The sequence below is a fragment of the Primulina tabacum genome, chromosome 11 (genome assembly GCF_025594145.1).
Source record: "Primulina tabacum isolate GXHZ01 chromosome 11, ASM2559414v2, whole genome shotgun sequence".
NCBI lineage: Eukaryota > Viridiplantae > Streptophyta > Magnoliopsida > Lamiales > Gesneriaceae > Primulina > Primulina tabacum.
This window is the reverse complement of record NC_134560.1, coordinates 37,921,931-37,982,878: the sequence shown is the minus strand read 5'-3', so window position 1 is coordinate 37,982,878 and position 60,948 is coordinate 37,921,931. Positions and strand designations below refer to the sequence as shown.

Below are 60,948 nucleotides of genomic sequence, written 5' to 3'. Positions count from 1 at the left end.
GTTGGTTGGATCGGGTTGAGTAATAGTTGTAAAATCCAAGAATTTTGCATAATCGTGATAATATTTGGTAATTTAATGGTACTAGGATTTGCGCAATTTTCGGGTAGATGTAAGATTTGCAAGATTATCTAAAGTTGGGTAGATAATTTTATCGTGTACAATAAATTGAGCTCAAGCTAGAAGATACCCTAATAGTGTGGTAATTCTCGAAAGTTTTCCGAAAGGATTACTTGGGATAGTCTCAGACCACGAGGTTGAGTGCAAAATCAATGTGGTTCTCAGTGCTGCACCAATTTCAATAGCACCATACCGAATGACGCCAACTGAACTCCACGAGCTAAGAGAACAACTCCAAGCATTGCTAGACAATAAGCGATTTCAACCGAGTATGTCTCCATAAGGAACTCCAGTATTGTTTGTGAATAAGGAGTCCATAAGTATGAGATTGTCTATAGGCTATAGAGAACAACGCCGATGTCGACTAACCCCGGTCTCGGGGCGTGACATTTAAGTGATATCAGAGCCGCCAGGTTCATAATCCAGTTGGGGAAAATTTTACCCAAAAAAAAAATCGGTTAGATCATAGCAAAGAGCCGATCCAGCCTCCTTCGTAACACCGGTGTCGACTAACCCCGGTCTCGGGGCGTGACATTAAATGTCACGCCCCGAGACTCGGGATTGACACTGACGTTGTTTAACAATCACACAATCGAAACAACAAGTCTTTGTAGCACAGTATAAACCGAAACCAGTTTATAATTCATAATTTCAACGAAATAACCATTGTCTTTACAACCACAATCACTAAACAACGAAAAAAATGTGGAAACGTCTTACAAGTAATAGGATTTGCGCAATTTTTGGATATCTATCTCATTATATAAGATGTAAGATTTGCAAGATTATCTAAAGTTGGTTAGGTAATTTTATCGTGTACAATAAATTGAGCTCAAGCTAGAAGATACCCTAATAGTGAGGTAATTCTCGAACGTTTTTCCGAAAGGATTACCTGGGATAGTCTCAGACCATGAGGTTGAGTTCAAAATCAATGTGGTTCTCAGTGCTGCACCAATTTCAATAGCACCATACCGAATGACGCCAACTGAACTCCACGAGCTAAGAGAACAACTCCAAGAATTGCTAGACAAGAAGCGATTTCAACCGAATATGTCTCCATAAGGAATTCCAGTACTGTTTGTGAATAAGGAAGACATAAGTATGAGATTGTCTATAGGCTATAGAGAACAACCCGATGTCGACTAACCCCGGTCTTGGGGCGTGACAATAGTACTATTCAAAAATTGCTGACTTGTTATATCTATATATATATATATATATATATATATAAAATTATACACTTACAATACACACTTATGTCAGCATCGATGACTGATGATGTCACATTCGCCTATTGGCTCTAATGAAATATATCAAAATTGTACATCCAATAGGAGATCGTCATATTATCGGGTTTTCTACTTAAAACACTTTCATGAGTCTGGTCGGATCGGATATCCGTATAACAAAATTGACATGTGAGACGAACTCATACGAGTTTTGTGAATTAGTTTTGATCTATTCTTATATTTAATAAAAGAAAATTCATAAAGGACAATGTATGTTTATATCAAAATTATAAAAAAATCATTCGAGGGCATATTTGGCATTTTAAAGTAGTAAAGAAAGAAATATGTAATGTATCTATAAAAAAATTGAGTGTAAATAACACTACCCTTAATATTGCAATGTTATGTCATTTAATTTAATTTTGATTACGATTTTGGATTTTGTGTTACTTTTATATATTTAGTTCTCACTATCTTCTAAAATATTAAATAATTTTTTTTACATAATAACACGTTTTTTCCAACTTTTTAGTAAAAATGTCATCTTGAGTTTTTGACATATTGATTGTCCATAAATCGACATTGATGATACCAAAATTTTACCTTGGATTCGGTCTAGTGAGTTGGTTTTCAAATCTTCCAAGCTTTTGGGATCGTCTCGTTCTGAGGTCGTGTCGAGGCTGAGAGGTCTACACAGACAAAGATGCTTCTGTCGGGGTCCTTCTGGTGCTTAAGTCAATGCTCTGATTATAAAAGCAAAGATCAAAGTACGATGTATTAGTGCTGATTGAGCAAGAGATAGTGAATGTTGTAAAACAGTGATTGATACCTGGTATTTATATAAATAAGAGTTGTTATTTAACTTGTTAGAATATAATTCTTGCTAGGGTAGAATACTACCTGAAATAGGAAACATTAAATGGTAGGATTCCTAACCATGGCAGCTAGGACTCTCACCTTATCTCGATGAGATTCGTTCAGATCCCATATTTATCAGAGTTTTTAACAACTGAAGAAGATATCTTCACATTCCCTAACTGCCCTTGGGCTTAGATTTCTCAGCCACACTAATGGTCTTGGACCTTTAGGGAATGGTCTGTGGGCTCGATCTTGTCAAAATTTTCATGGGCTTTGGCTCCCTTTGATATGTTCTTGAGCTCGGATTTTTTTGGAAGAGACCATGCGATCGGCTTTTTCCGACCCTTGGTTAAAAAAAGGACTGACACTTAACGGGCTATGCCAATTTCAGATATGGGCTTTGATATGCCCAGATGTGGCAATTTTATGAAGCATCAATAGTACATTCCCTATTTTAGTCCAAAAGAAGTATGGAGTTTAGACTAATAATTTGGTCGAATCCCAAGCCCTTATTATTATGTCATTTGTCGTGTGTTTATTCCATCCTAGCTGGCATAATGGATGGTTTAGATTTCGATCCATGTGAAATTTAAACGGACTACCCATATTGTTTGACAGCTCGGTTCCTAGGCGACTGTACAACTGTCCTGCATGATCCGGACCCTTGATTTCACATTGATCAGACGAATGTCTTTAAACCCCTTCGAGTATAAATAGGAGCTTTTCCTTCCACATTTTAACTTCTATTTCACCTGAGACATTTCTTTGCTGAAATTTCGCATGCTTTCCCAACCAGGAGTCTGCTGTACAAAAGTTACAAGACTATTTAGATGCCTTTTTCTTCGAGTGGAAGATCCCGAGACTTCTGAACCCATGGAAAAGAATCCCGAGCATAGCCTCCCCGAGGCCCATTCCACCAAAATAAAAAGACCGGGGTAGTTAAAGACCGATGAGGTCCGATGGAAGGAAGATAGGCGTCCCTAGTATGAAGTTCTAGCCTCACATTTAAGCCCTAACCTGACACCATCTATTAAAGAGGGATCAGGTATGCCCCGTAGGTACAGATTGCTTATCCCTGCTCGGACAGACAAGCCTCATCTTCCCCCCGAGGATTTCCATACTTTTTATTTTGAGCAAATAAAAATGGGTCTTATATTCCCTGTGCCCAAACTTATCCAAATCACTTGTAATTATTTCCAGATATTCCCGAGCCAATTGAGTCCCAACTCTCTGAGCTCCCTGCTGGCTTGAGGGGTCTTATTTAAATATTTCCAAGTTACATAGCTATTGAGAACCTTATAAAGTTTATTCAAATAAAGAAAACAGTCTCAAATCGATTTTATCTATCGATCTACCCAGAATACCAGTTTTTGAAGGGAATCGGGACTCCTGTAAGGGCTGGATCAATATATACTTTTATGTCAAGTCCTCCAAGCCCTGACATTGTAAGATGGACTGGGTCATGAACTTCACCATCCCCGAGCCCCTATCCGAGCTGACCCACGATTGCACCAACTTCCTGATTGTGATGACCGTGAAATGTTTTAACTTTAGAGTTTTGGTCGTGGATGATCTACTATATAAAAATATATTTTGAAAAAAAAAAAGTGGGGATATGGGAGGAATTAGGGAGGGTCCTCTGACCCCTACTTTCTATTTCCCATACTCATTGTGTACTTACTCCCAACTTGTTTTCCCTTGTAGACACTCACATAATGAAGGTTGAAATAAAAGTTGAGTTGCCAAAGCTAAAGGGGAAAAGGACCGAGGTCCCTTCCGAAGATGTCGCACTCGAGCCCTCACCAAGAAAGCAACCCCAGAAGAAATCCTCTAAGAAGACGGAGGGACCCGACTCAGGCTCCCACTCCTCCTTGATTATTGTGGGTTTTGAGTTTAATTTCCCTTCTAAAGGCAATGAAAAATAAATGAGGCCTATTTCCTCGCCGAGCCTAGGGTTCCAGGGAATGCTGAGCATCCCTGCGGCCCGAGCATCTCATTACTGGTCAAACCTAATGGGCCAGGTTTCGGCATTTTACAGAACCTCGTTTCCCCTATCGACTTAGAAATCCTTCAACGGCCCAGACTCGCTTCTCGAGGAATCCATGGCCCTTAGTTTTATGCAGGCAACATTTCTCATCACATGTTTATTTATACATTCCCCCTTTTATTTCTTGACTCACTTATATTTTTTTTATAAAAGATCTTTTCTTGGGTAAACTCCAAGGCCCTTGAGTATGTCCTGGCCTGACATGGCGAACTAACCAAGAATTGATTGACAAAGTCTGAGCACGATGAAGAGCTTCACTCCCTCCAATGTGAACTAGAAAGTGTTCAAGACCGCTTGAAAGAGTTTGAGCTGGAGATCCTTCCCTTGAAAGAGGAAGCCCGGGAACAAGAGGCGGAGGCCAAGGCTACATGGGCTCAGAACAAATATGAGTTCCTTCAATCCTCTGAATTTGTGTAAGTATGCACGGGAAAGGTCATGGCCTACTTTGAGGAGGGGTTCAAATGATGTTTGAACCAATTCCGATGCAATGGCTACTCCAAGGCCGACCACCTAGCCTCTTTCCCAGACTCGGATAAATCTCTAGAAGACATGCCCGAAGAAGGCGATGTGTCCGATCAAGGGGACCAGGCCGGTGATGAAGAGGCAGCCGACCCCTATAATTTAGTTTCTTCCTTGTACATTTTATTTTGAACTCAAGTTTGTAATGCATATTTTCTTTAAGAAGCACGTGTGATAAAAATAAAAAATTTGATTTTCTAAAAAAATAATTCGAATCATTTTGTTATTTATTCGAGTTTAATATCTTGTTATATTAGACGAATAAATTAATTAAGAACTTATATAATTAACTTTCGAATTTTTTGTCAAATTAAAATTCAAACTGTTAATTTTATGATCCATTTTTTAATATCAAATAGGTCGTAGTATTGAACATTTGAAATCATTTATTTTTAAGTTTTAGAGTTGTATTATAGTTAAATTATATGCAATATTTTTGTTACCTACTTACGGTAGATTTTTTTATTTTGTTAAAATTTCATAAATAATTAAAAAACAAGTATATAAATTAAAAATGATAAATCAAAAGATAGCATACTACCAAATTTTGTGTATTGAATTTAAAAATTTGTCTGACATATAATTTTTTTAAAAATTCCAATTATTATCTATTTTTAAATATTAAATAAAATATTTATACAACATATGAGACGATGAAATTAATTTTTTAACAGTTATGTCTTAAATTTATATATTATGAGAGCAGATTTTGGAATTGAAGTCCAGAAAAATTTTAGTTATGTTTTTCGTTTCAGGTTTCTTGAAAACCATGGTCGAGTTTATCTTTATAACCTTATTACCTAAATCTTAAACATTCTTAGCAGATGTTTCAAATACTACCGAATTTTGTTTATTGAATGTATAAATTTTTTTGATATATAACTTTTTTTAAAAAGTGCTAATAAAATTATTAAATTTCTTATTATAAATAAACTATTTGAATTCTTCTAAGATATTCATATTTTATCATGAGTCCTTCATGGTAAGAAAGTTTATAATGATGAAATTATAAGGCTCTAAATGTCAATTAATTATTAGTAATGATGAGACATTTATGTCCTATATTTTTTTATCTTTACATTACAATAATAATAAGTTATATTTTGTTCAAGTTTGCATAAATTTATAATGGTGAAATTATAAGGCTCTAAATGTCAATTAATTATTAGTAATGATGAGGCATTTATGTCATATTTTTTTATCTTTATTACATTATAATAAAGTTTGTACCAAGGGTATTCTTGTCAATGCACAATAGGAAAACAATGTTAATTATACACACTTTTATAGGTATATAGATTATGTCATATTTTTTTATCTTTATTACATTATAATAAAGTTTTACATTATAATAAAGTTTGTACTAAGGGTATTCTTGTCAATGCACAATAGGAAAACATTGTTAATTATACACACTTTTATAGGTATATAGATGAAAGTTCCGGTACTTCGGATTTAATTACCTAGTTTTGATTGAATAATTTGTACAAGTCATAGTCTATTGGCTCGATCCCTACAAGAGTGCCAAACAAAAACTAGCCAAGTAATAACTTTAACAAAACTTGAACGAGAGAGACACATAAGAAGGACTAAGGTCCTATTTGGCTTCCATAAAATAAAACCACGATCAGAACTATTACCACGCCGATATAACTTGAAACCATATTTGATTAGCCTACTTAGAACCCGATCAGACTGGCTGTCTGAACCCTGATAACTCGAAACTAAAATTTGGCTAAGTAAAAAACTGAGAACCCGAGCAGGCTGGATATCCGAGCCCTTATAATTTGGAAACAAAATTTGGCTGCAATAACTAATAACCAGAACAAGCCGGCTGTCTGAGCCCTTATAAATTGAATCCAAAATTTGGTTAAGTAATAAATTGAGGACCCGATGCCGAGGTCCGGTCGGGGCTGAGGGTCTGTACAAACAAAAATAGGGTTAGGGGGGACCGTGAGATGCTTTTGACGGGTCCATCCGATGCTTAAATCAGTACTCTGATTATGAAGACAAAGAACAAAGTGCAATGTATTAGTGATGAGTGAGAAAGAGAGAGTGAATGTTGTAAAACTATGACAAATACCTAATATTTACAGAAGCAGGAGATGCTAGTTACCTTATTAGAGTATATTTTTGCTAGGGTAGAAACTTACCTGAGATAAGAAACATCAGATGGTAGAACTCCCCAACCATGGCGGTTAGGACTCTTAATGGCGGCTAGAACTCTCGTCTTATCTCGATGAGATTCGATTAGATCCCATATTTATCGAAGTTTTATCTACTAACGAAGATGTCTTCACATTCCCTAACTACACTTGGATTCGGATTTCTCAGCCACGGTAATGGGCTTGGATCCTTCAGGAATGGTCCGTGGGCTCGGCCTTGTCAGAATTTTCATGGGCTTGGACCCTTAGGAAGTGGTCCATGGTCTCGACATTTTCTGACTCTTGGTTAATGAGGAGGCCTGACCCCTTAACATGCTATGCTAAATTCAGAGATGACTTGGGTCCGTCCAGATGTGGCAATTTTAGGGGCATCATATATTATTATGTATCTTAGTCAGAACGTTAGTATAAATATTTTTAACATATTATAAAAAAAATTAAAAAAATTTCAACAAAATTATTAATATAATAAATGAATATTTTTTAAATTTTTGAAAAATATTTATTTATTTTTAAATTTTGATTAGAAAATATAATATATAATTTCTACTTTTTTTATTTTTATTAATAAATATTTCACTCAATCAATATATATAATGCAATGATAAATAAATCAGTTTGACCAAAAAATATTGTTATCTTCTTTTGAACATTATCTCACATGATATAAATAATTTTTATATAATAATATTTTATAATGATCCAATAATTTTAAGCTAAATAATTATTCAAATATTCATACTTGTTATTTTTAAAATTTAATTATATAAAATAAAACTCGGAACATCACACGAACGGGATACTAGTATTTGGAAAATTATAAGTTGCTAGAGGATTGGTTAGAAGTATCCATCAAGACAAGAAAATTAAATGTGAAAGCATGACAATTCCATATTACGAAAAAACATTAAGCCCACGTTCAAGTCAAAAAACTGTCCCTTACTCCCTCTTTCCAACCCCAGCATTTAGATATAAATTCCAACTTTCACTTCCAATCACAACTTTCACTTCCAATCAATTCCTGTGATCTCTATACACTCTACAGATATGGCGATGGAGATGATGAAACCACCTGCAAACATGGACTTCAAATTCGACAGCGCCTCCACTTCACCTTACATAAGTGCTCCTTCCAGCCCTCAGCGTTTCGGCTCTTTCTTTTACAGCGCTCCCGCCAGCCCACGGGTCTACGCCGCCGAGGAGGGCGGCGGTGATGTTTCCGTGCCTTTTGACTGGGAAGAGAAGCCTGGGATTCGTAAGAGTAAAGAAAAGCATATCACTACTGCTGCTTCTTCAAACTACGGCGATGCTGTTCAAGATTTGGAGGAGATAGATTTTGCGTTTAATTTCAGTAGGAATCTGGAGAGGCTTTCTCTGTCGGCGGATGAGCTTTTTCATGGAGGCAAGATTAAGCCGTTGAAGCTACCTCCAAGATTTCATTACGAACAGAATCACAAGCCCACCCTGGATTCACCGAAATCGCCCAAGAAAACGTTCAGACAAGCATTCTCTCCACGCCACAGGAAGAAAGATTCGGACCTGGACCCGTTTGCAGCAGCTCTGGAAGAGACACGGAAGCAAGACTTCCAAGAAAGTTACACAAGAGGAAGGGAAAGATCCAACAATTCGTCACAATCCGTCCATAAAGCCACACGATCCTTGTCTCCTTTCAGAGTTTCTGATCTGTTGTTCGATACCGCATGCAATCAGGAACCAAAAGAAAATCCCTCTGCAATATCAGGTTTTTCTTCATTCTGGCACAAGAAATGGAAGATCAAAGACCTGTTACTGTTCAGAAGCGCATCAGAAAGCCACGCAACTGATAAAGAACAGATGAGGAAGTATTCTATATTGAGGAAAACGGATTCAATCGACGTTAAGAACTCGAGTTTCAGGTCTACAGATAGCAGCAGCGGATCAGTTTCCCGCAGAAGAAGATCAGGCCCTCCAATCTCAGCTCACGAATTGCATTACACAGTAAATAGAGCAGTTTCAGAGGATATGAAGAAGAGAACTTTCTTGCCTTACAAACAAGGATTATTGGGTTGTTTAAGATTTCAACCATCTCTATTCTCATCCGATTCCAAGAAATTTTAAAATATGCACAGTTTTTTTCAATAAAAATTGCAAATTTCATGCTCAAACCTTGCAAATATAAAATATATTTTCAATACGTATTAAATCATTACTGCTCTACTTCTTCAAATCGATCTGGATCAACTGGGCATGCAATATTATTGCTGAATAATATGAACTAATTAATTTTTTGTTTGCTTCTTCTTCTTTTTTTTTTTAATATTCGATTTACGTATAAAGTTTTTAAATTGTTAATTTATTTGTAAGTGCATGCACACGATTGTGTTTTAAATAAATATATGATTCAAGTTACTCACGTAACGTTAATACCATAAAGTTTTTTTTTTTTAATCTTACGCGTATCATATGCAGATTAGCCATTGATACAGACAAAGTTTGATTTTATAATGATTTTCAAAATTTTGAATTGGCAATTTATCATAATTAGCCATGCACTATGGCAGATATTTACATATTTACTTCTGTTGTAGCAGGTATGTTGTTAGGCAGTTTAACGAATAATAAGTAATATCGTGACAAAAAAATAATATTTGGTTGAAGCAAATATGATATTTATATCATAAAATTGACTCGTGAGATCATTTCACTGAAATTCGTGTGTTATTTTTGACATCTTCTTCCTTATTTTCAATTATCTTATCGGTTTAATTTATAAAACTATTTATTCATCGTTTCGCCATCTCTTATGTATTACTAAAGGTTGATTGCAATAATTTTTTATATTTCGTAAATTTATATAAGGAAAATAAATTTTCTGGTCAATTAACTTTTCTTATTTTGAGTTTTGGTTCGCTAACTTTTTTAAGTTTGGTTTCGAAGCAATAAATTTGATTTTTTTTTTCCTTTTTGGCTTTCAATCATATGTCAATGGAACTTTAACGAAGAACTAAAATAATGATATTATATCTAAAAATGCTGACGTGATATTGAAAAATGACGAATCATCTGATGTCACATTAACAATTAGAGCAAATAAAAAAAATTAAAAGTTAGTATACTAAAATCAATTTTGAAAACTTAGTGGACCAAAAACTAAAATTAGACAAGTTAGTGGATCAAAATTATTTCTCCATTTATATATATATACACCACACAAACACACCCAAACGCAAACACAAACACACAAACACAAACACAAACACAAACACAATACCTACGATTTGTGATGATTTAGCTAAAAATTTATATGAACCTTAAATGAAAAAAATCCAGAAAATCCCATGTCAAATGATTTTAGAAATCACATTTGAATATACAAAACATACCAAAGACTTCGAAAACAATAACCATTTAAATTATATTTTAAATTTCTTTTCAGAAAATAAATCTTGCACACTTTACAAATGTAAGCTAATACATGTTGTTAGACAATATTTTATAAGTTTTATACAAAGGAGACAGGTGGAGCCACAAATTTTATGCAATTAACTTATAATCATAAAAGGCCATTTTTTTAATATAAAAGGTAAATTTTAAATGAAAACCTGTGATTTTGCAACCTTTTGTCTACTTTCTTTTTATTTTATTTCTGAACGTAACAAGAGAGCATATTCGAATGCATCTGTCAAATGAAGCATTCAACGATTTCATTATTCTAAAATGGTGGATGTAATCATTAACATCAGGTGTTGGATCTTCTTAATCATAAGGTGCCATTAATTAAATGAAATATTTCATTACATGTAATCAAATTAAATAATATGGAGGAATATTGAACAAAGGACTAGAAAATAAAATATAGTTATTACAAGACGAATATTTTCACTGTACCAACACGAGTCTTTTCAGCGTGGTTATGTACTCACTCAGGGGCGGAGCCAGGATTCAAAATTACCTGGGGCTGGCTCCGTCCCATATGGTATTTAATAAAATAAATAATTAAATAAAAAATTTAAAATAAAAAAATGTAAACATTGACTTCATGAAAACATAGAACAAGAGTATTTAATATTTAATACCTTCAAAAATATGGAGCTAAAACACTACTGAAGTTGTGCTCTTCGATTCTTTTTAGAATAAAACTCATTAATTATTAAATCGTTATCAATTTTTTCAACCAAATCTCGTTCGATGTAGATTACCATAGAATCTCTGAAAAACTCTGCTTCCATTTTGTTACGAAGAGCTGTTTTAACAAGTTTCATTGCTGAAAATGCTCGTTCCGTTGTTAATCCAATAAACCTCGAACAATTATAATTATTCCAAAACAATTGCGAAGGTAACATTTGACAATCTTAAGGCATAATATATTTAAATATAAAAATTTTACAACCTTATAAGTTCGAAAATCCTATTTACATAATTCTGAATTTTTCAAAAATTACTACAAAATTTCATAAATTCGCATTGATATTTTCTATAGCATATAAACATCCAAATAATAAATAATTAACATTAAAAATAGACAATATCCAATATAAAATCTGGAAATTCAAAATAATGCTCAAATAAATTCCAAAAAATTATAAATACCATCAATCGGCTCAAATATAGTACTTACAATTAACAATTTAATATTTATCAATTATCGGAATTCCAAAAAAACCAAAATACCCAAATTTCGAAACACTAAAATCTGAAATTACCTTTAAAATTCGAAATATAACTAAGAACAACAAGAACGAACTGTAGAAAGTCTAACAGTTAGATTTCCTCATGATTTTCGGTGAAAACGGCGACCGATTGGCTACGGCTGATTTCAATACGACAAAGAAACTTTCGAAATTTTGGTATTAAAAGAAAGCTTATGCCGTGGGTTTTCCGAATCTACAATCGATTTTGAAAAATGGCGATCGATGATGAAGTTACGACCATTTGAAGTAAAGAAAATTGTGATAGTTTGAGAGAAAATAATAGAGATGAGGTATGAGACAAGTGAAAAAAAGAGAAAAAATAGATTGAATTTTGAGGCTAATCAATAAAATTTTTAAAATAAACCATATTTAAACTTTTTTTTTTTAAATTAGGTGGGGCTGGAGCCCAACCCATCCCCTAATATACCTCCGCTCCTGTACTCACTCACACGTATCCTATGAAACTTCCCAAGGGATCACTCATGTGAGAACCCGAATTTCCAGCATTTCCAGCATTTCAGTAGCAATGTAAAATTCCAGTAGAAGCTAATATTTCAGAAGCTGATATTTTTCCAGCAGATTAGAATCCAGCAGCAAATAACAGATAAAATCCAACAGCAGACAACAGATAAAATCCAGCAGCAGCAGCAGCACGAAATTCCAGCAGACAGTTAATAATTCAGCCCATGACTTGTAACTGAAGCATTTAACACAGAATAAAGATTGTTAATGGCAGATTATGGCAATTTATTTGGGAGGCTAACAGTCAGAATTTTGCCTATATATAACACCCTCAAACCTCTGAATTGGTGTTACACAAATCTTGAGTTATCACTTGAAATATTTGAGATAAGAGAGTGCTTATTTTCGGGCAGTAGAAACCAGTAGCGAGAGCAAGCCTATTTCCAAACTTCAACCGAAACTCTCCAGCAAATTACTGTAAGTGGGCTTATGTATAATATCTTGAATCCAGTTTGATGATTTATGTTTTAAAGCAAAGTTTCTGTATGATCGATTCCTGATATCTGAATTTTGAAGCACTGAAACCTAGTGAACTAATGGTAGGAATATATATTCTGAACATTACTGATTACCGATTACTGATTACTGGCCTCACCCCTTAGAGGAGAGAACATATAGGGGACTGATATCAGTTTAGCCATGAAATTCACGAACGTGCTCAGTGCTTACTTGTCAAATTTCTGATTACTGAATACTGATTACTGATTACTGAATATTGAATATCGATTTCTGTTCTGAAAATAAGAATTTCTGTATATTATTCGTATTACTGTTCATGTTAAAAATAGTTTTGAAAACTGAGAGTTATTCCCGCCCCCGCTTACTGAGTAACAACCATATCACTCACCCACCATAACATCTCAGATAAGAACGATGAAGAAAGGTTAGAAGAAAAGGAGTAGAATCAGTTTTGGGCATGGTGAAAAGGAAGACTGTTATTCTCAGTTTTAAATTATGTTTTTCCGCTGCATCTGTAGAAGCAATGTTATCTCTGTTTTACATTTCCGCTGTAAAACGTTAGTGATTCGAGTTTGTATCAGACAATGAATTATTTCGTATTATGAATAAAAAGACTGGTTTCTGAATTTTGTACTTCTGAGGTTTGTTGTTTTCGAATGTAAATTTGAGTGCAACGCCGGTGTCAACCAACCCCCGTCCCGGGGCGTGACAACCCATCCTAGAATTGCCCTAAGTCAAACACACTTAACTTTGGAATTCTTACGTGATGGGATTCACGAAAAGAAGGTTAATTTAGAAGTTCTTATGTGATGATCTTTCGAAAAGAAGGTACACATAAGAACTCCAAAGTTTAGCGTCCTTGACTTGAGACAATTTTGGGATGAGTGACCCCTTGGAAGTTTCATTTGGTGCATGTGAGTGATAACATAAACACGCTGGGAAGACTCGTCTTGGTACATTGAGGACAATCATCGAATCTGGAGCGATACAGTTGGTATCAGAGCCGACCTCTCCTAGTACGGTGTGGTTCGGGGATGTTAATATTTGCAAACAAGGCTTGTTTGAGCAAAGTATAACATGATTTGAAACATCAAATATAAAATATGATTTCATCCCGAGTTGGAGCACTACGCTATGAATAACATCACCCGTGCTAGCCCTAGAACATTATCCTAATGCTGCATCCACGACTCCACGTATAAAAACAAATGTTTAGCATCCTTAGATTCACTTTATTGTAATCTTATGATTGAACTATTAGAACTAAATGCTGTCATTTGATTTTCAATTGTAAAACCTTTTCCAAAACTACAAATAAGATATTTTATGTATATATGTGTATGGCATGTGGCTTGTTTCGCTTGTTATTATTTAGAGTGGAGCCCCTGAATGTAAAGGGTGGTAGACCCTAGACCAGTTGACAGAAAAGAATTAAATGGCAGGCAGTCTTAACTTTATTAATTAATATTTATTTGAAAGAAAGACCCAAAAAATGTATAATGGGTGTGAACACTTTGACATTACATGGTCAATTTAACTAACAAATATCTATATTACATTTAGAGTAACATTCTGCACATATTTTAATATAATATTTTCAATAATAATATGGTAAACTCGTACATTTTTTTTTGAATCCAAATGTTGAATTGAAAATATTAAGGAAACGTTATTTCGAACGTAAGATTATTCATAAAAAATCATTTATCAGACTGTCTTACATACCAAGTAATATCATATTTTATCTAAGGACGAGGACAGCACAGAAATAAAATCTTCGGACGCCTCGAAGGATCACATATTTTATAAATGCTTCAGAAAACATACGAAGCCTGCCGCCTAGAGCAATTGTTTCCTTTTTTTAAAAAAATATGTGTCATAAATATTATCAAACTCGACATCTCAGACATGTTAACATGTAAGCCAATCAAATGGTGTAGCCGATTTTCTTGAAATGTCTCGAGTCAAAAAGGTGACGCAAACAAGACAAAGTCTTATCATTTATGAGAGAGACACAATGACTACTGATTGACCATTTTACAGGCCACGACAGCTTATTTATCCTATCTTGGGGCGGCGAGTAAATTTGAATTTTCGACAATAGTGATGACGGACTTATTTCAAGTTTAGACAACAAGATTCAAATCTTGTGGTTAGGGATGTCAATGGGTAGGGTATGGGTCGGATTTCATACATTCATCCTCATACCTATTTATTAAATTCATCCCCATACTCATCGGGTATTGAATTTCATCCACATCCCCATACCCATCGGATTATCGGATACCCATACCCTACCCAAATACCCTATTTTCATATACAATTGAATTTTTTCAAATTTAAATTGTTTCATGGAAGTTATGAATATTTAAAAAATTATTTAAATGAACAATAAGAAAAATTATTATTGATAAAAATTTGCAAAATAAACTTTATAGAAAAAATAACAAAATATTAAAAATATTTTATATTAGTTGAACAAAATTACTTGGATTTGAGAAGATGAATCTTTAATAAATATAATTTTTATATATATATATATATATATACATACATATATTTATTTATATATACTAGAAAAATGTACGTGCGTTGCACGTAAAAATCTAAACTGTTGAAAATATATGTACGAAATTTTGATAATATTTAAATGAATTAAAACATGGTTAATAACATTTATCAACTGAAACAAACTAAGCCATAAAAAATAAAAAATCATGATCATAGACGTTATATGAATCAGATAAATTATCTTATCCACTTGACACACTTTTCAATATGCTTCTTGGTTGATTTTGACAACTCAACAACTCTTTGTCGTAGTTTTTTATAATATGCATATAACTATTTTGGTATGTTCAGCAAGTATCTGATCGTCTTTAACATCTATTATGTTATTTACAATCTTTATCGGGGATCTGACATGCTCGTAGTTTGCTTCTTTATCACGCCATTTTTTCTGTTTTCTACATTGTTTTTATCTGATAATCTTATTTTCCCGACTATTTTTTTATTGTTAAATGATTTTTCCGCTTTTGACAATCATCAACTATAACTCTTAAGAAAAAATGTTTTTTCTCGTGATAAGTTTTCACTTGTGACTAAAAATATGTTTAACCTATATATTCTTCAACAACATAACCAATGAATGATGTTGCACCTTCTTCAAATATTGTGATATTTGTGATATCATTTTTATATATTTAGTATCAATATTATCAACATATAGCTATAAGGTTAATAAATTTTTAACAACTAATTTCTCAATCACTGTGAGAAAAATACTTGAAATCTCTTCAAATGATTATATCTTAGAATTGTGTTCTCATTTAATTTGACGCAATTGAAGAAAGTCATCTTGACCGTCATTTTTTGGAAGCTTTGAAATAATGATTCCGTGCATCATGTCATGAGGATGATATAGTTTCAATCTCATTTGTTGCGTTTAGAACATAATATTATATTATTCATTGAAACTAAACAAATTTTCTTCTATCGATTTTATATTTTGTTTTATAATATTTTATATCTTGTGGAACGATATATAAAATTAATTATTGTATTTTAAAAATCTTGAGAAGAGATACGAATAATGTAATTAAGATATGCATATGAGATATCATTCAAATATATGTCAAAGTATTTGTCTCATTCAATATCTCATGATTCTCATCTAATAATATAACCATTTAGATTTCATGAGCATTTTATGATAGTCAAAATTAATTTGATGAAATATTGTAGAATTTTATTTGAATTTCAATATTTGGCTAAGTGAATTTATTTGACGAGGGGTTTTCTATGCTACCATCATATATGTTATGAATTAGCTGGTTAGACACTTTGACTAAAAAAAGAGACAAAAACAATCTTGTTGTCACCTCGAAATATATCGAGATAATATTGGAGGAAGTCACACAATTTTTCTTAAACCATAGAAAAATATTAGGCATGTGTTAACTTGTGATATAATAAAAATTTAGAATCATGCATAATCATTGAATTAGAACAAAATCGCATGCCAAAAATCTACTGGATATTATATATTTTAATAATTTATTCATATTTGTCGTTCACCAGAGGACTCTTAGACCTACCAAATTTTGTAGTTCACCTATTATTTTCATAATAAATAATATTACAAAAATAATATAAGCAAATACATAAAAACTCAAACTAAAATGCCTTCTATCAATCTAAGTAAAACAAATTGATTAGAGAATATAATAATGTCGTAAAAATTTTAAATATTGATTTATAGACAGAAGTTTGGAAATACATTTGCCCCAATAAATAAAAAAATATTATCTCTTGATATTCTGAGACATAAGGTAAAAACGAAGAAATATTTCAATTTTTTTAATATTTTCTAAGTCACTTCAAACCAAGTAATCTAAGCAAACAGAAAACATGCATTATGTGTTTAAAAATTAACAAAATATCTCAACAATAAAAAATTGAAAAATAACCATTTTTGTTGGATATTTGATTTTGTTTTCTCTTTTCTTTGTGCAAACAAACAAATCACATAAACAATCCAAACACAATTACATGATCAATACAAATGACATATAACAATCAAACATGTTAACGTTAGGGTAAAAAAACTCCTCTAATTGCAATTGCCCCAATAAATAAAAAATATTATATTTTGATATTCTGATACATAAGGTAAAAACGAAGAAATATTTCAATTTTTTTAATATTTTCTAAGTCACTTCAAACCAAGTAATCTAAGCAAACAGAAAACATGCATTATGTGTTTAAAAATTAACAAAATATCTCAACAATAAAAAATTGAAAAATAACCATTTTTGTTGGATATTTGATTTTGTTCTCTCTTTTCTTTGTGCAAACAAACAAATCACATAAACAATCCAAACACAATTACATGATCAATACAAATGACATATAACAATCAAACATGTTAACGCTAGGGTAAAAAAACTCCTCTCATTGCAAGAATACAAAAAAGTCAAATGGAGCATATTATTTAGTAATATTTATTTAGCATCATTTATAAAAAAATTGACTAAATATTTATTAATAATTTATTTTTATTCAATCCGACTCATCTCCCTTTGTCTTCCTATTATTATTTGACGGCAATGTATAAATTTAAGTAATTAAAATTAAATTTAAAATTAAATTAAAATAATAATTAGTTTGATTGAGTTAAATACACTATTAATGATCTTATTAAACTAAGATAAAAAATGACTTAAATAACACCATTAACATGATAAATTGTAAAACAAAAAAAATAATATAATAGTAAGCTCACAAATGAGAGTCATATATTTAATAGATTAATAGATAATATATTATTTAGTAATATGTATTTAGCATCATATATTGAAAATTGATTAAATAACTTAAATGTTTGCAATGAAATCACTTACATACAAATATTTTCTATCAATCACGTATTTTTGTTGATACATAAGTAATCTAAATATATCTACATTCTAAATGGGAAAAAAAATGTGTTATATGACCTTAATATTTATTAATAATTTAATTTTATTTAATCACACTCATCTCTATTCGTCTTCTCATTATTACCTTATTGTTCGTAATACTAACAATTTATAATATTATGATAGTGATTTTCTGTGAATTTGATCTCGAATGTGAATTGTAGATATATTTAGATTCACAATTCACATTCATATATTTATATAGATATAGATTATTATTAAAAGAATATATGAAAAAGAAAACATGTATTAATTTATGTAAATTTTAAATTTAAAAATTAAAATGTATTAATGATTATTATTAAAAGAATATATGAAAAAAAAACATGTATTAATGATTATTATTAAATGAAGGTAAGGATAATAGAGATATAGATATAAAATATTATTAAAAGAATATATGAAAAAGGTAAATATTAAATTTAAAAATAAAAATGTATTAATGATTATTATTAAAAGAATATATGAAAAAAAAACATGTATTAATGATTATTATTAAATGAATGTAAGGATATTTATGTAAATTCACAATTCATATTCATATATTTATATAGATATAGATAGATATATATATTAATTTAAACGGGTATTCGGGTCGGGTGTGGGTCGGATTATATCAAACCCGTCTCCATACCCAAACCCGAAAATCCTCATACCCGATTACCCAATTATTTAATCGGGTCTAAAAATTCCTCCATACCCTCTTCTATTCGGGTCGGGTATCGGATCCTCCAACGGGTTCGGAGGAAATTGCCATCCCTTCTTGTGGTAAACATTTATAGTAGAAAGAGTAGAAAGAGTTTCATCATTGTATTTATGTATTCAGCTGAGAATCGAATTCAAGATCATTGACCGATATAAAAAACTTAAGACCTCGAACAATCAATTGATAATTGAAAAATAATAAAAATAGTTCTCATGCAATGTCAACGGTAAAAACCAACTATGGATCCCAACGACAATTTACTTTATATTTTCCGAGAGAAAAACGAACCTTTCACGCATATGAATAGCATATTTCCTGATTAAGCAAATGAAATCTTATTCATATTGTTTATTTACAGCTTACAACAGTAGGACAGTGCAAGCACCGATCCCATTCTCTTTAACATATTATGAAACTCAGTACTAAAGTATTTTCCACATCGATCGGATCGAAGTGTTTTAATACTTTTTCTTAGTTATTTTTCTACTTCAGCTCTGAATTCTTTGAATCTTTCAAAAGATTCAGACTTGTATTTCATTAAATACATATGCCCATATCTTGAGTAGCCATCAATAAAAGTAATGAAGTAGGATTGACCATATTTCATTCTAACACTTAACAGACTAACAAATGAAAATTGATCAAATCCAATAGATCATGTGCACGTTTCATTTTCCCTAAGAAATGGACTTTGGTAATATTTCCTTTTAGACATGACATATTTGAAGATAATTAATATCTTACATGTAAAACATGTTGTCACGCCTTGAAAACGAAAACAAGACGTGCTATCGGCGTTGTTTAACAATTTAAATCGTATAACAACAAGCCATGTAGTACATTAAATAGCCAAAAGACAGTCTATTACATAAATGAATAATCGTCTTTATAATGCGATTAAAACGAAATGCAGAAGCGTAAAACATGATAATATAACTAAAGACGGAATAACAAGACTGGTCTTGAATTGGATTGGCTTCATCACCATCCCCAAAAGTATTCTTGTTCTTTATCTTCGATTTGTTTTTCGTTCTTATCTGGGATGAGAATGTAATGGGTGAGTATTTGGAATCCAAATACTCAGTAAATGGGGGTCGATCGTGCATAATAAATATCAAGGTTATAATTATACGGATATATTATCATAATCTCAATCATAAGCATGTTGAATCGAATATGAACAAGATACAAACATATGACTGAAAATCATCTCTTTTTCATGGTTTACTGATCAGTCCCCTATATGTTACTCCTCTAAGGGGCGATGCCAAAAGAACGGTTATTATATCCCACCTCATCAGGGTCAAAACATTCAAATATCTGAATTTCCTTGCCATTTCTAATTCGAATCATTACAGTGCATTTCAAAGATTTCAAACATGCTTTCAAATATTATAACTAATATTAAACAACAAGTTGTTCAAAGATTTTCATAACAAATAGGAAAGAATATATCATGCCGATCGAATTTCAAGAAATATACATAACGTATTTTTAAGCAATTGTGGACATACATACGAGGAACAAGTATGTTGATATATATATCGAGTAGTACGCTTATGAAATGCAAGTGTATGTAATAATTAGCAAAAGCTCACTTACTTGATTATTATCTTCAAAAATTTAAGGGAAGGTGTCACGCCCCGGGACCGGGGTTAGTCGACACCGACGTTATTCAACAATCACATAATTGCTAAATAACCAGCCTCGTAGTACAGTATAAACCAAAACCAGTTTATATCATAAATACCATAAAATGGAATCGTCTTTACAATAGTAACTCTGAAAACGATAAAAATCTGCGGAAGCGTTTACAACTTGAATTAAAACTCACAAGAACATATTCTTAATTAAAATTCTTCATGCATCTACTATCAGCCCAAAAACTGACTGTCTGATTCTTCTTTCTCTATTTTTTCTTCTAATTATCTGGGAGGGTAGAGTAAGGGGTGAGTATTTTGGGAAATATTCAGCAAGTGGGGTTCGTTCGAGCACAATATAACAATATGCATAAAATTTCGAAATCACATGACTTGCAGCATATCACATGCATAAAATTTACCAGACACTGAGATTCCTCAACTTTATATGGTTTACTGATATCAGTCCCTAATTTTTACTCCTCTAAGAAGGGCGAGGCCGAATCGGTTATATCCCCACCGTATGAGGGTCGTCATATCATGGTTGGAATGTATGAGGGTCATATCACGGTTGGAATTACCACCCATATCGGGTTGAATCCTCACAGCGTCAAACAAACTCATGCCAAAAATCTTAACCAGAAGGGATAGAAGAAGAATTTGCACTCGATCGAATTTTAACACACACGAAATGCATAACCGAAACTTACACATTTAAAACAAGCCCACTTACCTTAGATCTTGATGAATAAAAACGTGAAAGGCTAGGGTTTCTTGCACTGGAAATTTCGAATTTCCTTCCCCGGATCTGGACTGCAGCAGCTCTTCGAAACCCGGCAGAACTTCGAAAGCAAAAACTCGAAAATACTAGAGAGGGAGACTCGAAAATATGGAGTGAATGAGAGGTGTGATTTTCGAGATACTAGACCCTCCTATTTATAGGGGTTGGATGCTATCCGATCGTGTATTATCCGCGCGTTTAAACTTGAATCAAATCTTTATATAGAATCGTGATCTATCCATGATCTTGGGTGATATCTAAATCTTTCATCCAAATTTCGAAATTTTAAAATAAATACACGCTTGAATTTGAATTCTAGGGGTTGTATTATCCTTGGCTTGATTTTTATCTCGGTATCTCAATATCATCTCGAATCTTAGATCTTTATCTGCTCAAAGTTCGAAAATATACACGATATTATCTTAAATTCTTGAGTTCAAAATGTTGCACACGATAGAATTATCCATTCTAAAATTACAAATACTATCATGATAAAAATCGAAACCTTGGATTTTACATCCCTCCCTCCTTATGGGAAGTTTTGTCATCGAAACTTGGGTTGGCTTGGTCTATGAAGAGGTACGGGTATTGGTTCTTCATCCTTTCTTCTAGCTCCCACGTGACTTCTCTTTCAGTGTGGTTAGACCATTGCACCTTGACGTAGGGAATGCTTCGTCGTCTTAGTACTTGGTCCTTGGTGTCCACGATTCTGATGGGAACTTCTTCGTACTTCATCTCTTCTCCTAAGTTACTTTCGATCATGAGATGTTCAACTTCTAACACGTGACTGGGATCCGAGATGTATTTCCGCAGTTGGGATACGTGGAAAACATTATGAATTCTAGACATATTTGGCGGCAGTGCCAGTCTGTATGCCAGTGTGCCCACTTTTTCCAAAATTTCAAAGGGTCCCACATAATGGGTGTTTAGCTTCCCAGCTCCACTGAACCGAACAACTCCTTTCATGGGTGAGACTTTTACGCAGGCCTTCTCGCTAATGTTGAACTCTACTGGCCTTCTTTTCAGGTCTGCCAAACTCTTTTGTCAGTTTTGAGCTGCCTTGAGTTTCTCTCGGACGACTGTAACCTTGTCTACTGTTATCTGTACGAGTTCGGGTCCTACTACTGCCTTTTTTCCCACTTCATCCCAATATAAGGATGACCGACATTTCCTTCCATACAGAGCTTCATATGGAGCCATCCCAATACTGCTGTGATAACTGTTATTATAAGCAAACTCGATCAATGGTAGATGATTGCTCCAATTGCTACTGAATTCTAGGGCGCATGCTCGCATCATGTCTTCCAGGGTTTGAATTGTTCTCTTGGTTTAGACATCGGTTTGAGGGTGATAGGCCGTGCTAAGGGTAACTTTCGTTCCCATGGCCCCTTGAAAGCTCTTCCAAAAACGTGAGACGAACCTTGGGTCTCTGTCTGACAGGATGCTCACTGGTACTCCATGAAGTCGTACAATATTGTCCATGTACAGTGTAGCCAATTGTTCCAGATTGTAGTTCATACGAACGGGTAGGAAGTGTGCATATTTTGTAAGTCTATCTACAATTACCCATATTCCGTCTTGACCTTGTCTCGACTTCGGCAACCCTACCACAAAGTCCATGAAGATATGCTCTCATTTCCATTCAGGTATCTCCAAAGGTTGCAACAATCCTCCAGGTCGCTGGTGCTCTGCTTTGACCTGCTGACAAACTTGGCATTTAGCGACAAATTCTGCCACGTCTCTTTTTATTCCGTTCCACCAAAAATTTTCCTTAAGGTCTCTGTCACGCCCCGAGACCGCGGTTAGTCGACATCGGAGTTGTTTATCAATCACAAAATCCAAAACAACCAGCCTCGTAGCACAGTATAAATTGAAACCAGTTTATTTCATAAATCTCAAACAAATACCAATGTCTTTACAACGGAAAGGAATAAAATGCGGAAACGTCTTACAACTGAAATTACGAAAATTCGAAATTTAAGATACTACAATTCTCGATATTTTAAGCAATTCACCAGCCCCAGAATTGTTCAGATTCTTTCTCTTCGACCTGTTCCTTCGGATTTATCTGGGAGGGTAGAGTAAGGGGTGAGTATTTTGGGAAATACTCAGCAAGCGGGGGCCGTTCGAGTACAAAATAACAACATGCAAATTTCGAAAACACAATAACTTGTACAACATTCACATCACATGCATAACAGTTTTCCAGACACTGAGATTCCTCAACTTTCTATGGTTTACTGATATCAGTCCTTAATTTTTACTCATCTAAGGGGGCGAGGCCGAATCAGTTATATCCCCACCGTATGAGGGTCATATCATGGTTGGAATTCCTACCCATATCGGGTTGAATCCTCACAGTGTCAAAACATAACTCATGCCACAAATCGTTACCAGAAAGCGGTAGAAGAAGGACTGTACTCGAACGAATCTTTTAAAAAAACCGAAAAATTCATGCACCAAAATACACAATTTAAAACAAGCCCACTTACCTTAGATCTTGTAGAAAAACGTGAAAGAGAGGGGTTTTCTTGCACTGGAATTTTCGAAATTCCTACTTCGGTGGCTGGACTGCAACAGCGCTTCGTTACTCGACACATGGAGACTGGGGGAAGGAGACTCAAAAATATGTTGAGTGAGAGGTGTGAAATTCGAGATACAGGGCCCTCCTATTTATAGGGGTTGGCTGCTATCGTGATCGAGCGTTATCCATGTGATTTGAATTTTCAAATCAAATTTAAAATCGAGAATCATATCTATCCGTGATCTAAATCTTCCATCCAAATTTTCAAAATTTAATATTAAACACATTATGGAATTCGAAAATCTAGGGATTGCACTATCGTTTGCTTGATTTTTTTATCTCGGTATCTCAATATCATCCCGAATCTTAGATCTTTATCTGCTCAAGGTTCGCAAATATACACGATATTATCTTAAATTCTTGGGTTCAAAATGCTGTACACGATAGAATTATTCAATCTAAAATTACAAGTATTATCATGATAAAATCAAAATCTTGGATTTTACAGTCTCGGTACATTTTTGTACTCCCTGGGTGGACTGAAAATTTGGATTTGTGTGCTTCTGATAGTATTTGTTGGCGAAGGTTATCGCTGTCTGGTACCCACAGTCGTCCTTTCATCCATAGGACTCCCTTGTCATCAATTTGTAGATCTTGAGACTTCTCGCTTTCGACTTGCTCCTTAAGTTTCTTTAGCTCGGGGTCTCGGTCCTGATTTAACTTGACGGTCTCTTGTAGACATGGCCGAGCGGAGAGTGAAGCTAGAGTGATCTTGCCTCCATTTTGACGACTCAGAGCATCGGCCACCTTGTTCGCTTTACCTGGGTGGTAGCTTATAGTCAAGTCGTAATCCTTCAGTAGTTCTACCCACTTCCTTTGCCTCATGTTTAGTTCCTTTTGGGTGAACAAGTACTTGAGGCTCTGGTGGTCTGTTAAAATTTCGCACTTGGCGCCATAGAGATAGTGCCTCCAAATTTTCAAAGCAAAGACAACTGCTGCTAGCTCAAGATCATGCGTAGGGTAGTTCCGTTCAGTGCGGTTTCAACTGCCTTGATGCGTAGACGATCACTCTTCTCTCTTGCATGAGTACGCATCCTAGACCTTCCTTAGATGCGTCACTGTAGATGGTGAATTCCTTATCTTCAGTGGGTAAGATTAGTACTGGCGTGGATGCGAGCTTTTCTTTCAATGTCTGAAAACTTTTCTCGCAACCTTCGTCCCAAATGAACTTGGAATTCTTCTGAGTGAGTCTAGTCAGTGGTATGACGATTGAAGAAAAACCTTCGACGAACTTTCTGTAATAACATGCCAGTCCAAGAAAGCTCCTGATGTCTGTGGCGTTCTTAGGCTTTGGCCATTCCGTAATTGCCTCGACTTTCTTGGGGTCCACTGATACTCCTGCTTCAGAGATCACATGTCCTAAAAAGGATACACTCTTCAGCCAGAACTCACATTTCTTAAACTTAGCATAGAGTTCCTTTTCTCTCAGAGTCTGTAGTGCAAGGCGGAGGTGTTCTTCATGCTCTTTCTCGTTAGAAGAATAGACGAGGATGTCGTCAATAAACACCACTATGAATCGGTCCAGGAATGGTTTGAACACTCTGTTCATAAGGTCCATGAAGGACTGTAGGCGCATTGGTCAGCCCAAAAGGCATAACTGTGAACTCATAATGCCCATATCTTGTCCGAAAAGCTGTTTTGGGATATGTTCAGCCCTGACCTTCAGTTGGTGGTATCCAGTCCTCAGATCCAGTTTAGAAAAGACCGCAACTCCCTTAAGCTGATCAAATAGGTCGTCTATCCTCGGGAGAGGGTACCTATTCTTGATAGTGATCTTGTTCAGTTCTCTATAGTCGATGCACAATCTCATACTCTCATCTTTCTTCTTTACAAAGAGTACTGGTGCTCCCCATGGGGACACGCTAGGTCGAACTTGCTTTTTGTCCAGCAATTCCTGGAGTTGCTCTTTTAACTCTTTGAGTTCAGCTGGCGCCATCCTGTAAGGTGCTTTAGAAATCGGTGTTGCACCAGGAACTAGATTAATTTCGAACTCAACTTCGCGGTCCGGGATTGTCCCTGGGAGTTCTTCTGGAAAAACATCTGGGAACTCTCGTACTATTGGGATGTATTCTATCCTCAGTTCTACTTCTCCTTGCACTTCACTGATCATTGCTAGGTAGAGATCTTCTCCGGATTTCATGGCCTTCCATGTTTGGGAAGTGGAAAGGAGTGCTTTTCGTTCCTTGGATTTACCGTGAAATACGACTTCTTCCTGACCTGGGGTTCGGAGTTTGACCCCCTTTCCCTTGCAATCTACTATTGCGTTGTTTCTTGCTAACCAATCCATTCCTAAGATGATGTCAAAATCGACCATGATCAATTGTATCAAGTCGGTGCTAAAAGTCTGATTACCGATACTGATTTTACAATCTCTGTAAAATTCGTGAGTTTCAATGGCCCTATATGTAGGTGTGGCTATTCGAAAGGGCTCATTTAGTTTCTCAGGCTTACATCCTAACTTCTTAGCAAATCTCTTAGACATAAAAGAATGCGTAGCACCACAGTCAAATAACACATAAGCAGGCACTTGCTGAATAAATATGGTACCTGACACGACGTCACTTGCGTCGTCTGCCTCATCTTGCGTCATGGCAAACACCCTGGCATTAGGCTTATTCTCCTTTGGTTTGTTGGGGTTAGCTCCCACATTCGACCCAGTTCTTTTGTTGGGCCCTGCTGATTGCTTGGCAGCGGTAGGGCACTCTGAAATTCTGTTCCCTGATTTCCCACATCCAAAGCATACGCCGCTGGCCCTTCGGCATTCTCCGGGGTGTCTGAAACTGCATTTTGGGCATGGTTTGGGTCCTTGGTAGTTAGTGGCTGCTGAGGGTTGTCCTGAAGAAGGTCCGCCAGATTGATTAAGTTTCCTGAACCACTCACCACTCTGAGAAGACTGACTGATATGCGGACGCTTGTTCTTATTCTCTCCTGCTCTTCGACGGATATCGGTTTCAGCTCGGATAGCTGCGCCCATAAGATCTGCAAAATTGGCGGGCTGATAAACTGCTAAGGCCGACTGGATTCGGCTGTTCAATCCCTTCTTGAAACGGTGCAGCTTCAAAACTTCGTCCGCCATGATTGCTGGAGCATACGACCCAAGGGCATTAAACTGAGATGTATACTCCACTACTGACATATCTGGAGCTTGAGTGAGGTTTTCAAACTCACTTAACTTCTGCAATCTGACTTCCGCCGGATAGTACTGTTTCAAAAATGTTTCTCGGAAGTTTTGCCATGTAATTGGTCCAGTAGCGGTCATGGCTGGCGAGACTGCTTCCCACCATTTAGCTGCTCTGTCTTCCAGGAAAGGCACAATCACATCCACTTTGAGTGCCTCGGGAACTTCCAATAACCTCAACTGAGTCTCGACACTCTTTAGCCAACTCTGGCCAACTTCGGGATCAGCGTCCCCTCTGAATATCGGACACCTGTTCTTGCGGAGGGACTCATAATGAAATTTGATTCCATTAGGTGGTGGTGGTGGAGGTTGATTGGCGTTCGGGTTTCCCAACCCTTGTAGTGTTGTCGCCACTATAGTTGCTATGGCCATGAGATCAGCTCGGCTTAGGTTGACTGCAGGCGGAGGTCCATTCTCTTGTACATTCTCCTGTCTTCCTTCGCGGTCGGTATTCGCATAACGCGGGTTGTGATTCTGTCTCGGGGGTCTGCCAGCCATTTCCTACAATTGCAAGTTCTAAGAATTTGCAGTACGAGTAGAGTTCATGCAATAGATTGTGCTGAAATTAATTGAAATCAATGGAACAAATAAAATATTTTATTGATTTCTCAAAAAAAATGAACATGACCAATATAAGATAAACAAATAATGTACTGAATTTTTGAAAATAAAACGTAGCAACAATAAAAATAAACTGCTAAGAATGGTCCACTAAAACGCTCTACTCTACTATCTCTCCATTTCCAACGGCCACATCGGGTGGGGCTTCTTCATCCTCGGGATCCTCCTTCGGCACCTCCGGGTCTATCAAGTCTGCAAGCTGCAACTGGAGATTTTGATTCTCTAATTTCAACTCAGCAATCTCTTCAATGTGGGATAAAATTCTTCCTACAGCGTCATTTAACTCGTTTCTTGCATGCACACAGTTTTCCTTATTCTTCTCGATGAGCTCCTTCTTCTTCACTTTCCCTTTGCCCACCTCCTTGGACAGCCTTTGATTACTCTCGGACTACTGCATAATCATATTCCATGATTCTTCAATTTTCTTTTTATCCTTCAGTCGTGCTTGACGTGCTTCAGACAACTCCATGGTGCGTCGATCCACTTCTTCCTTTGCCCGCTTGGCTTGACCCACTGCTATCTCTAAAGAGTCTCGAACCTCGAAATTATGACCCTTAATGAGCTCGAACATTTGGAAGATCTCATCATTCCTCTTCTCTGCTGCCATCAGCTTGGTAGTTAAGTTCTCCACTTGTTGCCTCCTCTCGAAATTACTAGCTCTCAGCCTTCTGATAGTCTTATCCTGGTGTCCTAGAGCCAATTCCTTTAAACGTATAACCGCCTGAGCACGCGTGCGAGGTTGGTGATAGTATAACGAATCGTCTCCCTATGAGTAATCGGGGCTACGTTCTTACGAGCAGTGACACACATACGAGCCATTTCCTGAAAACAATAAGAAGGAAATGCTCAGAATATCATAAATAGGACATAATAAAAATATCAGGGTCATATAGAGTCAAGTATATAAAAATAATTAAAATTTTCGAAAATTTCCAAAATGGAAAGTTTTGAGATAGACATATGGATTCGAAGCATATGTCGAGATGATTCCATAACAGTTGACGGAATTGAATTCGGAGTTTTCTACGAAAAGTTATAGGGGTTACGAAATTTTCCTAAAACGGCAAAAACGGGGTTTCAGAGGCATAAACGAAGGAATTTCGCGATTTCGACCCCTACCTCACGACAAAGTGGTGAAAATCGCTCGTTGGGCCGTTTCGGAGGGGATAGCGTCGGCCTCGAGTTAAAATTCCACATAAATTTTTTTTTGTAAAAATTCCTTCCCACCCGGATTATGAACTTAGCGGCTCTGATACCACTTAAATGTCACGCCCCGGGACCGGGGTTAGTCGACACCGACATTATTCAACAATCACATAATTGCTAAATAACCAGCCTCATAGTACAGTATAAACCAAAACCAGTTTATAACATAAATACCATAAAATGGAATCGTCTTTACAATAGTAACTCTGAAAACGATAAAAATCTGCGGAAGCGTTTACAACTTGAATTAAAACTCACAAGAACATATTCTTAATTAAAATTCTTCATGCGTCTACTATCAGCCCAAAAACCGACGTCTGATTCTTCTTTCTCTATTTCTTCTTCTAATTATCTGGGAAGGGTAGAGTAAGGGGTGAGTATTTTGGGAAATACTCAGCAAGTGGGGGCCGTTCGAGCACAATATAACAATACGCATAAAATTTCGAAATGACATGACTTGGATAAGATCATTCATATCACATGCATAACATTTACTAGACACTGAGATTCCTCAACTTTCTATGGTTTACTGATATCAGTCCCTAATTTTTACTCCTATAAGGGGGCGAGGCCGAATCGGTTATATCCCCCACCATATGAGGGTCATATCATGGTTGGAATTCCCACCCATATCGGGTTGAATCCTCACAGTGTCAAACAAACTCATGCCAAAAATCTTAACCAGAAGGGGTAAAAGAAGAATTTGCACTCGACCGAATTTTAAAACACACGAAATGCATAACCGAAACTTACACATTTAAAACAAGCCCACTTACCTTAGATCTTGATGAATAAAAACGTGAAAGGCTAGGGTTTCTTGCACTGGAAATTTCGATTTTCCTTCCCCGGATCTGGACTGCAGCAGCTCTTCGAAACCCGGCAGAACTTCGAAAGCAAAACTCGAAAATACTAGAGAGGGAGACTCGAAAATATGGAGTGAATGAGAGGTGTGATTTTCGAGATACTAGGCCCTCCTATTTATAGGGGTTGGATGATATCCGATCGTGTATTATCCGCGCGTTTAAACTTGAATCAAATCTTTATCTAGAATCGTGATCTATCAATGATCTTGGGTGATATCTAAATCTTTCATCCAAATTTCGAAATTTTAAAATAAATACACCCTTGAATTTGAATTCTAGGGGTTGTATTATCCTTGGCTTGATTTTTATCTCGGTATCTCAATATCATCTCGAATCTTAGATCTTTATCTGCTCAAAGTTCGAAAATATACACGATATTATCTTAAATTCTTGAGTTCAAAATGTTTCACACGATAGAATTATCCATTCTAAAATTACAAATACTATCATGATAAAAATCGAAATCTTGGATTTTACAGAAGGACAACTAAAATTCGAACACGAAAGCTGCTGGATTGCCTCAAAATGGACAGGAACTTGGCTGTTGCAGGTGCTTAGAAAATAGATGTTGGGTAGCTCGAAAATATGGCTATTTTTCTGCTGGAATTTTCAGAGTGTTTGTGGATGTTTTGTGTCTTATTTTTGGTCATCATGCGGGGTATTTATAGACTCATGGAGGAGAGATGAAAATGCTATCATTCAAGGCCATTACCACTATGTTTATGACCTCCTTAAGGGCTTTAAAAACCATTAAAAGGGCTGTTATGGCTCTTCAAATACAGCTTTGAATTCATGGCTTGAATGAGTTTTAATTCATGGCTTTGTGTAGCTAATTCTTTGGGTCTTCACACATGTCTTGTCCCACTAGTTTTTGCATCCTTATTTGAGAAATATGTCATAGTCTAACTGTCATAAGTGTGTTTGATTTAGACTATCTTCTTTTCTTTTGTTTGTTGTTGATATCGTATTTACTTGGACATGTTGTATTGGAATATATTTTATTTTTAAGTTATAGAGATAGTTTTTTAATTGGTTTAGGTTGTGATCTTTGCCGCGTAATTATCTTCTTTGGTCTAACAGTAGTAAGAACCAATAAATATTGTATCATTATAGCTTAATTTGTCTCCGTGTTAAGAATTGAGTGAATTGTAAGTGTCATGCCCCGAAACTTAGGGTTGACACGGCATTGTTTAACAATCACATAATCGAAAAACAATCAGTTTCGTAGCACAGATAATAAAAACTTAAAATTAAACTAAAATCTTTGAAGTTCAGCAGCCCCAAAACTGTTCGGACTCTTTTTCATCAACATGTTCTTCGGTTTTATCTGGGAGGGGAGAGTAAGAGGTGAGTATTTTGGGAAATACTCAGCAAGTGGGGGCCGTATCGAACACAATATAACATGCATAAATTTCGAAAATCACATGGCTTGCCTACATAATTCATAACACATTCATAACATTGACCAGTCACTGAGATTTCTCTATTATCCATAGTTTACTGACATCAGTCCCTAATATTTACTCCTCTAAGGGGACGATGCCATATAATGGTTACAATCCCACCGTGTAAGGGCCATAAACATATCGTGTTGGGATTCCCACCTATATCTATTCAAATTGTCCAGTGCCCAAAATAATACCATGACTATGCCAAGAAAAGGAGTAACAAGAACATGCGCTCAACCGAATTTCACAAAAACGAAAAAAATATGCATAACGAATTTTAATTTTTAAAACAAGCCCACTTAGCTTGGTTTTTGAGTGATAAAAACGTGGGTGCACGATTGCTTGGCTTGGATCACTTCTTGCTCCTTACTCGAGCGGCACTTCGGCTCACTTTCTTGCCTAACTTTGGATCGATTTTTAAGCAATATTTCGGCTAGGGAATGCTGCTGGAAATCCGAAATTGCAGCCCTAGGTTTCGAAAATTTGGGTGTAGGGAAGGCTAGGAATGAGGGACTATTTATAGGTGAAGGAAAGTGGGCTAAATATGGTGGCTAATCATGTCCAAATTGGCCCCTAAATCTCACGTTTTTGGCTTCAAAAACTCTTCCCATAATTGAGTTATTTAGCTACCAAAGTGTGGGATTTATTCCTTAATCCAATGTTTTTAATTGGTTCGAAAATATGGGGTGGATATGTCCAATGATTTTGAGCAAACTTTGATGATTTGATTCCAATATTCCTTGTAAGCTTCTTTATATCCATGCATCACAATATATAGGCATAGAATATATTAGGATTTTGAAAATTTGGGTGTAATTGTAACGCCCCAGATTCGACGACTGTCCTCACTGTATCAAGACGAGTCTTTCCAGCGTGCTTATGTCCTCACTCACACGCACCCTGGGAAACTTCCCAGGAGGTCACCCATCCCAAAATTGCCCCAAGTCAAGCACGCTTAACTTTGGAGTTCTTATGTGATGAGCTACCGAAAAAAAGATGCACCTTCATGATATGAGTAGTACAAATCAAATCTTTTAAGCCCTCTTCAACTGTACAGTCCATTACATTGAACAGTCTCGGAATCCCTCTCATTCCCGTGTGGGTTCGGTTCATTCATGTTCCCTTCACCTAGAAGCCTGCCAGGAGCCGCTCATTGTCCGTGCAACTGATGGCACCGGCGATCACCCCCCGCCCTCTTCGGCCCCGGGCCTCACATGCCCACCAGCTTCCGCTTGGTTCGTCCCCGAACCACACCGTACTAAGAGAGGTCGGCTCTGATACCAACTGTAACGCCCCAGATTCGACGACTGTCCTCACTGTATCAAGACGAGTCTTTCCAGCGTGCTTATGTCCTCACTCACACGCACCCTGGGAAACTTCCCAGGAGGTCACCCATCCCAAAATTGCCTCAAGTCAAGCACGCTTAACTTTGGAGTTCTTATGTGATGAGCTACCGAAAAGAAGATGCACCTTCATGATATGAGTAATACAAATCAAATCTTTTAAGCCCTCTTCAACTGTACAGTCCATTACATTGAACAGTCTCGGAATCCCTCTCATTCCCGTGTGGGTTCGGTTCATTCATGTTCCCTTCACCTAGAAGCCTGCCAGGAGCCGCTCATTGTCCGTGCAACTGATGGCACCGGCGATCACCCCCCGCCCTCTTCGGCCCCGGGTCTCACAGTAATATTCATGCATCACTCCTCTAGATCTTGTATGATATCTTCCCATCTTGCAGTGTGTATACACATTTTGAAAATATGCATGCACATGCATATTCTAATTCCACTTTTATGCAATATTGTGTTTACAAAAATGCTCCAAAATATCCTCATTAAAATATGTACACCAAAATGTAATAATAAAAATCTAAAAATTAGAGTTGCATATGTAAGTTTTCACAGTAAGTTTCTTTAGCATTTGAGAACAAGAACATAGCGACACATTATGATTCAAAAGTATGAGAGATTATCTAATTTCATGTCTTGTTTTAAAAAAATCAGTGTACTCTTTGTGTATTTTTTTGGGGGGGATTTAATCATGTTTTATTGATTTGTTCGATCGTTGCTTCTTCGATTGGTGTAAAATTCTTTGACTGTTTGTGTATTTGTGTTGCTGAGTTGCTTCTAGATTATTATCTTTAAATTTCCTTGGGAGAAAATAGAGAAATTAAAGTTAAATCAGGTATTTCAGCTTCTTTGCTTTAAATATTTGCAAAAACTAATTTGATAGCATCCACAATGGCTTAGATGTTGAATTCTTCATCCCTATCATAATTTGTAAATGTAAATCATACAGTACACTTCCTATCGACTGAGTTAAAGCCCATGAACTTGAAGACACTCAAAGCCCATGTAATAAATAACAAGCCCATATATATGGGTCCAGTAAACATTAGGAAGGATCTAGATGAATTTATTGTTGAACTAGTTGTAACATAATTAGGGATTAGTTTTTCACGTGTCAATAGCATGTAGCTTGAGCTCTCTGTATAAATTCATTATCAAGTGTAAATGGAAATCAATCGAGAAATGTTTCACACCAGCAAAGCTTTTGTTCTTCATTTATTTCTCTAACTTGGTATCAGAGCTGCCATGGCTAACGCCAGCACCGGCAGTGAAACTTCCGTCCAATCTGAGGTAGCAGCAACTGGTTCAAGCTTTTCGTTTGTTAACCCAGCCAATCAGATTAATTCCGTTAAGCTAAGTGACAATAATTTTCTCCTATGGCATCTTCAAATTCTTGCTGGTATTCGTGGGTTGGGACTAGAGGATTTCATCCTAGCAGATCCTTTTATCCCTTCCAATGAGTTTTCTGAAAATAGCACCACTACTACCTGCAATCTTAAATTCATCAACTGGAATAGACAAGATCAGCTCTTATTTTCCTTCCTCTTGTCGTCTATGACAGAGGCTGTTCAAAGCCAAATGATTGGGTGTGCCACATCCTCTCAACTCTGGCTTCGGGTCTCATGTTTATTTGCTTCGAGGTCGAAGTCGAAGGCGATGCAATATAAACTACAGTTGCAGACCTTGAAGAAAGGAAATCAGAGTATGAAAGATTATCTGAGCAAAATGAAACATCTCATGGATACTTTAGCCGCATGTGGTCATTCCATCAGTGAGGACGATCAAATCTTGTATGTCCTCAGCGGCGTAGGCTTCGAATATGACTCTGTGGTTGTTCATGTGACATCAAGAATTGATACTTTAGCAATATCAGAAGTTGTTGCTCTCCTTCTCACTCATGAAAGACGACTGGAATCGCATAACACTAACAATGACACTCTACCTCATTCAGTGAACACAGCTATACTCCCTCCACAGAAAAAATCTGAGCACTCTTATTCACCTCGTGGGTTCTATTCTCGTGGTCGTGGTAGAGGTTGCGGAAGAAATACTCGGGGAGGACGACGTTTCTGGACCGATAATGATCGATCTATCTGTCAAATCTGTGGGATTACAGGCCATGTAGCAGAAATATGTTATTACAGATTTGATACTGAATTTGTTCCTAAACCTGCAACTTCTTTTCGACCACCATCACAGGGATCCTTGCCTCCACCGCACCAAGGCCATCCAAGACCTCCTTCATCAATCTATCCATCTGCAGCTCTAACTAACAGCCACTTCTGAATCCGTAGAGGATGAATGGTGGTTTCCAGATTCAGGTGCCTCACATCCTGTTACAAACAACCTTGGAAATCTTGCAATTGGCACAGAGTACACTGAAGGTGGTAAGGTTCATATTGGAAATGGTGCAGGTCTGTTTATATCTCACGTTGGTGATTCTAAATTTCACTCGTCTTCTTCCTCTCGCCCTCTTCAGTTAAATAACTTGCTCCGCGTCCCTCGTATAACTAAAAATCTTCTAAGTGTTAGTAAATTTGCTCATGATAATAATGTCTTTTTGAGTTTTATCCTTCCTTTTGTCTTGTGAAGGATCTAGCCACGCAAGCTGTTCTTCTCCGCGGAATTTGCATAAAGGATCATACAAGTTCACTCTTGGGACTCTTCTTCCTGTCACCTCTCCACAGCCCACATGTCTTCACTCCACGATTTCCACTCCATCTACTACTCCTCACCAGCATTCAATCAAGGATTCTCCAAACATTTTGGACCAGTGGCACTATAGATTAGGCCATCCACCACTTCCTATTGTTAAACAAATTTTATCCAAATATAGTTTGTTGATTCCAAGAACTACTATTATGAAATTATTTGCAGCTTGTGAACTTGGAAAAAGTCATAGACTTCCCTTTCCTAATTCTCAAACAAAATTTACAGAGCCTCTTGAACTTGTTTTCTCCGATGTCTGGGGCCCTGCACACACTCCTTCACGCAATGGTTTCAAGTACTACGTCAGCTTTGTAGATGCTTTCAGTCGATTCACATGAATATATTTTCTTAAATTCAAATCAGAAGTTGTTCAAGTTTTTTCTCACTTCAAAAACCATGTTGAACTACAACTCAACAAGAAAATCAAAGTCATTCAATCTGACTGGGGAGGGGAGTTTCAATCCTTAAGTTCCTTACTTCAAACATATGGGATAACACATCGAGTTTCATGTCCTTATACATCAAAACAAAATGGTATCGTTGAACGAAAACATCGTCACATAGTCGACACTGGTCTGTCTCTTTTAGCTCAAGCATCAATGCCGTTGCATTTTTGGGATGATGCATTTTCAACAGCAGTCTACCTCATCAATCGATTGCCTAATGTTGCTCTTCAGGGGCTTATTCCTCTTCAGTGTCTATTCAAGAAATCACCAGATTACTCCTATCTTAGAAATTTTGGATGTCTTTGTTTTCCATGTCTTCGTGACTATAATCCTTATAAACTTGACTTCCGCTCCATCCCGTGTACGTTTCTTGGCTACAGTGACAAACACAAAGGATATAAATGCATTAGTACCACTGGCCGTGTCTTCATTTCAAGGCATGTCAAATTTCATGAGCAAAGTTTCCCTTTCCATAAGCATCTTGATGGCTCTAATACCACTTCCACACCTCAATCCTCTTCACCTTCGTTTCTTTATTTACCAAAGGTTCCTGCCTCTTTTAACTCACCATCTCCAGCACCTCCACTCAATGACTCTTCACCTCAATCGTCTTGTGCTCAATCTGCTCATACATCTGCTACTCCATGTCTTGTTTCTCCATCCCCAGAACAGATAAATCCTTCAATATCACATTCCCTCCAGTCAACACGCCTGCCCATACTCCATTGAATCTTCACCCGATGGTGACTCGTTCCAAGGCTGGGATTATTAAACCAAAAGCTCACCTGTCAATACATTCAAGTTTATGGGAACCATCATCGTTTCAAGAGGCCAGCTCACATCCTCAATGGCGTAAAGCAATGAAGGATGAATTTCAAGCACTAATGCAGAATCATACATGGAGTCTTGTAACACCACCATCGCATTTACCCATCATTGGCTGTAAATGGATTTTTAAACTCAAAACAAATCCAGATGGCTCAGTTGCTCGATATAAAGCCCGGCTTGTCGCAATGGGTTACTCTCAGACCCCAGGGCTTGATTACAAAGAAACTTTCAGTCCGGTTGTGAAACCCACCAAGACTTGTTTTGTCTATGGCTGTTTCTAAAGGATGGCGAATTCAACAAATTGACGTCAATAATTCCTTTCTACATGGTCAACTTACTGAGCTTGTGTATATGCGTCAACCACCAGGGTTTGAAGTCCCAAGTCCTACCTCTTATATGGTGTGAAAACTGGATAAAGATATATATGGGCTCAAGCAAGCCCTGCGAGCTTGGTTCGAACATCTATGTCCTACTCTAAAGTTTATGGGTTTTGTTGAATCTAAAGCTGATGCCTCCTTATTTGTCAAAGCTCACGCCACTTTTATAATTTATGTTTTAATCTATATTGATGATATTCTCATTACAGGAAGTGACACCACTCAAGTTCGATCACTTATTTCAGCTTTGCACAATCAATTTTCTCTTAAGGATTTAGGAGATGTGAATTACTTCTTGGGCATTGAAGTTTGCATATCACTGGACAATTCCATGACTCTTACTTAGACTAAGTATACGCAAGATTTACTTCTCCGCACTAAGATGAATAATGCTAAAGCTTTGCCAACACCAATGACTTCAGGTCTCAAATTATCTTCTAAAGAAGGTGATCTATTTGATGATGTTACACTTTATCGTAACACAGTAGAAGCGCTCCAATACTTAACTATTACTCGACCAGACATTGCCTTTAGTGTCAACAAAGTGTGTCAATTTATGCAAGCTCCTTCACACTCTCACTGGAAGGCGGTAAAACGCATTTTACGATACTTAAATGGTACGCTTGGATATGGTATTCATATCAACCCTTCCTCATCCTTTACTCTACAAGGATTTTGTGATACGGATTGGGGTAGTGACCCTGATGATCGTCGATCCATTTCTGGTTTTTGCTGGTTTTTTGGGTCTTCACCAATTTCATGGAGCTCCAAGAAGCAATCCACTGTGTCCCGATCTAGTACTGAAGCAGAATATCGAAGCGTTGCCAATGCCACTTCTGAGCTACTCTGGCTTCGATCTCTTCTTTCTGAGTTACATATTACTGTCTCAAGTCCACCTATTCTTTGGTGTGACAATCTCAGCACAATTGCACTTACTGCCAATCCTGTATTACATGCAAGAACCAAGCACTTAGAACTTGATCTCCATTTTGTTCGAGCAAAAGTGCTGGCCAAGGAACTTTCCGTACTCCATGTTCCTTCAATTGATCAAATGGCAGACATGCTTACCAAACCATTGTCAGCAATAATGTTTCATCGTCATAGGTTCAAGCTTTGCGTGGCTTCTCATCCCCTGAAAAGCTTGAGGGGGCCAGTTAAAGCCCATGATCTTGAAGACACTCAAAGCCCATGTAATAAATAACAAGCCCATATATATGGGTCCAGTAAACATTACGAAGGATCTAGATGAATTTATTATTGAACTGGTTGTAACAGAATTAGGGATTAGTTTTCCACGTGTCAATAGCATGTAGCTTGAGCTCTCTGTATAAATTCATTATCAAGTGTAAATGGAAATCAATCGAGAAATGTTTCACACCAGCAAAGCTTTTGTTCTTCATTTATTTATCTAACTGACTGAATGAGTTTATCCATTTTTTTACTCGAAAATTGAAATTTCTTTCCTTTTCAAAATAAAGAAAGAAATAAATTGACAGCTTTTGGCTTTTGGATGTACATAACACTTATTTAGAAGAGAATTTAAGTACCAATTTTAATTGGAATATTTGGAAAAGTATATCACACTTTAATTTAGTTTCTGACCAAAAAAAATATAATATAGCAAAATTTTAGTATTTTGGTTGAAGAAATGCTACAAGAGATGACATTATTTTGTTTCCTCTTGATAACATTGGAAGACATTTCAACTCATCACATTATAAGAGACAAACACCAAATGGTGAGAAAAGTGATAGAATATGGTTAGTGTATTCAGTTTCCATGGACGAGATCTTCTCTGTTTTGGTCGCAAATTATTCAAGACTCAAAGAACGACGACGTAACTTGGTCATCTGGCTGATGAATGATATAAAAATTAGAAGCACCTCCGACTTGTTCAAGAACGACATATTCATTACACTTATCTTGGACCCAAAATCCAAAATGAATTGATACAGATGTTGGCAGCTGAAGCTGAAGTAAGTAGCTCAATGTTGCAAAAATTAAACATGCAAAGTATTTCACTGTCATCCAGATACTTGATTGCACTCCAGATGCAAGTCACAAGGAGCAGATGTCCATTATACAAACTTAATCAATATTTTCACTTCTAAAACTGCAAGGCGAGAATTATTCAAATTACTATGTACTGATTTGGTCGTTTAGAACATGAATTTTATATTTTGTTTACAATTTCGTCTTGGTTTTATTAGTATTTTCTTATGATATATTGTTTTGAATTATATATTTTGTCTATCTTTTATTTTTAGAATTAATATTACAAATACTATTACATTTACGTCGATGAAAAATATAACAATAATAAGCTTTGAGGGCATCATTTTTGGTGCTCGCCTCAGGCCTCATAATCTCATGTCTGAAACTGGTTTTGTGATTATCTTTTAAGACTACAATCACTTGATTTTTTTTTTCAAAAAAAAAAAATATAAGTATCATATGACATACTGTTTTTGATGATATATTGTCTATCTTTATTTTTAAAATTAATGTTACAAATTTTATTATATTTACGTCGATGAAAAATAGATGAATATTAAGATTTGAGGGACACCATTTTTGGTGCTCACCTCAGGCCTCATAATCTCAGGTCCGACACTGGTTTGTGAATTATCTTTTAAAACTACAGTAACTTAATTCTTTTTCAAAAAAATATAAGTATCATATGATTTAACTTGGGAAAAGATGGAAAGATTGAGAATTTTAATTCTCACGGAAATAGTAGAATTTAGTTTTATGTTAAATTTTGTGAATCAGTAATTTTCGTTGTGATTTTGTTACTTTCACGAGAACATATTAAAAAACGGTCTCTTGTAACAAAATCACAACGAAAATTATATACGTCTACATCTTATGCTAATATATATATGTATATACACGTAAAAACTCCTATGAGACCGTCTTACGTGTCAATTATATAAGAGAGATCTCCAACTCATGAAAAATATTATTTTTATGTTGAAATTATTATTTTTGACTGCAGATATAAATCGAGGAAACCACTCTCACATAGTGGCGGAGCCAAGAATATGACTCTGCACATACTAGAATTTTAAACTCTAAAATCTTTTAATATTTTAAATTGATCTACCCGAGCTAATATCATTTAATCCAAAATTATACAAAATTTACATATAATTTTTTTATAAAAATTGGGCTAGCCCGGGTATCAATACATGTGGTTCCGCCACTTCTTTTACGGATATAAATACGTAAGAATGTCTCATAAACACCTATTCATTTTTTTAGTACTCTCAATTTGAACAGAGAATAACACAAATCTAGTAATACACTCTCATTATCTGAATTGAAAATATCCACTAAATGAAATTTCAAATTGAAAAGGCATGTTCACATAATATCAGTCATTTCATTATTGCAATGTTGTGACTTGTGAAAGTGCCAAATTGAACTTGAGCGGATTATTTTTGAAAATTGTGAATGGGAAATAAATTTTGAAATTTTTTATTTTTAATTCTCATACATTTATGCACATTAGAAATTAAATAAATTAAAATATACACGCATGATATCCTCCTTAAATTTATCAAATTTAATGATGCTAGAGATGATAATTATGTCCGACAACAAATTTGATTTCCAAATCATTGATTTTAAACTTTATTGTATGTCTAATGAAGTCAAAAAATTATATTTTTTAATATATGAAATATTTGTGGAAGTAATTTGTGTGTCAAGATTGTCCAAGAATGGAAAAAATTGCATAAAAATTTAAACAAAATTCAAAATTCGCATTTCCGAATTCAAATAACAAAATTAAATAAAAACATAAAACAGATTGAAAACTCACAAATGAGATTTCCCCTTGCTATTTTCAGCCACCTCTTCCCCCCTAGATCCTTCATCCCTCTCTTGCAGTGGCGGCTGCGGCTCCGCCCCGACAAGTTCGCCGGAGAGCCTGTGCTCCACCACCAAGCGGGGCGGAGGTGGTTCGAACCGGCCATCAATACAAGAGGCGCATTTGGTCTCAACCCAACCTTCAACATCGTACTGCAGATGTCCCATCACCTTCCGGCCCGAACAAAGCCTCCCAATCATCACCGCTATCGCACCCAGTATTGTTATCAATGCAAGCACGCCGATGACGGGCCCAACTGGCCCGCGGCCCGAATGATCTGTGTAAGCTTGTTGGGTTGTTTGTATTGGTGGAAGCTGCTGCTGCTGCTGTGGATTAACTGGCTCTACCATTGGGTTGGAAGTTGACATTCTGAGATTACTATTATTCCAAGAAATTTTGTAGTTTGTATTTTATGCTAAAGTAGAGATAGTGGTAATTAAGAATGGATTATAAATTAAAAAAAAAAAGATGGGTAAAAGGAAAATGTTTGGGCAATTCTTCTGCGTCTCTCCGTGGGATTTTGAAAAGATTGGCAAAAGATGTGTGGAATATGGTAGAGAAAAATGAAGACTAGTTTTTATAGGAAGGGAGTATATTGATTTTGAGCGAATATGTTATAATTTTGATCATTTATTGAATTGAAATTTTCGGTGATTTTAATCATTTATCGAAGAGATCGTTGATATAACACTATATAATTTAGCGTTACATCTAAAAAAACTAAAATAAAAAATAAAAATTTATAAAAAAAATAAAAAAGCTACAAATATACATAATAGTTATATATATCTATTAAAAGTAATAATAAATTGTTGTGTTTATTTTAATAATTTTTTTGTACTTCTTTTCTGTCAAGTGTCAATATGATATTTTGTCATGCCCCGGGATGGGGTTAGTTGACATCGGCGTTGCTCTCAAATTTATATTCGAAAACAACAAGTCTCAGAAGTACAGAATTCAGAAACCAGTCTTTTTATTCATAAATACCGAATATTTCAATGTCTGATACAAACTCAATGCCAAATGTTTTACAGCGAAAATATAAAACCAACTATAACAACGTCTTAACAAATGCAGAGAAATAAATATAAACTATAAGTGATAAACAACGGTCTTCTTCACCAGCCCCAGAATTGAATCTGCTTTTCTTCTTCTAACTTTTCTTCCTCGTTCTTATCTGAGATGAGTTTGGTGGGTGAGTGATATGGTTGTCACTCAGTAAGCAGGGGCGGGAATAACTCCCAGTTTTCGAAATCATTTTCAACAGAAACAGTAATACAAGAATATATAGAAAACTCTTATTTTCAGAACAGAAATCAGAATTCAGAAATCACAGGGTTTCAGAACAGAAATCAGAATTAGTAAGCACTGAGCACGTTAGTGAATTTCATGACTAAACTGATATCAGTCCCCTATATGTTCTCTCCTCTAAGGGGTGAGGCCAGAATCAGAATCAGAATTCAGAAATGTTCAGAATATATATTCCTACCATTAGTTCACTGGGGAGTTTCAGTGCTTCAAAATCATATATCAGAAATTAAACATACAGAAACTGTGCTTTAAAACAGAATTATCAAACTGATTTCAAGATATTTATATATAAGCCCACTTACAGTAATTTGCTAGAGTTTCGGTTGAAGTCTATTGGAAATCTGGTTGCTCTCGCTACTGGATTTTACAGCTCGAACAAGGCACTCTCTTAGCTCGAAAATTTAAGTAATAATCTCAAGATTTGTGTAACACAAATTCAGAGACTTGAGGGTAGGCCAAAATCTGACTGTTAGCATCCCATTAATGGCCATAATCTGTCATTATGTGTCATTACAAGCCTTTATTCCATGATAAATGCTTCAGTTACAAGTCATAAGCAGAATCAGTAGCTGTCTGCTGCAATCTCGCGCTACTGAACTCTTCTGCTGCTGGATTCTGTCTACTAGAAAAATATCATCTTCTGAAATATTAGCTTCTGCTGGAAATGCTAGCTTCTGGAATTTTTAACTTCTGCTACTTCTGCTAAATGCTAGCGACTGCTGGAATGCGATTTCTCACATATTTCCTTGGAGATCCAGGAAAAAAAAATACTTTTCTTAAATGAAAGTAAAATTTGTTTATATTTGGGAATGATAAAATTAAGCTTTTTCACCTATGAGGAGAAGCTCCACGGAAATACAATAGTCTTGCCGATAGTTGATATTAATATACACACGTTATATGTGTTATTATTATTTTTAATTTAATCAAATAATATTAAACAATTAACACAAAATTATTTTCTATTATTTAGAAGAGTTGATTTTATTTAGATTTTTTCTTATGTAAAATATGATGTGACTTGATGAGGTTTTTAGTAAGGTAAAAAGAGTAATTATGGAATTAAATATTTTGATATCTTTTAAAATATTTACTCTAAGGGTCTCACACTTAATAATATAACATAGATTACGAGAGTATACAACACATTTAAACAAGAACATCAACATCTACATATTCAATAACACATCGTCACTTTCGTAAAGGTGTTCCTTGGTAACTCAGATTTACGATGTTCCTTGGTAATTAAATTTCTTCTGCCTAAAATAAAATAACATTGTATCCTTGCATCATTGGACAAACAAAATAACATGTATCTATATTTTTATCAATAAAAATTATTTTGTCAAATCCTGAGCTTGCGCCTGCGTGACTGCACAATGAATCCTTATAGAAACTACTTCGTATTTGTCTTCGCTTTACGAAAATGATTAGCCCAAATTACTATAAAAGTCTATTGTAACCAATTATAACTCATTTTAAATTAAATTTAATTTTTACCATGTGAGACAAAAGGTATCACAATCACTCATCATTCATGACGCGACGTCCTCGTCGCCTGACCTGTCACGCCCCGAGCCCGGGCCCGCGGCTGCGTGACTGCACAATGGGCTCCTATAGCAACTACTTCGTATTCGTCCTCGCTTTACGAAAACGATTAACTCAAGTTGCTATAGAAGTCCATTGTAAGCCATTATAAACTCATTCTAAATCTTTCATTTTTCAGATGTGGGACAAGGGTATCACAATCACCTCTCCTTCAGAACGCGACGTCCTCGTCGCGGCCTGATCCCTCGATCCACCAGCACCGAGAATCTAGAGGTGGCTCCTACAGGTTCAAGAGGTGGCTCCCGTCATGTAGCACTTTGCCCCGCAGGTTCAAGAGGTGGCTCCCATGCACGTAGCACTTTGCCCCGCATAGCACTTATTTCTCGGTGTTCCATGCCGGTGACCGGCTCTGATACCATTCTGTCACGTCCCGAGCCCGGGCCCGCGGCTGCGTGACTGCACAATGGGCTCCTATAGCAACTACTTCGTATTCGTCCTCGCTTTACGAAAACGATTAACCCAAGTTGCTATAGAAGTCCATTGTAAGCCATTATAAACTCATTCTAAATCTTTCATTTTTCAGATGTGGGACAAGGGTATCACAATCACCCCTCCTTCAGAACGCGACGTCCTCGTCGCGGCCTGATCCCTCGATCCACCAGCACCGAGAATCTAGAGGTGGCTCCTACAGGTTCAAGAGGTGGCTCCCGTCATGTAGCACTTTGCCCTGCAGGTTCAAGAGGTGGCTCCCATGCACGTAGCACTTTGCCCCGCATAGCACTTATTTCTCGGTGTTCCATGCCGGTGACCGGCTCTGATACCATTCTGTCACGCCCCGAGCCCGGGCCCGCGGCTGCGTGACTGCACAATGGGCCCCTATAGCAACTACTTCGTATTCGTCCTCGCTTTACGAAAAATGATTAACCCAAGTTGCTATAGAAGTCCATTGTAAGCCATTATAAACTCATTTTAAATCTTTCATTTTCAGATGTGTGACAAGGGTATCACATGACCCCTAGATACACCAGCGTCGAGAATCTAGAGATGACTCCTTCTACTTCGTATTCGTCATCGCTTTACAAAAATGATTAACTCAAGTTGCTATAAAAATCCATTGTAACTCATTATAAATTCATTTTAAATCTCTAATTTTTACCATGTGACACAAGATGTATTACATATTTATAGGTAAAAGAATAAAATAACAACTTGTCAAGAAACAAAAAAATTTGAATCAAACAATATAAATCAAAATTTGAATTTGTCATCAACGTGAATCACAGGAACTAAGGGGTCAGGCTCATTAAGTAGCAAAAGAGAATATGTCAGTGAATAAGAGAATATTTGCATAAGAATTGATTAAATAAAATGGACTGGTTTGTGTTCACGATAACATTTCAGTATTTTATAAATTATTACAAGACAAAATTTCTCACGTATTGTACGTTGGTTTAGTCCAAATCAAACATTTCTTTCTTGGTTGTTTATCTCTTCTCAATCCACATTCTACTCTTCCCTCCATCCTCATATATCGCTGATTTCATCCTTTTTCCCCAAAGTATTATACGATTTTATGTTTAAGCTCGATTTTCTCGGGTAAAGTCTTGAGTTCGAGTTTTGCGAGTAATATTAGGAGCAGCGATGTCTTCTGATCAACTGATATTTAGCCTATATATACTTGAAATATTGCCAATTTTGAAGTTTAATGATTAATTGTTAAAAAGAAGCTGGCCATATAAGCATGTTTAATTAATACGTAAGTGTTACTCTTTTTTCTTTCGATAATTATAATTTTCAATGAGGAAAATCACATTTTTTGTCATATAATTTGCATTTTTCTCTATATTTGTAATTTTTGTATTGTAACTTGCATATTTTTTTTATGGTCTTGTTATGATGACTTTTTATTTTTAGTCCTGTAACGTGTATACTGTTTTCATTTTTTTTTATCATATAACTTGTTTTTTTTGTCTCAAAAAAAAAAAACTTGTTTTTTTTTAAAAAAACTACAAACAAGATGAGCTCCAATCAAGATAGGAAGGACCCTAAGTGAAATTACAGTATTAAAAATACAAATTCACCATGACATGATCAAAAATAAAAAATAAATATAAATTATATGACTAAAAATACAAATTTATTATTAACATGATCATCGGTGAAAAAATTACAAATTGCATGGCCAAGGATATAACTTTCCCATTTTAAATCTATCTAAAATTTGTATAACTTTTCATAAAATTATACACACTTCTAAAAACTTTTCCTATCAAAACTCTGACAGAAACTATTAATTTCATAATTTAGACACAGCATCTGAAATGGAGATATTTCAAATCCATTAGGGTTATGTTGTGTGTCAGTAATATGAATTTAATCAAAAATCATCATTCCTTTCACATGCATGACCTTAGTTAAATCAAGATATTTCAAAATCGATATCTTACAAACTTTATCCCATTATTGTGTAATAAGCATGACCTTCCGGGGCCGATCCATATATATATATAATTTTTTAAAAAATATATGATTAAATGGCCTCCAAATAATAGAGCATGTTTCTTAGTGGCATATATAATTTTTGGGAGGACAAAAGCTCGTGTGAGACGGTCTCACGGGTCGTATTTTGTGAGAGATCTCTTATTTGAGTCATCCATGAAAAAATATTATATTTTATGCTAAGAGTATTAATTTTTATTGTGAATATCAATAGGGTTAACCCGTCTATCGGATAAAGATTCGTGAGACCGTCTCACAAGAGACCAACTATTTTGAAATTTGTTATATCCGACTTCAAATCCTATCATTCCCAATTTTATTTCCCTTCTCTCTTTCTTTTTTTAATCAAATTTGTCCTTTAAAATAATATAAAATAAAAACGATAAATAAATAATAAATAAAGAGAAAGGGGAAAGTGAGCTTGATTATTGGCCAATTGCAATTCGTCGTGAAAAATTACTCTTTCAAAAAGCAGATTAAGCGAAAAATCAAGAAAAAATCGGGTGAGCATATTCCTTTAAATTTTAATAAAAATATTTATTAAGTTGTTTTTCAGTCATTTCCAGCTTGTTTTTATTAGAAATATTTGGTTGACGATATATGAAATCTTGAATTGAAAGATGTGTCGTGTTATCATTTTTTGGAAGAAAGTTATCAGTTGAAATGAATAAGAATGTTTCTTGTCCTATCTCGGAGGCTTGGACTAACTGTATAATCAAATCACTTCTAGTTTACAGATGAGCCCTATTATGCAATTAGCTTCTGATATTACTTATCATATATGTAGCCTGATAAATGTTGTTATTTATCTTTATTTATGTAATGGAGGAAATTTTTTATTATGATTTTTCTTGACAATGTTTGTGTTTTGCCAATTTTTTTTGTTTTTTGTTTTTATTATGTATGTAGTATTTACTTGTAATTTTCTATATGCAAGTGAATATTCCTAAGACTAAGAAGAGTTATTGTAAGTCAAAAAAGAGTGCAAAAAGCACACCTTGCACAACCATCATCGATTTAATTTTAGTTTTTAGCAATTGTAATGTTGTATTGATTAAACTAATTAGATTTTATTTATTTGTGTGAGATGTAAATTTTATTCATAAAAACGAAATCTATAACAAATTTATTCTTGTGATTACTCTTATAGTTTCTACAGCTACTACGTACAGAGTATAATGCAATAATTCTCCGCTATGAATATCATCAAAACTAGGCTTCGAAGCAAAATTGATGATGATTTTCTCTCGGGTGCATTGGTGATATTTATTGAAAGAGAAATTGATAAAAATATTTGAATTGATGCTATCATTGAAGACTTTAAAATTTTGAAGGAATGTCGAATTCTTTTAGCTAATTTTTTTTGTTAAAACATACATACAAGGCTTAGTTGAATATAATCGGTGAAATATTTGTTTTTTCTCTTTTGATCATTTGTAAGTCTTTTGTAAACGGCTCCATAGAGCCTAAATCCTAGATCAGCCCCCGATGACCTTAGTTAAATCAATTATATTTATCTGGATTATTATAGATTTTTAAAATTTCAAAATTCTTCTATAGTATTTTAACTTTTTACTTTGATCGTTTTAATATAACTAAAATAAATAAACCAACGAGACAAATCTGATATTAGATAATTTTATAAACCCCCAAAAAAAAAATTAATTGAAAGCTCGAGTTCTCAGAGGGCATGCTACTTGAAGGAATCCATTCTGGTCGGGAACAATATTAAACTGATTTCAGGTATGGATTTTCATACTTCCAATATTAATATATTTCTCTGCATCACTCCAATAAAAAGTTACATTTTTACTTCACGCATGTTTACTTCGATATTTATTTATCTATTATTTCATTTAATATTTGAAGTACATCAAAAAAATTCTACTCAGAGATGACAACAGAGCGGGTTGGGGCGAGCTTAGCCGAACTTAGGACCCACCTCGCACGCGACTCAAAACCTGATAGGTCGGACCCGTTGATCCGTTTGAAATTAAATAAATTCTGAATTTTCATCAATATACTATTAAAAAAGTTTAAAAATTAATAAATCAGTAAATTACTTTTCAATTTTATATTAATAATATTCAGGGAAAAAAAAATATTATCGTAAATTAAAATCTATTAATTATATTCTATAATTATATTAAACACATTATTATAAAATAAAATTATGTCAATTCTAAAATATTATGAGTTAAAATTAAGAATTGAAGTATACATTAGTCAATAAATAAAAATATAAATAAATTCTTAATGATATATATATATATTTATATATATATATATATATATATATATATATATTGTCACGCCCCGAGACCGGAGTTAGTTGACACCGGCGTTGTTTTACAACCACACAATTGAAAACAACAAGGCTCGTAGTACAGTATAAACAAAAAACCAGTTTATATATCATAATTTCAATTAAATAACATTGTCTTTACAAAACCGGAATCTCAAAAAGACGACAGAAATAAATGCAGAAACGTAAATCTGAATGACAATACTGAACTTTAAACTTAATCTAATTCCTTGAGCATTCATCATCCCCAGAACTGCTCAGATTCTTTCTCTTCAATTTCTTCCTCAAGCTTATCTGGGAAGGGTTGTAAGAGGGGTGAGTATTTTGGGAAATACTAAGCAAGTGGGGGCCGTTCGAGCACAATATAACATGCATAATTTCGAAAATCACATGACTTGCACTTACATAACATCATTCATATCACATGCATAACATTTACCAGCACTGAGATTCATCCACTTTCTATAGCTTACTGATATCAGTCCCTAATTTTTACTCCTCTAAGGGGACGAGGCCGTATAGCGGTTATGTCCCCCACCGCGTAAGGGAACGTCATGGTTGGGATTCCCACCCATATACAGTCGAATCCTCAAAGTGCCCAAAACCGTATGACAACCAACACAAGAACGGAGTAGAAGAAGAACGTACTCGACCGTATTTTCAAAAAAACGAAATAAATATGCATAAACGAAAGTTTAATCTTTAAAACAAGCCCACTTACCTTAGACTGGAAGAAAACGTGAAGAACTCTGAAACTATAGAAGAATCATGCAACCAATCCCTCGAAAACGCAGCATCACATCTACCGAAAAATCAGCCGTCTTGAAAAATTCACTGTGCCTTATTTCACTGTTGGATCGGACTCAAAATTTTACAGTACATTCACAAGTACATTAAATATATTATGAACGGTGAAGATCGGGTTTGGTAGTCGTTTAGGCCTGTTCATACAGAAAAATCGTAGGTATGCTGAATTCCCACCTAAAATCTGAGCAGTTTTCTTTCAAAGGCTATAAACGAAAAATTAACCGTTGGATTTTGCTGAAATTAGGATATGTTATGCGAAACATAACGAAACATATTCTGAATAGTGGAGATCGGATTCTGATTACTCGAGAAAGAGAAACGAATTTCTGAACGTCGAAAAAATTTTGACGACTCGTGCAGAATTTTTGGGAGGAATTTCGAAAATTGAAGAGCAAAATTTCGAAATTTGCTTGCTAGAATGAGGGGTGAATTTTGAATGAGAGTGTCTTCTTATTTATAGGGGTGAGATGAAAATCTTACCATAATTCGATTGATACTCTTTCCAAAATTTGGAGATGCTCCTTCCATAAATATTGATATGCTCTCTTGTTGAGAAAAGCTGCCTTATACGTAATATTTCCTTCCAATTTGATTGATGTCCAGCCTTATTTCGAAATTAATACATGATTTGCACTGGAATTTGAATTTCATGTATTTATTGGCTTGGAATCTCCAATACCATGTATTATTTAATATTTTCGAATTTATTATAAATCGAAAATAAAGTCTTATATATGTCTATATTTAATTAATTGCATGTCCAAAAATTTGGGTTCTCACATATGCACACACATGTATATGTATACTTATATATTAATTTATATGTAATACATAGTGGTGGGACAGGCATGTTTAAACCCTGCTCGTCAGGTTAGGTTTAATCTGAGGTCGGGTTTAAACCCGAGCTATTTCCATCCCTAGTGCTAGGTTCAGATTATTTTTTTAATATCATTTATTAATTTATTTTAATTTTTTAAATTAAATAAATTACTACCATATTCATATGTAGTTCCTAAAGGCCAATTGTAAGTTTACGTTTTAACATAATCTAATTTCAAATATGTATTAATACATTTTCCAATAGAAATTAAAAATTATTGAAATACTAATTCATATATTATTACTCACTTTCAACTTCCAATTTGATATTCCTGATTATTTACGTCCAAATCAAAATTAAATATGTTCATTCAATATTTTAGAAAGCTTCACTAAAAAAAAAAAAAAACAACAACAACAATTACAAATAGCAAAACGAAAACAGAATGTTGATCGGCATGCTTATCGTGTTTAAAGATATCTAGTTACCCTTGAAAAATTTGACCGTTGATCCCTACTCTCCCTCCCCCTCCACTGCCTCGACTCGCCGCCGGCTCCACCCCACAGTTGTCTTCTTTTGTCATCAGAGCACTGAAAGGGGAGGTCATTCCCAACATCCATGACCTTGGGATAACTAAGGGAGATGGCATAATCTGTCAGGAAGACTACGCTCCCACAGCCATGGTCTCAGAGGTGGTGACCGATGGTGGGAGACGACATTTCGGAACTCCGCGAACAGTCAAATAATCCGAGGCATTCGGAAACAGGTAGTTGTTTATGTTGCAGGAATAATAAAGTGAAAGCTCCGCGATCTAGCTTGGGCATCGAATTTCTTCGTACTTGGAGGCAATAATGAAGCATGCAAGGCAAAATAACACTACAAAAAAATTGCACGCGAAAATCTATCGACAACGCACATGTGCACGCCGTGAAGTTAAACGTCGTTAAAGTTATAAATGACAAGATATCTATTTTCGGTGTAGCATAAACTCACCTTTAAAATTTTACGTCCTTTTTTTCTTGTAATTGTAAATGCCACCGAAATCCTACAATGAAATCTTTTTGCCAATATGGTAACCAACAAAGCTATCAGAAGGCGCGATTATTTACAATTATGATTATTTCGCAGTTCAATATTTAAGTTTGACGTAAATCATTTATGTTCTTAAACTCTCCCACGTCAATCAAAGTTTCTGGTGGCACGACAATTACTTATTAATCAATTAAAAGTTTAAAAATACGATTTTTGTAAAAACATATATACCTATAATATTATACACACACACATTTTTCAAAACTTGGCATTGATAATGATCATAAATATAGATCACTATCGTTATCAAATAAATAATTGCATGATTAAGGTATATCCGTAAAGATTATATTATTTTTCATAATCTAATAAGAGTAGTTATCTTGTGGGCAAAAACTTGTGTGAGACGGTCTCACGAGTCGTATTTTATGAGACAGATATCCTATTTGGGTCATCGATGAAAAAATATATTTTTTATGCTAAGAGTATTACTTTTTACTGTGAATATCGGTAGGGTTGACCCGTCTCACAGATAAAGATTCGTGAAACCGTCTCAAGAGACCTACTCTATCTTGTGACCCAATCCACATAAGTAGTAAAAAGTAGTACTGTTGAAATGAAATTAAAGTAATATTTTTTTACAAGTCGAGTAGAATCAAATATCCGTTTTACAAAATGTTTTCGTGAGATGATATAATAAGAAGAGTTTTGTGATCATTAAAAATATGGATTTTTCTTCCTTCGGTTTTAAATATCAGCACTCCAACCGAATAAAATCCAAGGAAATGGCAAACTAAATTGAAAAAAAAAAATCGATTAGAGCACATTATTGTAAATATTTGCCATTATTTAATTTGAATGATCTGTTTATGGAATTTTGTATTTAGTTTATTGATTGGTCAATTGTTGAATAACATCATTTATCCGGTTTTTAATTTTTTATTTATTTACCAACATGTCATAACATGTACTTTATTGAAACTGTAATTTGACGAAAAATCTTTTTGAGACGCGGTCTAACTGGTTGAGAACATGAATGATATAAGATATTGAGACCATAAACAAAGGCAAAAACTTGTGTGAGATGGTGTCACGGTCATATTTTGTGAGACATATTTCTTATTTGGGTTATCCATGAAAAAAATTACTTTTTTATGCTAAGAGTGTTACTTTTTATTGTGAATATCGCTAGGGTTGACCCGTCTACCAGATAAAAATTCGTGAGGCCGTCTCACAAGAGACTTACTCATAAACAAATATATATCGATACTACAATAATTTATAATTATAATGTTTTATAGACTTGAGTCAAAATTTTGATGGATAAAAACGTTTCCTATCTAGGTGTGTGTGGACATAAGCACGTTGGTAAGACGTGGAGACGGTCGTCGAATCCGGGGCGTTACGAAACCAAAACAAGATAAGCAAACATGCCATCTTCAAGATCCTAGCACAAACAAATCACTGATATCAGCGGTCACTTGCAATAATTTGATTCAAACTGATCAAACTCTCCTCGTAGAAAACCGCGGTCATCGAACTATAATCTCCGTAGAACTGAAACCCCTTGAAGTGGCTTTCATGGAGTCCACAAGATGCCGACTGGTCATGGCCAGATTCAACCAGCAACAACTCATTCTTCAAAAACGTAAAAGGGCAGATAACACAATTAGGGTCGATCACAAACTGTTTTGTCCATGATTCTTTCACCCCGTATTCCGTCATCACCCAAATCTCGGTCTTGTGTGGTTCTATCAGCGGGTGTGGATACCGAACCACAGCGAGTCTTTCATTGAACTCCATCAGCCTCAGGTTCCTTACACAAGGATTGAAATTGCAGGGGAAGTATAACAGTCGAAAAGTCTCTGCGCTCACGTCGAAGCAAAGAATGGAAGGAAAACTAAAGGAAGCGTTGATTGCGATCCAGTGAATTGTGCCATTATAAAAGAGATCATAACCAGGTAAATAACTAATATCAGGTACTTTTGCATCTATTTGTTTCCAGGAATTGGAGGCTGAATTGTACAAGTCGAACCTGACCTGACTCTCCCCGAAAACGAATGAGAATTCTGCACCGGGCACCACATCTGCCATATAACTTATATTCGTTATCCGAATAACCTTGTAAACACCAGTAATTGGCTCAAACCAAAATCCATGTTGTAAAGGAATGGAAATATAGCCCAATGGAAATCTCAGAGGGGGGATCATCTTGTATTCTCGCAATGCCGGATTGCACAAGAAAACAGTTTCTTCAAAAGTAATGCAAATAAGGCCATTGCAGGGGCCGTGAATTGAGATGTTTAAGTCCCAATGCCGGTGCAAAGGGATGTCCGAAGCATTCAGAATCAGAATCGGAATCGGAATCAACAGATCGGGTGAGACCAATAATTCGGGGAACTCCAGGTCGTGAAAAGAATATGTTTCACCTTGTCCATTTTGTGGTGGCAAACTGTGACTTACGATATGCAAATGGCCGTAGGAAGAGATTTCCAAATCTTTCAAGATTGAAGTCCAGTGTTTCGGAGAGGAGCTTACCTTATAATCTCTAGTTTTTGGTGGCAAAAATCGTTTCACAAGCAGTACCCTCTGTTTTCTCTCACGTTTTTGGTGTTCTTGGATGAATATAGGACTCTTGATCAAATCACGCCAAGTTTTTGAAACGCACCTGAATTTTACTATAGATTTCGCCGGTAGACGTATCAACACTTGGATGAGGACATCCTTCGGTAGCGTTTGATCTGCCATTGTTATGCAAACCAGCTTTCAAAAGTGAGTGATTACGTATGGAATATATATATATTCCATATATATATGTTCGTGATTGTTAAAAGAAGACTTCTGATAGAGATAAAATTCGTGAGTTTCAAATTTTTAGAAAAGTTTATGTTAATTTATCTTTTAAAAAATCAATAAAACAAAATAGACACTTTCTTTGCTAATTTTTTTAATATTCAAATATACAATAACTTTTCGACGTTTCGTACCAATTAAAATAATAGTAGGACTCTTGTAAGATAATCTCATATGACCAAACTAATATTTATAATAATAAATAATACTTTTGGCATAAAAATAATATTTTTATGTGTGATCCAAAAGAAGATACATCTCACAAAATTAACTCGTGAATTCATAAAACAAAAATTTTGTTTTAAATCAAATAGAACTCTAGTTGAGTGGTTAATTTAAATATTATATGTTAACCGACAAAGCAATCAACTGATTAGAATTTTAATATAAATATTTTTTTAATATGTTCAAACAAATAAATAAAATTTGTAATCAAAATTTATTCATCTAATAAATGACGAAATTTTGGAATTCTGAAAAATATTTATTTGTTGTTTAAAATTTTGATAAACAAAATAACATATGAATTTTTAGATATATTTGTCTATTTTTTATTAATAATATTTTAATTCAATCAAGATAAATAAGTCAATTCAACGACGCAAGATATGATATAAAAAATTTTGTTTTAATATTTTTTTATAATAATAATTTAAATATATTTATTATATTTTATCAATAATTTTAATAAATTTTAAAACGTTAATGTTTACTAATTTTAATAATTAATTGTATAAAATAACTCTCCGTCGCACAAGTAAAATATTAATTTAATATTTAAGATTGAGATTAAATTTGTATTTTTTTTAAATAAACATATAATAAAGTTTTTATCTGACCTAAATCCTTGATTTTTCTTGCACTGGATTCTTTCTTACTGTTTAGAAAATGTATTCAACATGCGATTTTGTTTCAAGCATAATTTCACCTCTTTTTGGGAAAATTATACAAGGATTTAATGACAAAGTTCCTTTAGGATACTCAAAACAAAATTGAATTTATAAACAAAACATTTTTATATTCACCCAAAAACAGGTTAGAGAACAAACTTGGTTTATGAATAAAATAGAATCATGAAGTCGACAAAAAATTGTAACTATGTTTGAAGATAGAGTTGTAACGTACCGTACTTTTGCTATTAAAAAATTTGAGGAAAAATTTAAAATTTTCTTAATTGAAACGTGAACATTCCAAAAATTCGATAGAAGAGATAAACTGTACGTCTCACAAGTTGTTGCAACAAAATATTTGAAATTTAAAGTTTGACAAAAGTATTTGAACATTTTTATAGGACTGAAACTTGGCGGTCCTCGGGTCTTAGCCTCCCGCTCAGTCCAAGCCTGCTCCTTGGTCCCCACCTCCAGCCTCCTCATAAACATCCTCACCTGCATCGATCAAGTCTAGTGAGTCTAAAGACTCAACACGTATAAACTGGGAATAACGAATAATACATAATAAAACCACATGCAGCTTTGAAATAGAACATACATACTTGAAACTTGAACTTACACTGAACATGAACATACGTACATAACTTAGACGTGCCATAAAGTGAAAACTTTCATAAACATGCTTGCATACTTGCACATACATGAACTTCATTATTTTGCGTAGAGGCATGTTTCAAAGCAAGTGACCCATAACATAAATCGCCTGAACAGACTAAACCACAGTACTGGGATGACAGGGGCGAACCCACTGCCACATACATGAGATCCCCGTTCATGATTTAACGGGTGGATTGGTCCATGTTCATGCTTTAACACTTTCCAATCCTGATCTAAACCCGTTCATGCTTTAACGGGGTGGGTTGGTCCTCGTTCATGATTTAACGCTTTCCAACCCCATGCATACATTGGTCACAAGACATTTAGCATACCACAAAAACTTGAAAATATTTTCTTGCACGTCAACATACTTACTTGGCGTTGAAGGATTCGTTGGATTTCATTTGGGGGCCGCTGCTGCACAAACTAACATGAATTTTAGATACTTAACTTGCATAGCTTAGACGTAGTTATACGTGCTCACCACCGAATTCAATAAATAACTTGTGACATTCTAGTTCCCTCGAGACTTGACCTTTTTTAATCATCGTACTAACCCAAGACATGAAACTCCAAAACACAATAAAATTTCCCAAAATTTATGAAGTACACGGACCCCATCTTGGGTCCGTGTAGGTGCGCAAAAGAAATACTCGGGGAGGAGAAGGGACACGGACCCCGTGCCCATGTCCGGCTCCGGGTCCGTGTAGACTCGGTAAAATATGTCGTGCAGAAGGGGGAAGGCACGGACCCCGTGCCTTGGTCCGTGTGGGGGTACGTGTAGACTCGGTAAAAAGATACTTCGAAGGATATAAAGGCACGAACCCCGTCTAAGGGTCCGTGAAAGGGTCCGTGTACCTATGCAAATCGGAAACTCACGAAAATTTAATACATGCGATGCTTATCATTCTAGACTCGATTGTACGGACCATGAACCGACACCCCGAGACCCATCCAAGCATGCCATAACATCGAACTAAATTCGTACAAGCACCCAAATCAACGACATCAACCCTACGACACATACAATTAAAAAACGTGGCAATTGACACCAAGTCGATTCCTACGACTTCTAGTGTATTTGAGTGCCTATCGACACTAAGCGACATATCAAATAACAATCCAACATCATACTAAGCATACCTAGACGCAGCAACGATCACCCGTCGATTCCCAACGAAGCCTGCAACAATAAAATCTCGAGAACGCATCAATACATAATTTTCCGAAAAACGTAGTTTGAGCAGTCCCACGAAAAACATCACAACTCACTCAATTTTTATCAAAATATTTCAAATTTACTGTCAAATCGAAGATATCGAAAAGTTCTACCATTTTTGTGTTGAAAGTTTTCTCAGAATCATTACCGAAAAATCGCAGTATTTGAAAAGACAGCAAAAACGAAAATCTTAGATCTAAAAATGGTTTCAAAAGTGATACAGACATAATTGCTCAAACTTCTACATATCACACATGTATTTTTACGCATAAATAACAACACAACGCATAATATGACGAGATTGATGCATCAATAACAGAATATATGTGCCTTTCATGATTAGAAATACCGATGTGACGATTTCGACGCGAGAAGGATGCGAGAGACGATCCGGGACGAACGTGGCACCGAATTCCTTGAAGAAAACTAACGAAAATGTGCTGGAAAAGAAGGGGAGGGGCGGCTGCTCTCTTTTGGGGAAGAACCCTAGGTTTCTCTCCTCTCAAAATAATAAAATTCTGAATTGAAACTTGTGTGTGTGTGTGTTATACGTGTTTCTAATTTGTGAAAAAGTGTGTGTGTGTGTGTGATTAAAACGTGTGTGTGTGTTTTGTGATAATTAGGGACTAACGTTTTGCTTAATAATAAATTAACCATTAATTAAAATTGTAATCAAACAATAACCTCTAATTTAAAATAAAATGTACTCGTGCTAGTTTTTTAAAAGTTTTAAAATTCTAAAATCACTAAATACATAAATAAGGCTTTAAAATACTAACAACTTAATAAATTGGTTAAAATGCACCAACCTCAACTTAAAATAAAATAGCACATTTTAAAAATTGCCAAACTCGTCACCGGTCTCCATTCCTCGATCCCGCCTCGAATAATCGCCTGAAATATGACACTCGAGAAAAACATTTGAACGTGCATCACATAAACATTAAAATAATGCAATTTAAATAAATCATGCATCATTAAAATCTTTTAAACTTAAATAAAATATCTAACAATTAAATAAATGCATGGGTTATACGTGTACTTAATTTGGGCACTACAAGAGTAGTTTCATGTTAGACGATTTTACGGTGAAGTTGTCAACTCAGTTCATATCTGCAATGAAAATTAATATTTTTAACATTAAAAAATAACAATTTTCATTAGTCTGGTCGAGTTGGATAGCTGTCTCACAAAATTGATCAGTAAGATCGTCGTCTTAAATGAGTTTTTGTATTTAATAAATAGATTTATATATCTAACTATATTAATATATTTAATTAAAGTTGAAGCCACTTACTATACTAACTAGCTTTTAATTGATTTGATGTAAAATTAATTAAAATTTCATTGATGGTATCTGTATATAAATTCATTGATTAATTTTTTTCTATAATTTCTTTTCTTTTAAAATCTTCAATCCTATATTTATTGTATATTTTTAAATTCAATCATATCTTTATATATATATTTCTTAAAAAATTTAAATTCTATCACTTTTAATAAAAAATTTGAAAATAATTAATTTAAAAATAACAAGATAAAACAACACATGCAGAAACACACTAATTTATGTAAAAACCTTGCGTACAAAATAACACTAATCTATACTATATTATGAAGTGTCATACCCTTAAAGTAACTACTTAAATGATACTAAAATATTTAATTTCATAATTATCTTTTTATCTTACTAAAAACATTACCAATTCACTCCATATTTTACATAGAAAAAAATCTAAACAAATCTTTCTTTTTAAATCAAAAAATTATTTTAAATTGAAAATAATATCGTGTTAATTATTTAGTATTATTTGAACAAATTTAAAATAATAATAACACATGCAACACATGTGCATCTTTTACTAGTTTATATAAAGATTTTCATCCACACTGGCCAAAATCAAATTTAACTTGTTTAAAACATCTCTTCTTTTAAGTCTCACTTTCTTCTTGTTTTTAAAGTGGGGATAAACCATGCATGCATCCATTTACACTTGCAACTCTCCCACCTCAATTAGAGTTTCTGTTGCCACGGTAACTTTTAAATTTAAAACTTTTTTATTCAATTTGATATTGATAATGATCATAAATTTAGATCTTTATCGTCATCAAATAAACAATATTATCAGAAAAATTCTGATTTATGAAAAATATTACTTTTTATGCACTTTAAACATTAATCATGTATTCGTCTAACGAAAAAATACTTGTGAGACCATCTCACAAGATATCTACTCTGGTTTTATAGATAAGATATAACTGTAATGATAAGTTTTTTCCCATAGATTTGTATTACGTAACGTAATCCTATAAATATTGGTTTTTCTTCCTTCGGCTTTAAATATCAGCATTCCAATCGAATAAAATCCAATCTAACTCGGAAAATTAAATTAAAAACTAATTATCGGCAATTATTTTATAGAATATATACCATTATTTGATTGATCTATATATCTTCATAGAATTAGTATTTTTATTTATCAATATATTATGTTTATATTGGTCAATTGTTGAATAACATCGACTATACGGTGCATGGAACCATTTACCCCGCTTTTTATTTACCCATATTTCGTAAACACATACATTCATTGTACACAAAAAATCTTGTGAGATGATCTCATGAGTTAATTTTGTGAGATATATCTTCTATTTGGATCATCAATGGAAAAATATTATTTTTATGCCAAAAATATTACTGTTATTGTAAATGTGAACAAATTTCATGAAATCGTCTCACAATAGACCTACCTTTTATTGAAATTATATTTTGAAATTGAATTTGTGTATTATTTTTTGAAAAGTAAACTCTAGAGGTACAGTGTTTTTACATAATTAAAAACAACTAAATTGAAAAAAAGAAAGAAAGAGCTAAATAGAAATCCCAATGGAATCGTCAAGTCAAACAGAAACAAACCAAAACATGATAAACCAAACAGGCCATCTTCAAGATCCTAGCTAGCAAAAACAAATCACTCGTCACGGCGATCACTTGCAATTATTTCATTCAAACTAATCAAACTCTCGTTGTAAAAAACCGCGGTCATGGAACGATGAGCTCCGTAGAACTGAAACCCCTTGAACTGGTTTTCATGGAGTTCACAAGATGCCGACCGGCCATTGCCAGATTCAACCAGAACCAACTCATTCTTCAAAAACGTAAAAGGGCAGATATCACAATAAGGGGGGATAACAAACTGTTTCGTCCATGATCCTTTCTCCCCGTATTCCGTCATCACCCAAATCTCGATCTTGCGTGGTTCTATCCACTGGTCTGATGAATACCGAACCACCGCGAGTCTTTCATTGAACTCCATCAGCCTCAGGTCCCTTTCAGATGGACAGAAATTGTCGTGGAACTCTAGCTGTCGAAAAGTCTCTGTGCTCACGTCGAAACAAAGAATGCATGGAAAACTATCGGCAGCGATGATTGACCAGTGTATCGCGCCATTATACAAGAGTTCATGACCGGGTAAATAACTAAGATTAGGCAGTTTTACACCATGAATTTGCTTCCACGAGTCGGAGGCTGAATTGTATAAGTCAATCCTTAAACTATTCATCTTCGGACGGTGCCAGAATTCTGCTTGCTTTGGCACCTCATGTCTCATATCCGATATCTGGATAACCTTGTAAGCACCAGTAATTGGGTCAAACCCAAATCCATGTTGGAAAGGAAAGGGGATATAACCCTCAGGAAATCCCGGAGGGGGAAGCAGCTTGAATTCTCGCAATGCCGGATTACACAAGAAAACAGTTTTTTCAAAAGTAATGCAAACAATCCCATTGCAGGGGCCATGAATTGGGATGTTTGAGTGCCGGTGCCAAGGAATATTCAAACTATTCAGAATCGAAATCGACAGATTGAGTGAGACCAAATCTTCTGGTTCGGGGAACTCCTGATCGTGAGAAGAGAAAGTTTCACCTCCTCCACTTTTTGGTGGCAAATTTTGACTTATCATATGCAGATGACCGTAGAAATCATCCGAAATTGGAATCGATAGGTCGGAAAAGGAGAACTCCTCACCATCTCCATTTTGTGGTGACGAGTATTGTTTGACAAGCAGCACCCTCTCTTTGTCCTTACGTTTTTGGTGTCCCTGGATGAATACAGGATTCTTGATCAAATCACACCAAGTTTTGGAAACACACTTGAATGTTATTATGGATCTCACCGGGAGACGTATTAACACTTCCATGAGCAAATCCTTCGATAGCGGTTCTTCTGCCATTGTTAGTGATCCGGAAAGCTGTCTAGCTTTTTTTTTTCCGAGCTGATGTTCAGGAAGATTGTGTATCTAGAGTATTTATTTGCATGATTGTCGAAGAAC

At 35.0% G+C, this 60,948-nt stretch overlaps 5 protein-coding genes across 5 annotated transcripts; 1 reads left to right on the top strand and 4 right to left on the bottom strand.

Annotated features, from left to right (window-relative positions):
• Positions 1 to 7,909: 7,909 nt before the first annotated feature.
• On the top strand, positions 7,910 to 9,108 carry LOC142518331 (uncharacterized). Its single transcript, XM_075621091.1, has one exon. The coding sequence runs from the start codon at positions 7,983 to 7,985 to the stop codon at positions 9,030 to 9,032; it is 1,050 nt and encodes a 349-aa protein (XP_075477206.1). The 5' UTR covers positions 7,910 to 7,982; the 3' UTR covers positions 9,033 to 9,108.
• Positions 9,109 to 21,706: 12,598 nt separating this feature from the next.
• On the bottom strand, positions 21,707 to 22,159 carry LOC142519837 (uncharacterized). Its single transcript, XM_075622857.1, has one exon. The coding sequence runs from the start codon at positions 22,157 to 22,159 to the stop codon at positions 21,707 to 21,709; it is 453 nt and encodes a 150-aa protein (XP_075478972.1).
• A 2,812-nt stretch (positions 22,160 to 24,971) lies between these two features.
• Positions 24,972 to 27,453, bottom strand: LOC142519836 (uncharacterized). Its single transcript, XM_075622856.1, has 3 exons — positions 26,325 to 27,453; positions 25,618 to 26,066; positions 24,972 to 25,115 (listed from the first exon to the last, which is right to left on the bottom strand). The coding sequence occupies exons 1-3, from the start codon at positions 27,451 to 27,453 to the stop codon at positions 24,972 to 24,974; spliced, it is 1,722 nt and encodes a 573-aa protein (XP_075478971.1).
• Positions 27,454 to 52,468: 25,015 nt separating this feature from the next.
• LOC142519835 (F-box/kelch-repeat protein At3g06240-like) lies at positions 52,469 to 53,746 on the bottom strand. The gene has a single exon (XM_075622854.1). The coding sequence runs from the start codon at positions 53,744 to 53,746 to the stop codon at positions 52,469 to 52,471; it is 1,278 nt and encodes a 425-aa protein (XP_075478969.1).
• A 5,843-nt stretch (positions 53,747 to 59,589) lies between these two features.
• On the bottom strand, positions 59,590 to 60,849 carry LOC142519834 (F-box/kelch-repeat protein At3g06240-like). The gene has a single exon (XM_075622853.1). It carries the CDS (start codon positions 60,847 to 60,849, stop codon positions 59,590 to 59,592), a length of 1,260 nt encoding a protein of 419 aa, XP_075478968.1.
• Between the last annotated feature and the right edge of the window lie 99 nt (positions 60,850 to 60,948).

Excerpts from the sequence above, each read along its gene's own strand:
- LOC142518331 (XM_075621091.1), top strand. The coding sequence starts at position 7,983 with ATGGCGATGGAGATGATGAAACCACCTGCAAACATGGACTTCAAATTC.
- LOC142519837 (XM_075622857.1), bottom strand. The coding sequence starts at position 22,159 with ATGAAAGGAGTTGTTCGGTTCAGTGGAGCTGGGAAGCTAAACACCCAT.
- LOC142519836 (XM_075622856.1), bottom strand. The coding sequence starts at position 27,453 with ATGGCTGGCAGACCCCCGAGACAGAATCACAACCCGCGTTATGCGAAT. Across the intron at positions 26,067-26,324 it reads CGCAAGTGACGTCGTGTCAG|GAATGGATTGGTTAGCAAGA; the intron begins GTACCATATTTA and ends ACATCATCTTAG. Across the intron at positions 25,116-25,617 it reads TGTCCCCATGGGGAGCACCA|GAGTATCAGTGGACCCCAAG; the intron begins GTACTCTTTGTA and ends TCTCTGAAGCAG.
- LOC142519835 (XM_075622854.1), bottom strand. The coding sequence starts at position 53,746 with ATGGCAGATCAAACGCTACCGAAGGATGTCCTCATCCAAGTGTTGATA.
- LOC142519834 (XM_075622853.1), bottom strand. The coding sequence starts at position 60,849 with ATGGCAGAAGAACCGCTATCGAAGGATTTGCTCATGGAAGTGTTAATA.